This window comes from Amphiura filiformis, chromosome 13, assembly GCF_039555335.1.
Source record: "Amphiura filiformis chromosome 13, Afil_fr2py, whole genome shotgun sequence".
NCBI classification, from domain to species: Eukaryota; Metazoa; Echinodermata; class Ophiuroidea; order Amphilepidida; family Amphiuridae; genus Amphiura; species Amphiura filiformis.
Window position 1 is genome coordinate 58,906,001 of NC_092640.1, and position 60,948 is coordinate 58,966,948.

Genomic DNA, 60,948 nt, shown 5'->3' on the forward strand with positions numbered 1-60,948 from the left:
CAAGGACTCACACCAATGTATTGCCGAAATTGGTAAAAACAGCAAAAGTTGGTAACAGACGCAACATTTTCGTTTCTCCGCTGTGCGTTTCGGATCTTGGCTGCAATTTTCCGCTCATATCGTTACATTTGTTTCGGATTTTGTGCGGAAAACGCTGCGACATATCTTTGACGTATGACCCAGCTTAAGCGTAAAACGCTGAACATACTGGTCACTTGTCTTTAAGGTTGGTCTGAACCCTGGAATTATGGAAACTTTCGGGCCTCATAACTTCTAAATTGTTGGACTAAAGTATATAAAAGTATACATATTTAGAATGGCAAAGACTTGATAAGTTCATCTGTGAGGTCAAATTTGGGCCAAAATGCCATTTTTGGCCCAAAATCCCAAAAATAACGGGTTTTGGTCCACTTCTTTTTCGTGCATCCTAACAAAAAAATTTTGGGGAATTTTGACCAATTTCACCAAAAATATTTGAAATTTGGGCCAAAATCGGGCTTTTTATGTTGTTTTTTTTAAATCAGCATTTTTTGACCATTTTTGGTGCAAATTTCTCAAAGTTGGTCGAAATTCAAAAAAATGAAAAAACGGGTCCTAGATATTTTGATCTAGTTTTTAAAAATTAATTTTGGCCCAAGAATTGTTTTGGTTAGGATGCACAAAAAAGAAGTGGGCCAAAAACCTTTTTTGGGGGATTTTGGGCCAAAAATGGCATTTTGGCCTAAATTTGACCTCACAGATGAACTTATCAAGTCTTTGCCATTCTAAATATGTATACTTTTGTATACTTTAGACCAACAATTTAGAAGTTATGAGGCCCGAAAGTTTCCATAATTCCAGGGTTCAGACCAACCTTAAGCTTACTTTATAATAAACAAAAATATAATACCTGGTGAATCAATGGAATTGTTTCCGTGTTGATAATCCAAAGTTGTATATTCAATGAGAAATCCTCTCCCCGGGTTACCAGCTGCCGTTAGCAATTTCAAAAATGCCATATTGAAACCACTATGCAGACTGGACGGAGGAATGAGGTAGTTGCAAAAGCGTCCCATCAAAACATCATGTTCATCACTTCCGTCATAGATAGCCAAGTAGCTCGTGATGCATTCGTCATATGCTGGGATGTCAAATGACAAAACCCTTAAGGAGATATAGGTTCCTATTTCTGTAATGATTCGCCAGGCACAGCTGCTGCCTTTAAGAAAATATCGGTTTGGGTAGTTGACAGATGCTATGTGAGCCATTGGGTATTTACAGTCACGTGTGTAGTCACATGATATGTGATCCATGCCACACTCTGGAATAGCTATATCAAAATAAAAAACGATACAATAATGTTGAGATATTTGCTAAGAGCTACACACCTTTGTATTACAAAAATAATGAATGTTAAAACATAAAAAAACATACAATGTCAATGTTGATACCTTTGACACAGCCAATCACATCAACTCTCATACAGACTCCACGATACCACGATACTGGGTTGAAAATCACACGATCGGCAACTATGACGTCATCTAAATCGTTCCGTATCACGTCATTTCTGTCTACGTTTCCATCAAATATATGCTGTAAAAAGTCCGAAAGAGAACACAGTGTAGTTATTACAATCGACAATGATCATCATGATGATGTATAGTTCGACAACTCATGCTGTCATGCAATACTGTGGTTGCTACTGCTGCAGGTGTGGTTTTTGGTCGTTTGTAATATTTTGAATATGTTTTCATTTTTAGACATCTTTTATAACCAAAAGCTATATTACTTTTCAAATTACACTATTGCTTGAAATATTACCTTATCATTTGAAGAGTTTCCCATAGAGAATATGGCCGCTGTCATTTGTCGTACAGAGTAGCTGAGGTAGAAGCTCGTCACCCAAAATTCTTCGTTGCCACAACCCTGGGTAAATACAGCATGTATCAGATGCGCGTTTTCTAAGATCAGAGCTAGCCAGGGGTCCTTATCTTCGTAAGCAGGGATCCACCCAGCCTGGTTAAGTAGCCAGGGCTCTATCCTCGCCGAACTCGCTGGGTTGTGATTATTTACTTCACTAGAAACCGTAAACTGCGTATCCGGAAGCTTTCTTGCAACAATGTGTTCACAATCTTTGATAAAACAACAACCAGAGTTAATAGCTTCAGGCAGTATCAATAAATAGCTTACACTTTCAAAATGCTTACGTTCGGTAACAACATCCGTGCTTCACGGTAGCGTAACCAATACGTATATTACCGGTATCCTACTTGACAGGACAGTAGGCCTATAAACTAGTAACACGGAAACAACATACCTAGGGAAGGCTATCGGAAATAACGATATTGGCAGTTTGGATAAGGATAATGAACTGAGTGCAATGCATTAGTCAAGATAATCGCACGCGCCGTGGAGTTATTGCATTTAGCTCGAGAGCCGATAGGCTCGAGAGCTAAATGCAATAACTCCATGGCAAGTGCGTTTATCTTGACGAATGCATTTGCAGGAGTACATTATCCGTCATATACTTTGAGTGTATTAAAACAATAGGCAATATTAATTGCTGCATTCATTATATTAGTTTGAATATTAGGTAAAATATCTTAAATTTTAAAAAACACCGTCAGGTCATTGACCAGGTAGCATTTACTAGTAACTGGTCAAGAAAATCAATCACTGTATAAGTTAGCTATCAATGGTATCGATTGCGCCATACGTCATACTTTAGTAACTTATTCACGCATGGTTTGTAACCAATTGACTTTATGTTGTGATCATTTAATATCGTGGTTCCGAACACAGAGAGCACTGAAGCAGTTGATTTGGAAACAATCGATGTTGACGTCCCACTACATGTAGTACTACGGTGAATGGAGATGAGAGAATAAACTTATTTATCAATATCAACTGGACTTTATAGTTCTACAATTTGAACTTTAAAATCTACTAATATTGTTAAAACACACGACAGTGGAATTTTTCAATTTGTTCAGTCCCAGCAAACACAAAAACGTTTTAAAAACGTTTTAAATAAGTTATATTTTGGCTTTTGGTTTAGGTAAAAACGTTTTAAAAACATTAAAATGTCGGGTTATATAAAGGTCATGATAACGTTTTATAACGTTTTGTATGAAAACACACTACAACAATATTTTTAAATGTTTTCAAAAAATGTTATTGTAAACTATTTTTGCAAAACATTTTGCCAAATATTGTGTCAATACTTAAATAACATTATGTTAAAATATTTGAACGTAGGAAACACAGAAATGTTCTTTAAATGTTTTTTAAAACCTTTTAATAACATTTAAATGTCGGGTTATATAAAGGTCATGAAAACGTTTTTAAAACGTTATTGAAAATATTTTGGGCAAACATTTTTCGCAAAATATTTTTTCAACTCCCAAAATAACATTCTGTTTAGAATGTTATGTATCAAGTTTTCAAGAATGTTTTTGGAAATTTATTAAAACGTTTTATACCCTTTATATAACCCGACATTTAAACGTTTTCTGTAAAACATTTTTGTTTGCTGAGCAGTAGATTATCAAAAATGTTTTTAAGGTTATGAAAACGTTTTATACTCTTAATATACCCTTTATATAACCCGACATTTAAACGTTTTCTGACAACCTTTTATAACCTTTCGCGAATGATGTCGAAAACGTTTTGTGTTTGCTGGGGTATTATAAAGCATGATCATGATATTATACGCTAGTGTGTGTTTCCCGGGCGTGTTTATGTTATCTTAGATATAGGTCTACATGTAATTCATTTGTAAAATGCTGCATATGTTGTAATGGTGTCATCTTGTATAATTATGGTCCACCTGTTTTTAGCCCTTTTAATTAATAGAAGCTCGATTATTCTCATTTGATGTTTGATTTATTTGAGTTCATTAACCATAATTTATGGCAATGATAGTTCCAAAATAGAACAGTTTGTAACCTATGATTTACAAAGTGCGCATGAAAAAATACCATACCCTATAACTATTTTAACACCACAGAATGTATATTCGTACTTTTTTGTTGGTATATATATCGAACATAGTTATATAAATTATATAGTAACGTGAAAGTAGTATTTCTAGTATTTGAGCGTGCACGTATTATCTAAAATCTATTGTTTAGCGTGCGGGTTTTAGATAATGTATTGTTTAGCGTGCAGGTTTATATAAACCTGCACGCGAAGTAGTTCGCGAAAATAATGCACGGGAGAAGAATACATAACGATGAATAGAAACGGGCACTAGAAGTATATGGCTAGATAACGGCTCTTTATAGAAACACGTTATAAGATGCACCAACCTGTGGGTTCACAGCCAGCAAGTTCCGTTCGCAAGCCAGTAAAGTTGTTACTTTCCATTGCCTGGATTCGAAGAAACTTAGCTTGGATTTGTGGAGCTAGTATAAATACTTTTGTGCAATGTGGTTGATCTATGATTAATTCCTGAAAAAGTTATTAAGAAATTCATGTTTTAAGTAGCATAAAAATGGAAAATGTGTACGATGTGTTGAATGTGAGTGAGAGAGAGTGTTATTTCGTTGATGACTCCTGGCCTGTCATTAGTGGATAATAATGAGGTTACATTTTACGTAGAAACGAAATCAGGATAATTCTATAATTTAAGAATTTGTCACGTCAGCTTGAGATCTAAGAAACTTCAGAGTTGCCTCCCGAGTGTTTCACTTGTAAAACAAATGGTCTTATGTCTAATAACAGCCCCGGGATAACAGCATTTATCTATACATAGTAAATAATAATGATTTACAGTGCTTAAAACATTAAACGTTGATCCGTAACTTACACTTTCACCGTTTTCTAAATTTGCATATGTTTTCCATGTATTTCCATTTCCGGAATAATCGACTCGAAATTTCTGTACCCAGCCCTCATCTCTGGTACCCGGTATCTCAATGGCTATCACAGTAATAATCACGAAGTTATCAAAAGACACTTGAAACCAGGGAAATTTATTTGACTCTTCCGCCATCCAATAGGAATCGTACCCAAGTCGTCCAAATGCTGTCGAGTGATTACCATCTGAAAAACTGGATGCACTTATTTGATGGTTCGAGATATCACCCGATTGCATACCAAGTTTCAATGGACAATTACCTTGAAGAATCAAGAATTGACAAGAGATTAGGTCAGTAGTGTGTTACTTAAAATAATCTCTAAAGGTGCGACCGTATAACTATACTTAGATTAACTTATAACTATACTTAGATTATTTTGTTAACTTCGAAGTTGCCAAGGGTATCCTACCATTTCGTATTTGGCAATTATTGACTGACTCTCCAAGCCAGTTATTTAAACACACAGATTGTCATATCACCACTATCGAGCTATGCTGTTTTAGTACTATCCAGAGAGGCTGCGCCAAATAAATTAAGTAATTAATTAATCACAGCACTTTATCATACCGTAAAAATTCGTTAATAAGCATATGTGCCTACTAACGACAAAATTTAACGATTTTTTACGGTAGTTTGTTAAACTTCATTTTTTTCTTTTTCTTTAAAGAAATGAAAACGTGAAACAAACTACCCTAAAAATTAGTTCTTGTTCGAGCAATTCGTTAGTGCTTATTCGTATATGCTTATTAACGAATATTTACGGTAATGTGATTTACCTGGGATAGATGAAGTGTCTACTGTTTTACAGTCTGTAATGAGGAAAGAACATTTTCAGTCAGATTTACTGATTGAGAATACTGGAATAGCAGCTATACACACTAAGTCTAGTGCAACCATAATATATAAATCGCAACTATTTCAGTATATTCGTATCCTCATAAAAAGACACGCAAAACACATTTTACATTACAGTAGTACTACTGCCATATTGAAGCCATATTTTGTAACACTTCTACTTTTATGGGTCTTTAAGTGATACCAATATAAGTACAAACATTCCCCACATAGTGCCGCTGTGACGTCATAATGTGAGCACGTCCTCGCAAAATTGAAAAATTCTGGAGATGTACAAAAGTATTTGTTAAAATTGATTTTCGGCTAAAAATTCTATGATAATGCCAGTTTCACCGCATGGTCTCCTAAATATGACAGTAAAATGACTATTTGAACCTAAGTAAAAGGTCGATATCTCTTGCAATCATTTTACAAGAGCAAAATGAAAATGACGGATTTTAGTGTAGAAACCTATTGTGGGCCTCACCATCCCTTCCCTATGGTCATTTTATGATGGTCCTAGGGTGCTGGGGTTAAAAAACACGTTATCACAAAAATGAGTGCAAAGGATGAATCTATTAGCTTAAGTCCTCTTGGCATAAACACACACACATCTTTTTAATGCCGAATGAAAACCCCTAGGCCGTTCTCACCACATTTGATTTCATCAGATTCATCAGGACAATCAAAGTTTCCATCACACACGCCCTCTACGTCTATACAAAACCCATTTTTACAAGTAAATCCACCATGTTCGCCGCATGTTACTTGGAATTCTGATGGGAAAAATAACACCTTTTATTAATATAATACTAAAACACGTTCTTATTTTAAAAATTTTACGAGCACAAAGTGATCGAATTCAACGAAGTAAAGGTGACATCACAATTACCATAAACTTCAGCAGAAAGTTCAGGCGCGTTGTTGTTCAATGTTAGGTGTAAACATGGTAAAGAGAAGATCCGGTATAGATTCATTTCACCTAAGTTATAAACAAGCGTAGAAAATAACTATCCACTTACCACTTTCATCAAATGCTTGGGTTTTCACGACAAACCCTGCTCTTCTGCCTACAAAATCAGACGTCAAATGTAGCCACAGATAGTTTTTTGAGGAAAACAATAATTTCAATTTACTCGTACCCGTTCCTTCCCAAATAGTCCCATTTGGTGGAAATTCACCGTCACCAATGTACAGGTTATCCCATCTTTTTTCCGTTTCAAAGTCCAGAATAATTAAGGATATGCGGAGGTGTTCTAATGTAGTTAATACCCATATGTAATCCAAGTGATTATAGTAATATCCAGGCCAATTTGGAGAGAAGAACATTTTGGCGTATTCTGCTGTGACATTCATGAATATAAGCGGATGGTCAAATGAGCATGTTTCGGCAATCATGAATTCATCGGTTCCTGTTGATCAATGATTAAGTTTATACTATATGTTTATATAACACAAACAGAATACAGTAAGCCAAAGAATTAAGGTACCAGTTATGTTCACCCCTGCTAAATAAAGACAAATAATGTCCAAATTAAAACAAGCAGCCAATACCTGTACTCTTAAAACTCTAATTTAAGACCTTATTTGTTGAAATTGGTTGAGAATTAAAGAAACGGTGATCTAAAACCTAACGAAGAATCAATGTGTGTACAAATCAATAGGGCATGCAATGGAGCAAACTGCAACTTTTAAATTGGCATCTTCCTTGGGTTTTCGGATCGTCGTGTTTTTATTTTTCGAACAATTTCAACAAATGAGGTCTTAAATTTTTCCTAAAAGATGCAGACATTGGCTGCTTGTACCAATTATGACATTACCTGTCTTTGTTTAGGATATACAGTGGGTGAACATAACTGGTACATAAATTCTTTGGCTTACTGTAGTGGAAAAACCCTAGCAGCACTATATACAAAATTATCTTCAGAAAGTGCTCAAGTAAAAGAGCAATAAATAAAATAAAATAAAGATGAATTAGTTCATTTCATCATATTTTATATTGACTTCTGACAAATTTGCTGAAGAGGTCACATTGTACCTCATACAGCTTAGCTTCGTTCCTTAGTGTGTTTGTTGTCAAAACTACATCGTTGTAATGTAAGGCACTGTACTTCAATATCACAAAATAAGCGAGCGACTTGAGGACAGGAAAGGGTAACGACGTTTCATTCCGACGGCATTCCAGTTTAAAAAGATTTGTTGCAAGCATTAATAAGATTCTACGAGCGTACTCTTGCTTTTAAATGTTCTACTCACGGCAAAGTTCTTCATCCGATTTATCTCTACAATCATTAATTCCGTTACACACGCCTGACGCGAATATACAATTCCCGTTATTACAACTGAAGTCATTTTCTGAGCAATTACCTAGATCTTGGGACCAAAACAAATTAATAGAATTAGGGACGCGCTATTTGACTTAGGGGCTGAAAGGTTTTTAGAAACTTCGGTCAATCCATGAGCAAAAAAAGGTGACCCACCTTACTGTGTTAGACAATAATGCATGAAAATTTAAAATTAGAAAAATAATAACTTGGCCATGTACAAAACATATGCCCCAACCTCAGCTTCCACCACTGGAATTGCCAGTCGCTTTGGAAGTCAAGTGTATCCCTTAGTTGAGCAATAACATTTCTGAAACTTAATTTTAAAGAGAGTTTCAAAATGCACATAACAATTTTCAATTTCTAAGAAATCTATTAATAAAAGCGCTTCTGGTAGTGTATCTTAAGGTACATGATGTATTGTTGGTCGAAGCAGCAAAAAAAATAGACTTTCATTATTTAAATCAATATGTTATTGAAAAATAACACTTCGATATTTTGCAAAAGTTCATTCTACAAATCATATATTTTGAAAACGTGTTTGATTTATTGTTTTTATTGAGTTATGTACATTTTACAAAAGTGTTGTTATTTCAGCCTTCTTTACAACATAACTCAAGAACCACAGGACCTATAAAAGTATATTTGTGATATTTGAATTATTCTACGCTCGCCATAAAATGATCAATGCAACTTTTGCAAAAGCTCACTACCATTCGCAAGATGCTGCGAACTACCAAATCGCAACAGTTTAAAATAGTTGCTAACCTTAAACCCCATACACCTACACACCCCATGTACACACCCCCCCACCCACATAGACACCTAACCTACACCAATACATACGTATACTTACCTTGATCAATCACGTTTATTTTCAATCGGAATCCAAATGTTGAGTCTTCCTCTAAAGTAGAGTTGTTAGACATTTCGTTGTCGACTGATGTCAACAGATCATAATCAATCAAAGAAAGAACTTGTTTTAAATCTGACTGATCTAGATTAGGGGATATTAAAATATCATATCTATTATTTCTATATATCCAATATTCATACGAACGCTCAGGAGTAAGAATACTATCACTAGCAGTCCATCGAATCCAAATCATACTTCCTTTTGAAACCAATCTGCGAGTAGTCATCATTCGCCCTCTCAAAAATATAATAGAACTTTCATCATCCACATCATCACCATCGCCAATAGTAAGAAACTCTTTCTCCCCTATTAATCGATACGTGTCGATCTCAATTTCAAGTCTTTTGTTTTCCTCAGTTTGTACTATCCAAACACACGATTGGTCAAGAGGGTAATAGTATGGGTAATTAGGTGACTCGATATTAATGGAGTTAGATTGGGAGAGATTTAGTCGTAGCGGATTATTTGTAGAGTTAAACATACACATCGTGTCAGGAATACTTTGGTTGTTTGCTGCATATCAAAAATAAACAAACAAAAAGCATACGTTAGTTTGTAAAATAATCGTCAACCTCTTACCTTTTTTTGTTTTTGCTATTAACAAGGCCGGCGACTTCTGGCCCATGAGGTAAGTAAAGCTGTTATTAATTAAAAATATGAAGAGAGCAAGAAATGCGCGCGTTGCCTTCTTCTATCTCCCCCCCCCTAATCAGTGGGACCTGACCATCAAATAATTACATTTATTAAAGATGTTAAAGTGGTCAGTGTTTGCCTTGCGTTATTTCTCGTGTCGATAGGTGCATGGGCATTGGAGAATGCACATCGATAAATAGGAATCCCTCTAGTTTATATTCCGCGTGAAAATCAGCGTTTCTAAAGTCATGACTTGTGTTTCTACACGCAAATAAAGACGCGAGGAAACTGTTAAAAGCACAGAGTAAGGCCGATTGCTAGTAATCCTAATTTAGCACTTGTATTTGTTTCAAGTAGCCAAAATGAGTACTCTGGGCCATTTGATTTTTTAAAGATTTTGGTCGAATTATGGAAAAATAAGTTCAGGAAAAATCTGAATCACCTGCGCATCACCTTGGATACAAATTCGCGCCAACATTTATTTCATATAATTATACGAAAAATAAAATGGTAAAACGAAAGAGCTTTATGCTGTTTTCACCTTTATATCTCTTGCAAATCCAAGCTTGAAGCTCGTGGCATTTGTTGTCATTCCAACCAAGATTGGGATAGATTTCAGCGCACGATTCTCCATCTTCCCCATACTTGTAAGAATTATCTGGTTGCCATTCATACCAATTGGTGAATGTGACTTTACTGCCATCACTCCAGCGCATGTCTGTAAGAACGAAATTAAACATATCGCTAAACATTACCTTATATTTATGTTATAGCTCACTAGATAACAGGTTTCTTCGGCAGCCCGCCTAACCGAGCTTCCAAGGTATGAGAAGAAAGATTCCAAGAAAAGGAACGGCGACAGAGAATGTATCCGGTATAATCTTGCTGGTAAAATTTAACTCTCACTTATCTCTGAATATACACCAGTCAATATGATGTAGAGTTAATAACAAACATTTAGAACATAGTTACCACGAATCAGTACAAAAACAAACTTACCCAGATCAATACTTATGTCGTTCAAACCAATCCAGAATTGTCGGCTGCAAAATTAAAAATGAAATGGACAATTCCAGAATAGTAGTCTACTAAAAATTACTGGCGACCCAAATTTGAACATAAAAATATATTGCAAATTTTGATAGTACCGTACACACCGTCATCATCCCTATATCTTCGTGTTAAAAATTGCCGTGGTAGTACGATGAATCCTCACGTTTTTCAACAACTACGCATGGTGATTTTGTTCGAGATAGGCCGTGCGACTCAGGCTATGCATACAATTTGAGATTTTGAGAGCCGGCCACACTGTTTCTATTCTATGTTTTACGATTTTCGCATGATCAGTATATGGCTGGCCGTAATCGCCACAACGTGGAGCTGCTACGCGTAGCTTACTTTTCGCTTCGCGGAGCTAAATTGACCAATCATGTTAGATCTTTTCATTACGCGGAGCCAGTTGATGCATCATCGTTCCAGAGAGAGAAAACTCTTGCCAAAATTAATGTTTACTATGTGGATTTTAAATGAATCGAATGTAAATAAACCACAAACAGTTGTACAGGATCAATACCATTGTTTGATTAGTGTATAGTCAATGTTACCTTGCATGCATGTGTCATGTGTGTGGCGTGTTTGTTTGTTTGTCTACTGTGTCAGGCCAGGATCACTGACACCCACGGTACTGATACTGTCATACTATCACGGTGATCATATTGTTGAATGTTGTTGACTTTAAAATAATCATGATGCAGTCATGTCTACAGTAGAATTCACCACGACCTTTGAAGGACTTAAACCCCATTAAAAGCTATTAAACCAAGATAACACTCAATGAAAACAGCTCAACTATGTTACATCAGATCTTCTCTGGTTAAATACACACTGCACTTGTGTCTGTTTTACCTGTGCAATGAACAATGAGCTGGTATTATAGTTTCAGTTGGGTGAATGATTATAAAGCGAACGCAAGGTAACAATACTCTCTGGGCTTTTGTTTACGAAATGAGACAATAGTCTGCTTATTGTTAACCAGCGTTCTTGAAAATGAGAAGCATAATGGTTTGCAGACTTAACACGGTTTAGAAATAATTTGTTCATATTTTTTGGTGTTATCTGTCGTTTACATATCCTTCCTAAAACACAAAAGTACCAATATTTCCAAACACCTAAATTAGCTAAAATTTAGGAAATGTTACAAAACTATATTTTCTAGAATTTCAGAGAATACTTTAAATATTGGCTGGTTATTTTTTACACAGTGACGTCATAATTATAGGCAATGACATAATACTTCTAACATACACTAGGTCACGCGTCAATGGTGAGCGCACTGAGTATTGTGTATAGGAAAACGGGCAGTACCGTAACTACAGTATGTATGGCCTACTACTAGTATATAAAGTAAATCCGAACTGGTTTGCTGAAGGTCGAATTCCGCAGGCCACGTCGCGCAAGATGTACAAATCAGCTCCCGGCGATACACTGCAGATCGCAGAATTGTGTGCATGGTTTACCACCACTCTGCCTAGCTATATAGTTGTGTACAATACTGTATGAGTTTCTTGTGAGTGCATGTCCATCTTAATAATAAGTCGGTTCGTACTTTTCATAAATTACTTTTTGAATCATAACTATCGTGACCGAGGATATCTTGCAACTACGTGAAGCTCGTCTGGCAAATTCTTAATGACTAAATTCGCTTCACGTAATGAGTAAGTCGTACTTGATTGGTCAGTTTTACCTCCGAGTAATGAAAAACTCTAACATGATTGGTCAATTTGGCTCCACGGAGCAAAAAGTCAGCTACGCGTATCAGCTCCACGTTGTGGCGGTTGCGGCCTACCATATCAGTATCCCATATGATATTTCTATTGTAAGAAAATGTTATTTGTTGTCACGTAAATCACAGGTTTCGTTTAAATTAACTACCTGGAAATTAAATTAACTAATTAGTGAGGACCGGTATTTTGCTGTGGATATGTTTAACTGCAATTTTGATGTAAAACATTTGAAATCCGCTGTAAAAATTTTGATAATATTCAACTCTTTGAGAAAATTATTCTATAAAGGAATGCTGGTAAAACCAGGTGCAATACAATGTACATTATTGACACACTATCACTCTCTTTATCTTCGTCAATAATAGAATAATCGATTTCAATCGAATTGAATACATGAGTTTGTAGTTGACTACTGAGCGACCTAAGCGATCAGATAGAACTCCTTTTCTTGCGTTCAGTGAAATACCACTCGCCTGTCGCTCACTACCACTCGCCCGTCGCTCACCAACTGAGTATTAAATTTATATTTATCGTATAGGACGTCGACACTGTGCCGTATTTCGTCGAATAAACGCCCCGGGGGCGTTACATTTTCCCAAGGGGGGCGTTTATTAGAGGTCATTTTTAGCACGAAAATTCCCGTTAAAATCATTAGGTAAGCTTAAAAGTCACGCTAAAATGACGAACTATGACCTTTTGACACTGACTTTTGGTTCACTTCCGGGTTCGGATGCAGATTTTTGCCATTTATTGCTGCTACTCGCGACCATGTGAGCAACTTGGTAAGCTTACTACACAAGATAGCGTGGAAATATCGGAGTTTTTGAAACATCTTGGTTGAAAAAAGTGGTGGGGGCGTTTATTTGAGGGGGGGCGACTATTCGACGAAATACGGTATTCTATTTTAACAATTATGTAAATATAGAATTGTTACAGGGGATGCTGTATTGCAGAATAACCAGCGTCTATAATGCTGTAAATAATAATGTACTGGTTGGAATGTAATTGTAATTATTGCAAGTAATATTAACGTCGAATATGTCATAGTTAACTAAATCGACTTAAATAAATTTCATAGATCAACTAGATCAACAGCTTATTCAACATCTTTTGATTAGATTTTAACAGCTACATGGTGATGATTTGTGATAATTAAACATTCTTAAAAAGTATCATTATGCTATCCACATAGGCAACTATTTGATAAACTGAACCTCCCATTATTAAGAGGGTTATCGTGGTTACAGAATCCGTAGACAAGCATTACCGTGTTCATTTTGGACACAACGTGAATATGATTGAAGGTAAAATTGTAATAAATGTCAATTTTCCATTGACTATGCAGGAATGAATTTTATTAGCCAAATCTGATATATCCCACAATTTCACCATCTTGTCTGATGGCTTGATCACAGATGGTACGGTCCACTGCTTTTCCCGCGAAACTTGACAGCTGAATTATCCTTGTTTCCCAGCAGTGATGGTTGCAGAGGGACATACACGTAATCCAGAGAGTAAACACCTTTCGTTGGGTTTGACAGATTTATGTTATCAAACAAAAACAACATTTTGAAAGTATTTGCCGACGGAAAAAATATTTATCGGCGGAAACGTTTACAATAATATCACAAAGTTGAACAAAGTAGACAATTTAGTTGTCTGGTGTTGTTTACTGTCTTTGCATTCAAATGTACTGGAATACCACTCGCTGTGTCGAAGGCCACTTCCAGACTTTCTGTCTACAAGCTGTTATAAATAGGTACTTATAAATATAGTCGCAGCCTACTAATTGGGGACGCACAATTTGATTTTTGATTTCCATGGGGGCTGGAAGTTGGGGTCGGGCGGAATTTTGTACTAGGTATTGGCCAAGATTTTTTTTTTTTAAACGTTTCATTATAGTATTGTATACACATTGTTTATACATATATATTTTTAGTGAGAGTGGGGAAAGGTTTCGCGATGCTTTCATCATATGGAATTACCATCATTCATTTGAAAGTGGTGTCACTTTGTGTACTAGTTTGCTTGTTTGAGTCAGAAAAAGAGGCAACAAATTTCTCAACCGCAACGAAGGTGTTTACTTTCTCAGTCTTTCTGGATTACGTGTATGACCCACTGCAATAATCACTTCCATGAAACAAGGATCCTTCAGCTGTCAAGTTTCGCGGGGAAAGCAGTGGACCGTACCATCTGTGATTAAGCCATCAGACAAGATGGCGAAAGCCAATAATTGATTTTTTTGTGAGTCACTTTTTATATCGGATTTGGCTAACATAATTCTCGCTATTCGCAATAAGGGCGCCGCCAGCGGTTTGCGATGTAATCGTGATGTATCATGGGAAAAGGTCGACATCCAAGTCCGCGAAATACGAATATTACCATGCTATTACATAGGAACACGTGACAATATTTTTTAGTTTGTCAAAATAAAGGTGTTACACACGAATCGATACTCAATAATACTTAATAATGTGATTTGAAATGTGCACAATTAATTTTTTCTCTATCGATTTGCGTATAATACCGTTATATTGACAAACTAAAAATATTGTCACGTGTTCCTATGTAATAGCATGGTAATATTCTGTATTACGCGGACTTGATGTCGACCTTTCCCATGATACATCACGATTACATCGCAAAATGCTGGCTATTGCGAATAGCGAGAATTCATTTTACCAGTCCTATAAATGCATCTCTTCACGCTTTTATTGACTATAGATAAATTGAACCTCGTTGATAATTCACGGAGGGCATTTATTCTTAAAACGAGACATTGACTGAATTTGTTTTAAACACAATTGTTGCTCTTAGCCATTTATATGGCCATAGCTTACTGAAATTATATCGTGACGCATACCTTTCAATTTTCTGAGTGCTTTATTCATCATACTCGCACGTTTTGTTTTCTATTTTTTGTTGGACTTACTTTTCAGTTGGTAGTATCGATATCACATAGCTAAATTCTTCTTGAGTTTGAAAACTCGCTAAGTCTGCTCCTTGTTCCAAGCACGCCTGACGTGCACCAGGCCATGATTGGTATCCTCTCTCATGCGCATTTTCCTTCAAAACCAAATCGCTATAATGATACTTATACTCTTTACTAACCCTAATCCTAACCTAAAATGACATATATACCCTAACTTTAAGCTTCTGGACAAATTGGCTGTTTATATAATATCTCACATATAAAAACATTAAAGTCATAATGTACGATCTTTTTTCAGAATGTACCTTTATTTTTTTCAAAACCGATTTTTTGGCATATTTGTAATACTTACACATGTTCTAATTTAAATCTATGAGCAAACTGTCAAATTCGTCCTATTTGTAGTAAAACGGGACGATTTTCTGTTGGTCCGACATTAAGTCATAATTTTTTAGAGTATGACTTTATGTCGGCCACGATCGCAAACCGTAGTCTCCTACAAAACTAGTTTGGTTACGCTCCCTCCACATGTGGAGGGCGTAACCAAACTGGCCGCGTAGGAGACTAACTCTGAGGCCGCACTCGCTGTCCTAATCCAAATCGTGCGAGATGTTTCGAGTGATAGAGGTGAAGTTTATGATGTTGTTTCTTTGCAAATTCCCAATGTTTTTCGCGTCCAAATGTATTGGGAACTTTCATAATGATTGCATATTATCATTTTTAGAAGAAAAAAAGAAAAATCTAAAAATGTAAAAAGATCGTACATTAAGGCTTTAATGCGTACAATTCTTAGTATTAATAATTATTAGAATTCGTCAGTATTAATGTTAGAATTTAGGGTGGTACAATAACTTTGTGCGGCCTTTATAATAAAATTAAGAGGGTTGGGCAAGAATATTAGCCAGCCAGTTAGCGAGAGGCAAGAAAATGCTGGCAGATCTAAAATGGGGTGGGTTGGGGTGCTGGACGAAATTTTTGGCACACAATGATAAAGGCATGTAAAATGGCGCAATAAACTGAATTAGAATCATGGTATGATGAAAACGTTAAAATATACAAAATTACCTGTTAATTCACTAAGCTCAAAAGACGGGGTACAGGATTATTGCACAACACTAATATCTTGTACCTTATAACAGAAATCTCCATACGCAATCCAGTCTATTTCGCATTCTTGGTTAGTCGTTTGAGGAGATGTTGGATCTGATGTCGGATATACATGAATAACCTCTTCTGTATAAAATGGTGTTCCATCGGTCATGTCGGTAAGAGTATTGTCATCATTGGGAACGGATGTCGTTATACTACTTTTGGTATTGTAGTCTGAAGTATTGACTAACTGAGCTGTGAAGCAGATTAATAAATTTTTGCAAGACAGTGAAAAAGATCTTTTTTGTCCCACCTCCAAAAACAAAACATATCAAAGAATAGATTAGAACTAGATTTCATTAAATCTTGCCAAATATCAGAATAATGTTTTTTTTTTCACTTTCGTGATCCACAACCTCATCTTTCAACTTTTCTCAAAAAATGTTTCGATTTTTATACCACTTACGGATATAAATGTCATCCAAACATCTCCATCTCCATGACGCTTCTATGTTTGTGGTGTCGATTACATTAGAATGTTTGAAATGCTTACTTGCTTACTTACTTCAAGCCATATTATAACATTTGCTGAGGAGAACGCCCTCAAAAAAAATTTAAATTCTGGTTTTTACACGATTGTTATGTACTTTAGTCAATAAAGATACTCTGCAAAAATCAAGACTTTAGGTGCTGTAGTTTTGTCAAAATCCGAGATTTTGAATAAAACGATGGAAATATTAGTCGAACACGAATGCACAGTGCGTACACGGCGTGCGGGATACACGTATTACAACCGCGGGAGTAACATGCATGGGCGCTAGTGGTAATTCAATTTTCTATGCTTTACCTCACTTGTTCGGCTCAAAATTAAAAGGGACATATCTGACAGTAAAAGCAAACATTTTATGGAAAATAAATACTAATCTATTTTTACAGAAATGTTATAATATGGCTTTAAGATGAGTGGTGTCCTCGAACTACAACAGCACGCCAAGCCCTTCTGTCCTGCATGGCCGTTCCCAAATCCATAACATCCAGTCCAGTGTCCTGTTTCAATACATCCACGTACATGTTAAGCTCTAGTCAGACGGTCAATCTTTGCCAACATACTTCCATAGGGAATGGCAATGATGAATTGCCTGCACCTGGTTCATAGCAGTTTGAAGACAAATTTGACCGTGTGACTGCCACTGTTTGGTCAATCTTTACACAATTTGGGGTTACAGGAATGTCAAAATAGTTTGCAAGAAAATACAACATGTTCTATTTTTCCTTCAAATTTTACAATACCTAGGGAATCACGAGCCAATTATAGAACAAGAATGTGGGTATATTGAGGGATTTTCACAGAAAATTTTGACATAGTCAATAACACTGTGTATCAGTATCTAGAAAGAGTACAGAATTTTGTTTTGCTGCATGGTATTAAAGTTGCTCTATGTTTAAACTAGTATCATCATGTTTAGAGTTAAAACATTAAACACCCTGTAACCTACTTGAGAGGAGGAGGTTCTTTGGAACATCAAAGTGAGGATTATAAAGATAAAGGTACTTTCTATATAGCCAAGAAACACTTCTGGTGGACGGTTCTTAATCATTAGAGGGGGCTTGCCTACCAGAACAATAAAATAAAAATGTGTAGGCCTACTTTAATGGTATGGCAATAGCATTATGCTAAGGGCTATGCGCAAACATATACCGTATGTATGAAAAATAGAAGAAAAAAAATGAAAAAATGAAAGGAAACTGTATACTATTTAAAAATACCATACAGTTTCACAGCTTGTTTAAATGTTTTATTTTAACATGTTTATTTTTTAATCTAATAGCCCTATAATATTATAATTGAATTTTACAGAACAAGACATAGGCCCCTTATAGGCAAAATCAACAGTATGAGTACAAAAAAATGTATATAAAGACACAATACAACATACTGGACTATTAAGATTGTCCCTTTCTCTTAATACAGTGGCCCTGCTAATACCACAATAGTTCAAAAACATTTGATGCAAATATTTGATAGTGTGACTGGGTTTGGTTAGGATCATCAAATATCTGTCAAAACGAAATTTGAAGCCAAGTTTGATGCAAAGATTGACCGTGTGACGAGAGCTTTAGAGGGGTCTACCAGGTTTTCTGTTTCCATGTTTTGGTGTCCAATGGATCAGCTTGGCTACAGGCTTATTTTGCTTCTGTATGCATGCCCAGCGAAACGTGTCCTCCTCTCTCTGATCTTCTGTGAAAGTTTCGGTAGGTCACCATACAGCTCTTTGGTCGTGATGTGCTGCTTCCAATTGATGTTGTAAACTGCCCTAAGCATTATTGTGTAGCAACCATCAAGTTCTTTACATAGTCTGGGAGACATGACCCATGTTTCACATCCATAGGTTAGTACAGATTCGACGGTAGCAGCAAATAAACGGGTCTTGAATTTCCTTGGGAGAGTTGACCTCCAACTTTTGTTGAGGCTGTTACATGCTCTCCATGCAGTATGGGGCAAGGGTGTCTCCTTGCAGTACACCAGCAAGTATATCAAACAGTTCAGTTTCTCCATCTGGCGAAACTACTTTTACCTTGGTATCTTCATACATTCTTGCTATACCTTCCACAAGTTGATTAGGGATTCCATAGGCTTTGAGAATTTGCAGCATTTTTCCTCTATGAATGGTATCAAAGGCTTTCCTGAAGTCTATGAAAGTTATTATTGCAGGCAGGTTTTAGCCTTTACTCCTTCAATGATCCTCCTTAGGGCCAGTATGTGGCTTACTGTTGTTCGGCCGACTCTGAAACCATTATGGTTGATCCTAAGAACTTTGTCTACTTCAGGCCTGATCCTGTTGAGAATCATTTTGTTGAATATCTTGGCTACAACTGAGCTTAAGCTTATCACTCGATAGTTCCCTGCTTGACTAAGATCTCCTGACTTAGGAATTGGTACTATATTGAGGATACTGGAGGAGCGAGTTGGCGCAGCGGTAGTTCCCTCGCCTTGCACCACTGAGGTCCCGAGTTCAAGCCCCGGCGCGGCCCAAGGACTCATGTGCACTTGGTTTATCCTGATTCCATGCTCGCTCTCGCAGGTTTTCTCCGGGATCTCCGGTTTTCTCTTGTATCGCAAAAATCGGTGATTAGTTGTTTAGTTATCAAAAACTTCCTTCACTCAATGGAATTTGGGGAGCTGCACAGATAATTGGTGGATGTTACAATATAAATGCGGGTAGGTGTGCGTCGTTCGGCAACAACTGGCCTAGTTGATGCGATCTGATTGTGATGATTCACCATTGCAAGCGAAATTACAGCGCTTTGAGTCCTCTAAGATCTGGAGAAAGGCGCTTTATAAATCCAAAATGTATTTATTTATTTATTATACTAGTATACCACTGGTCCGGCTTGCTTCCTTTAATTAGTGCATTGTTACAAAACTCCAACACTATGCCATCCAGATCACATCATTTAAGTACCTCTGGTGAAATACCATCCTCTCCACAACTCTTCCCTTCTACTAGTGCAGTCTTTGCCTTTGCATGTGAACTAGTTAATCCGTGTCTCCCTTCAGCTGACCTTTCATTGATGCTTTCCTTCCAGTTATTTCATTAATTAGCTTCCAGCTTTGTCCATATTGTTTGAAATACTTATGAATATGAACAGGAAAGCTCGCCCTTTGATTGATTTCAACCCATCTCCATCGTCCACCTTCTTATAGAAGCTGGAGCTCTGATAGTTCTGATCTTGGGCGGAAAGGCTGCATAGACAAATAAATGTTCCTGAGTTCAAATTATCATATTTTCCCCTGATGTAAAAAAACATTGCACTGAGTCTTGCATCCATAGTAAGAGGCGAGTCACGCAAATAATTCGTCGCCCGCAAGACATAGTGGCGTATCACGAAAATGGCCATTTTGAGATAATCGCATCTAAAGTTTTTGCAACTTTTAACCGTTTGTCATACATTGCCTCGATTAAAATGTCCTCTTTTCTTGAATGGATATGAAAATATAAATATTTAAGTTACATTTAATGTGTAAAATACATTGTTGTCATTCACCAATTAATTGTAATTAGTCATTAAACTTATACGCCAGTATGTCAAATGTTTTGAAAAATTATTCTCCATTCAAAATTGACATACGACACGTGATACGCCAGTATGTCGAATAATAGTTGAATTCATTTCCATATTGGCCACACAGCCGCGATATACCAAAATAGTGGTGTATGTCACATATTTGCGACATAGTGGCGTATGTCACTGATACGCCACTATGTCGCCCAAAACAACGGGAATGTTGTACACAATAATTCCATTGAGTGAGATACGCCAAACCTAATTAGTGATAATACTTTATTAATTAATGACATGCATGTCTTGAAAGTTTGTCATAATGTAGAGCTTTATACATAGATTATGAAACTGATCTTAACTCATTTTGTCAAAAATGGCTGATACGCCACTATGTCTTGGGGGCGACGAATTGTTATCTTTTTGTGCATGATTCTAGCATCCTCTTTTATGGTATGTTTCATATCTACCAAAAAAAAGCTTATTCCCAATATTTCAATTAATTCCGATTTTGCCTTTGTGAGTTAATGTATGATTATGTGTATTTATATGACACTGTGTTGTCATTTCGTTCTGTTAACAGAACATATATACACATTTGACGATATTTTTGCCAAACGAATGAATCTGCAAGAATATTTTTTTGCGCACAAGTATTGTGTAGCCAGAGGTTTCCGATGATATAAAAACCTCAACCTTTTTTTGGGTATGAGGCTGTGGATCACAAAATGCCCATTTAACACTAACATCTAAAACTTTGTTCACAAACATGCGGAAATAACCACAAAGCCTCGGCATTTCGGTATTAAAAGTCAGTCAAATATGACCAGATTGGAAATGGTGGTAAACAAATGAAACATTTAAAAAACACTGTTACGCTAACAAAAACCAAGAAGAGATACGTTTACTTACTTTGTGTTAAACCGGTTGCAGCATTATACAACAGTACAAGCGCCACAACAAGTGTCCCCATCGTTGTGTGATGCGCGAGTGTTAGTGAAATCACATCTGGCAATCCACTCAAGCAAAATTATCTAATATAATATTCCCATCTAGAAAGTGTTGCACCTTGTGCATGATGTATGTTAATTGAATTCTCATAGGACATTATTATTGGCAAAATGTGGACCCCTCACGCGATTGTTTTAAATTCAAACCAACGAGGGAATGTGCCAATGCACATAGGTTATACTAATGATTTCCTCAGGACCATGCTCGGATCTTTATTCCAACCCAAAAGTAGACCATTAGAGCCATAATACGCATGCATAAAAATGGTACAAATGAAGCAATCAGAACCTACTTGGGTTCATTTCGATTTGGATTTGGAAGATACCTTCTCTTAAATAACAGTATTGCGAACCACCAGCATACATAACTCGATGTAGAGAGTCTTTCCTATTCAGAGGAAATATTGCAATTACACACCTTATTGCCTTTTAACAATAACCATTGACACTAGCTAATATCAGAGAAGATGTAAGAAAAGGAGGGAGAACAGAATTATATCCTTGAGATAATCCCGTAGGTAATCCTGTTGCACCTATTCATAGTCCTTTATTCTCAAGTGGTGGGTTAACCAACAATTAACAATGAGAGGACATTCCTGAACCTCGTTCAGTTGGGGATGATTTGCAGTGACCGCCAATTATGACCATTTGATATTTAATACCAGCAATGTGAAAAAAAGAAGAAATAATGTAGTGCCAAAATAATGTACCCTTTTACGGAAGGAGCAAAGTTTAACAAGTTATAACTCCGCTTCTGCAGTACGAATGTCAGCGGCGAATGTCAGGTTATTATTTCCCAGTCTTTAAAAAAAATTGCAGGCAGAGGTGGGAATCGATCTCGGTACCTCCCGGTTAAACAGCACTGTGCAAGATCACTAAGGCAACTAAATATCTGTTGTGAGATGTGTGACATTAATCTTTGATATTGCTTAATGGAACAAATCGCGGAATTAAATCAGTAATAAAAGAAGTAGATTCTTATATAGCGGTCAAATTAGATAAAAGGGAAATATTTGTCCCTGCTCTAAAGAAAATATAGGTTAGAAAATTATCAAATAAATTTAAATTACAAATTGAGATTTTATATTTATTTCTTTCACGAGGCGGCATTATCACAGACAAACACTGTATAAGCTAAAAAGTCCTCCTGCCAGCAATGATTATATTTATGATTTTAATGCTACGCTAAAATTTGTTCAATTTATTTATTTATTTATTTATTTATTTATTTATTTGCTTTTGTTTATTTATGTAAATAATTTGATATATTTGAAAGAGGTATTTGAGCAATTCGAAATTTTGATTTTATAATCCTATGGGGTCATTATGAACCCCCACCCCTCCCAAATTGCCAAACGCACAACACCTTCGTCTTATCAAATGCTTGTAACTTTACTTCTTGAGGTCACATTGCATTCAATGAGGTGTCATAATGTGCAGAATTAGATAGTGCATCTATTTACAAAAATGAATTTGCCTGCACATATGGTTTAGGTTTTTAAAATTTGAACGGTATACGCTGCACTAAAATCGAACACGCGCGATTCCCACTATACTATACTATACGCAGGTATACGGCCTTTTCGAATAGCTCTTATGTGACCCGGTACTATGAAATTACCTTGCTCGATTTAATCTATACGCGTGCACCTGCAAAACGTGCATCGTATACCCGAATAGTATACTTCTATGCGATCGTAGCCTTATGTGACCCGGTACTATGAAATTGCCTTGCTCGATTGAACTATATACGCGTGCACGTACCTGTAAAACGTGCACCGTATACCCGAATAGTATACTTCTATGTGAACGCAGCCTAATGATCAGTACGTCCATGTCATCATCATTTAAAAAAAACATTCTATGTAGGCCTATACCTGACGCCGGCAACTAGACTAAAAAAAAAAAAAAATAGTATCACATCTTTCCTGCTCAATCAAAATAATACTTGCAAATAGATCATAGTTAGTAATCTAATCCTGTATTATATAGACCTGTAATATCACCTGTAATATATGTGATCATTGTTTACATGGTTTGTTATGGTTGGGATTAGTGTCCGATCTCTGTAATGTAATGTAAATGAAGCATATTGATATGCAGGAAGAATCGATCAGGGCGCTAGCTTTATTGTCCTATGAGATGTAGGGCCTAGTGCGAACTGTCCAAGCTGATTGTTCATTTAGTATCATAATCTATTAGGGAAAGATAAACACTATTGAAAATATCAATAGATAAGACGAAAGGGATTTAGAGATTTGTAATTGAGTCATGCATGATTTAACAGAAGGTTCTTTCCCAAACCCAAACGTAATGTGTGGATATTAAGAGCAGGGATGGCTGGAAATATATTCGAGTGACGGATATGGTGAAATTGTATGTCAATTAATCTGCTTCTTTGGGACCCACTCCCATCCAATTAGGACTCATAATATACTGGACTTTTACCCTTTCGGAATCTGCTCCAGGCCCTCCATCCTCATTTAATCCAGATCTGGTCTATCCCTGATTGCATGCGAATGCACTGCGTTCGTACTTCAGGTGTTACTTGTAATGCAGAGGATGATTTAAGTACTACCCAACACTACTTGCGGTTTGCATCTCTAGCTGTGTGGGTGAACATGGCACCACTGTTCGCCCACTGCATAGACGTCCATGGTTAAATTTGAAATTGGACAGATATATTTACAATAAAAACACATTCAAAATGCTGGTCGATTTCACATTTTATGTTATCTACAGAAGGTGTTAATTATCCTATATGCATACATCACTTTTGTTCTGAAATCGACAAACACACACACACAATTCTAAAACAACATCTTTTGCACAGAATTCAATGGGATTTGAAAACTAAAGTGGCGGTTGAGACTCTAGTGATAACAATTTTGCAGTGCATGATGGGGCTTTATTAAACCATCCTCTGCTTGTAGTGTGAAATAAAATTATATTTTCCTCTCAACAAAAATTTGCGTTACAACATTATTTTCCTCCGGTTTTGTTTTAAAGAACTGTTAATAAAACAGGTCAGGCTTTCATCGTAAACTAATTAATGTGAGACAAGTCGATACAATTGGTTCATTCGGTGCGATCACGCCATTATAATCTAATTGTAAATACATTTAACCCAGTTGCAGTTTACTTACATTTTATTATCGCATATAAAAGGTACTTTGAACTACATTTTAAGCATTTATTACACAAGCTGTATCAAAATGGTTGTTTCCCATCAAAACATTCAACATTGAATTCTTTTTAAAGGAAGGTACAATACATTCAAAAACTTTCGCGAATAGTGTAGATACATCGATGGTAAAACACATCAAATAAAGTAACTACCCCCTTAAGGGAAGGGGTATGAACGTTTGGACAGCATTTATTGTGGGACATTAGAGCACATCAGACATATCGAATTGCATTCTGAATACGAAGAATTGCCTTCTGATATCAAATAATTTTGATTTTTGAAATTCGCAATGTAATACACATTTTATGGCAAATCATTAAAATTGATATTTTTGATATTTAACAGTACTCGAAGTAAACTTTATAAATCTGATGATTTATACTTAAAGTGTATGTAGGTGGGATGAAACGCCGACGATCAATTGAAAATGTTGACCTTTCGTATTGAAGATATGGATTTTTTTCCCCAAAACACCAAAAAAAAGTAGGTATTTTTGGGAAAAAATCCATATCTTCAATATGAAAGGTCAAAATTTTCAATTGATCGTCGGCTTTTCCTCCCAGCTACATACACTTTAAGAATATGTCATTAGATTTATAAAATTTACTTCGAGGACTGTTATATCTCAAACACGTGCAAAATATCACATTTTAATTATTCGTCACAAAATTTGTATTATATCGCGAATTTCAAAAATGAAAATTATTTGATATCAGAAAGACATTCTTCGTATTTATAATGCAATTCGATATGTCTGATGTGCTCTCATGTCCCACAAAAAATACTGTCGAAATGCTCAAAACGCTAATTCCAGATCCCTTAATGGATAACTATTATTCCAGAACGGGTTATTGTATGCCAAATTTGTGAAAAGTATTGGAAGCAGCATTTATTTCTGCGCATTATGACACCTCATTTGTTGCAATGGCTCAAATATTGATGTCACAGCGTAGATTTCAATGAAAGTAACCCAAGATTTGAAAATGGCAACAAAATCCTATTTCCTTGTGTTCAGTATCCATGGAAGGAAGTAAAAGGACCGCAACGTGCATATAATGACGAAATTGTACTGTACTTTTTTCGTGGGGAAAAATACTCAAGTTGCATCAAACTGCGTGAAGCAGTATCAAAAGTATAAGTTCAACGTCTGTCGGGCGTTACAAGTGGATGTTTGTATCAAAGATGCAAGTCGCAACCTCTGTGTAAGAAATAATTTCTTACAAATTAGAATGGAGATATATGAAAAGCGATTTTTTTTGTAAGTGGAAGGGTAAGATATAATTTCTTATAAAATGAAAATCGACTTTGTATGTGCATGGAAGTGAGACAGGTGGAAACTGGTCAATCCAACATCTATTGAATTATTTACGTAACATTATATAGAATGTACGAACAAAGCTAACAATGTAGCCGGCGTGTCTTTGATGTGGATCACACTTGCCGCCTTTTCATTGCTTTATTCGGAAAAAATTACATAATTACATAAATCTAACCAAAATACGGTATTCGACCGTATGTTTATTGCTTACATGTTTTTTTTTACTTCAAAATAATGGAAATCGAGCATTTACGTCTTAACCGCTATTTATCGCTAAAAGATAAATTGATATGCGCACTTGGCACATAATATTACATTATAAAATCATTCTCGCATCTATTTGGGTTGCCCGAAATTGCTTTTGACCAGAATGTTCCAGAGTCGGGTATTATTAGTTATTAGGTGAAGCGGAGGTATGGTACGGGAAATTATCGTGCGCGAAGTGTCATACTGGGTGAAGCCGAAGGCTGAACCCAGTATGACACTGAGCGCACGATAATTTCCCGTACCATACCGACGCTGAACCTAATAACGAATTTATCATACCACTAAGTCATTCTAAATTTGGAAATAATTACGTTTTTAAACATTTTAATTGCTGCTAAATAGGAAAACTTTGCAAAAAATAGATGACTGTTCCGCGTATTACAGATTGCGTGCATTTTACGCGCCCGGTTTACGCGAGTCGCCTTTATACGCGTACCTCGCCGTACACGCGTATCGGGCTTGCGAAGTACGCTCTTACTGACTAGATATAAAGCGTAAAATACGCACTCACTGACTAGATACGAAAATATATCAGGTTAGCGGTGTTCTTTGATATTTCCCTTAGTGGTATGATAATATTTTTTTCATTCTGCGTAAAATAAATCACATTTCATTTCATTTTCTGTTTTAAAACGGGTATCTGAGAATGTACTTATATACACGTACATTTAATCAATAGCTTTTCATACCTCTAATAAAACTGTATACATTAAACTGATAGCATTCTGATCATAATACGTAGGAATTTTATTAAGTCTGCGGTATAAACTCGGAAGTGTAAATGTACGAAAAATAATCCAAACTTGAATAACATGAATAAAGTAAAGAGTACACAATTATTTGTATTTATCATGTTTATCAGGCCAAATTAATAAATATAGAGGAGAGAAGAAATTAAGATGGTAGAGAAAGGAGAAGACTTAAACACAGAGGTTGTAAAACAATAGAGGAGAGAGATGTAGGGGGGGGGGGGGGGGGAGAGAGAGGGGGAGGGGAGAGCCGGGGGGGGAGAGAGGAGGGACTAATAAAAGGAAGAATAGTTTCATGCTATAAAGTATCGCAATGTATGTAATGCACAAAAAATTAGAAATATGAGGAAATAAAAAACCTGCAAGAAAATAAAAAGCTTTTAGAGAAAAGCATGTGCAAGAAACATTTTGCCTTAATATTATCTGAAACTAAGTCCAGTTCATAGTATACAAAATTTTACTCCGTGAATGCAGTGGACAAGATGAAACGGGCTTTGAAATTGGTTAATAAGCAATATTCATATAAAACGATATGCGAGTTCCCTAAAACCATTGTGTTTTGAAGCATTAAGTGTAGCTAGCAATATTGAATTTCTTCCTGAACAATAAAAAAAAACACCCACAGATTCTTCTTATCAAATAACCCTTTCAAAAATCTCTCAATTATTGTCACGTTTACTATAAATTTGAGGTTATATCAATCAATTCTAAATTTGATTGCAGGCGGCAATAGCGACTATTATTGAACTCCATTATCACGTTTGAAGCTCGTGAAGCTCATAATGCATAATTTCCTCATGCTGCCCAATGATTGGTGCAAGGACTTGCAGATTTGGTGGAGAGATAGTTATCTCCATACTCAGTTACAATATTACAGTATGTGAAAGAAAACTATAGTTTGATCAGCTCGTAATCGGCGGGCCTTATCACTACGCGGATGAATATCAATATATTTTATTGCGAGAATTGTTTTATAACATCTTGCCAAAAGCATCACAAATTGTCAATTCAAGTCCTAAACTTTGTCTAATTTCTTTCACAACTATTTAGGCTATAAGATCTTTATACCGAAATACATTTGGATTTGTACACAAGAACATTTGCAAATTATGCATTATGAACAATCCTGATGAATTTATTTACGGACGCTTTAAAAACGTTTTGATGTGTTTTCTTTCAACCCGAGATTTAAATGTTATTGGAGCACTTTAAATTTGGGACAAAAACATACGATGTCTATGAATAATTGAATATAGAATCACCGCAGTAAACACACCACATCATTACCTTACCGGCTGTGGTGTGATTAGCCTTCGATGGCGTATTATAAATGTGCACTAATATTAAAACATCGATTCCAGAAAATACAGCACTATTTTTGTGGGATTTCAAAAAACAACAACAGCAAACAAACATACAAACACAGCAACCCGGGACAACAACAAAAGCTAGTAAATGACCAAAACATTCAAATTCACCTTTTATACCCAGTTTGTCTAACGAGAGGATTATGACTGATTTAGTTTTCATTTAGCAAAACAGAATACATACATGTATTGAATGCTGGTTTAGTGCTGTATCTTGCTGGAATCAGGAGAAGTGTATGCCTTCATGACCTTAATGTTATCAATCTCACAAGAAACCGAATACATGAATGGTATACTCCAAGAAAATGTGTTTAGCAATTTAAACACATTCTTGCTATCACTTTGTACACATGTTTTTCATGTGTTTAGAGCCTAAATATTACGTGTCAAATTCCTAATATGTTTAATGGCTAAACATTATTCATCAATATCCTAAACATGTTAAGGTTGGTCTGAACCCTGGAATTATGGAAACTTTCGGGCCTCATAACTGCTAAATTGTTGGTGTAAAGTATATAAAAGTATAGTGCTGTATCTTGCTGGAATCAGGAATTGTTGGTGTAAAGTATATAAAAGTATACATATTTAGAGTGGCAAAGTTCATCTGTGAGGTGCTTCCTGCACTTTTTGACAACTATTTTCAATATAGTGCTACAATTCATAGTCATAATACAAGGCGTGTGAATAATTTCTATCCGCCTCGTGTTCGTTCTAATCTTGCTGCTAACTCGATCAAAGTGCATGGAGTTAACATTTGGAACTCCATTCCCATTTCCATCCAAAATGCCACATCCACAAGCTCCTTCAAACATCATTTTAAGAGCAATTTGCTTTCTAAACCGGTTTACCAGTAATTATTCTTTGACTCCTGTTCACATCTTTTTTTTTTTTTTTTTTTTTAAGGTCTTGTCCTGTCCTGTTTGTATTTGTATTTTCGTTTGTACTGTTTGCCGGCAACCCGCACCCACGAGCTTGCTCCCCGCGTGTTGCCCCACAACTTTATTTTAGGTTTTTTATTGATGCCCCTCTTAATCTTGTCTTAGGCCCTCTCTTGACCTGTCTCTTGCCTTTTAATAGGTTGTTTGTTCTTACGTGATCGCATTTGACTGTCATCAGTGGGCCTGTGATCGGATTCATTACTTTGCTTTGTATGTATTTGGTTTGAAAATTATGGCATTTGTCATTTATACTATGTATTTTTGAAGTTGTGAAATAAATGTTTCTTGAATTGAGAATTGAATTGAGGTCAAATTTGGGCCAAAATGCCATTTTTGGCCCAAAATCCCAAAAATAACTGGTTTTTTTATTAATTTTTAACAACTAGATAAAAATATCTAGGAGCCGTTTTTTCATTTTTTTGAATTTCGACCAACTTCGAGAAATTTGCACCAAAAATGGTCAAAAAATGCTGAATTTTTCAAAAAATCATAAAAAAGCCTGATTTTCGCTCAAATTTCAAATATTTTTGGTGAAGTTGGTCAAAATTCAAAAAATAAAAAATCTGCTCCTAGATATTTTTATCTAGTTTTTAAAAATTAATTTTAAAAAATTTGGCCCAAGAATTTTTTTGTTACGTTGCACGAAAAAGAAGTAGGCCAAAAACCGTTATTTAGCAGTTAAAGGCCCGAAAGTTTCCATAATTCCAGGGTTCAGACCAACCTTAAGTATTTAAACACGTTTACAAAATGATGACAAGATTGTGATTAGAAAAGTGTTTAACTGTTTTGAAGGGTAGTACACAAAACACACATTCAAGGTTATTACATGAAGTCCGGTTGAAATAGTTTGATTACGCTTCCGTCGCAGACAGCTAGTTCTTGTTCATCTTCTCTAAGAGCTATTCCCTGTGGTGACGTCACTTCCTTAGTGACAATTCCAAGGTAATTCCCTTTAAGCGAGTAACAAAAGACACCAGGTACCTTTCCTGTATTGGCAACAAATATCGCCTGATGGCCTTTATGAACGCAGACTCCAGTTGGTTGGAACTCGGTCACATCTATCGATAAAGGTTGGTGGAAGGCATATTCTCTACCAGCAAATGCATTCCCGTCAGTCGGTATGTTTATGTGTAAAAGAACACGTGATACTTCAGGACCAGCTCCAGTGCCCTTAACGCCACTATAGATCAAATGACCGTCAGGAGTCACAGCTATATGATCAGGAGAGCAGTTTTGACCTGTTCTGAAACTTAATAATTTGCCTCCTTTCTTAAACAGAAGGTCGATATACTCTGAAGTATGCCCAACAAACAACACACCCTTAGAATTGCTTGCTAGTCCCCGTAATGCATCACCGAAGCAGAGAGTGTCAATTTTCCTCTGAAAACTTGCATCTACGTCGTAAACTTTGATGAATCTTGATTCATCAGTAACATAGATGAATCCATCTTGACCGACTGCCACACCCCAAGGATTCGCTTCAGATCTTGTTAAGTAGTTCATGTAGTCCAGTGGGGAAGTAGCAGGACTCTCCTCCGAAATTCGAGTCGTAAAGTTTTTCTTTGCAATGCCGTCATTACCAAGGATCACCATGTCACCCCCCTGTTGTAGCCACTTTTACTATGTACAGCTACAATTAGGTCACCACACGTGTGATATGTTATACCTTTAGGATTCTTGAGTCCCCAAGAGTCCGACTGGATGATCTTAACTAACTTCCAGTGTTTGTAACCGCTAATAAAACCAAGGCCTTTGGTGAGATCTTTGTTGGGTATGAAGTCAACATCGCAAATAGATGGCCGGAGTGCTTTCGGTCTCAAGTCATTTAGTGTAGTCATCGCTTTACACAAAGGTGCGTACATTATTCCTAAATCCTTCCCCTTTTCCATCTGTATCACCTCACTGCTCATTTCTAAGGCGGCACAAACGCGCGATTTATGATTGTGTAAAGTTTCTTTATGGCTCTCAATCTTTAGTCTTCTTGAAGCTTGAAACTCTTGTGTTTTTTGCAAAAATTCAGTTTCAGCCAATTTTACAGTTTTCTTAAAGTGATCAAGTACTTGTTTGACATTAGTGTCCAATGCAACAATAAGTCTCTCATCTTCTGATATAGCTGCGTCTATAGCTTCGGCTATGTCTTCAGATTGCTGATGCAATGTTTCAAGATGGGTCTTTCTCTTTCGTAGAGCCTTGTCTATATCTATCTGTTTGTGATCAGGACCTGGATGTTCGATAACAACACAGTCCCGACATATCGGTTCCTCGCACGTTTCACAGTAGAATTTCAATACCTCTCCAACATGTTTCGGACACACGCGTTGTCTTTGAAAGGTAAATGATGCCCCAGAAAGTTCTCCTAGCAAGGACACATTATGCGCTTTAAACCTGCGCAGCCGTTTGTGACTTTGAAGACAAGTTTCGCACAAAAAGTCACCGCAATCGACACAATGACCAACAGCCTGATTATCGTCCTCGCAAGATGTACATGACATTTTCACATCCTCGTGTAAACTCTTCTCAATCGATTCCCGCTCCTTCAAGTTATCAACAAACACGTTGGTCTGCAGTTCTTTCACCCCACCTTCTGGTAACGGGTAGTCTTCATGACAATTTGGACACGAAATGGCTTTCGCGTATATTGGATTTTTTTCAGCAGCAGTTTCTGACCAATTTAACAGACATTTCAGGCAAAAGGTATGAAGACAAGGTAGTAGTTTGGGCTTGTCCACGACAGCAGAACAAATTCCACAGTGAATGAGAGTTGGTTCTGGATTGGCGGGTTCCGAATCAGTCATTTTATTTGAAAGTAGCTTTAAACAAATCTAAATTCACATGTACACAAACATTTCAGATTGGTACTGTTTCAATCCTGGTATCTTCAGTGTTAACTATTCGACGAAGAATTGTCACACATTTCCGAAGTATTCACCCCAGCATCATACAGTAGTTCGCTATTTGGACTGCACTTGACGCCATTGCACTGCATGAGCAAAGAGTCAAGATATCACACAATTAATGACATTTTCTGTCGATCTAGTTCCCAGGATCTGGTTGTTCATGATAATTTACTGTCCCGTGATCTAATACCACCCATACAAAGGTCGCCCATCGCCGATGACTTCCAACGTGTAGCTTTGAACATTGAACCCAGGCATATGCATAATCACGACAAATTCCTGCATTTTTAAATGTGCTAAGCTCATGTGCACGTAAAGTCTGAGTATGGATGTCCATTAAGGGCGCAGACCACAAAATAACCTTTTTACCCGCGTGTCAAGATATTTCACTTTTTTACGTCATCTCTGTATTAACCCAGCAAACACAAAACGTTTTCGACATCATTCGCAAAAGGTTGTATTTATAGGGGCTGTGCAAATTATGTGTACCAACGGGGTGGTGAATTCTAAAAATAGTCTGACAAAAGTCTTTGCCCCCTCCCTTTCGACGTACCAAAACAGCTTTCCCGCTTCCCCCTCCCCCGCCCTTTACACATTCCAAAATTGGGGAACCCTACAACTTAAATTGCCTAATCATGTGATGCGAGCGTTTTCCTAACATGTTTCTACAAAATTTGCGTAACATCGAAACGGTGAACAAAGTATCTATGCCAAAAAACGTCTGACCCCCTTCCGACGTACCAAACAAAGTATAGTATTTGGTCTGTTACTAACATAAGAAAACAAAATAACGTTGTAATCCAAATACAAACTTCGTCGTTGAATTAACGCCTAAGTATATGAAAACCTGAAACTAAATGCTTGCAATTTTACAAATTTCACAAATGTGAAATTTTATCAGCATTTAATTTACCTGAGTGGTAAGGTAGTCTACTCACGTGACATTAAGGCCGGCATTATGCCCGGGGCATTATGACCGGTAATGGCTATGACTCACTATAGAAATTGTATTGTTTACGCAACGGGTGTCACGTAATGCAAATAATATACTAGTAATAAAATCATATACTTTAAATATTAAAGTACGTCCGTGTGCTGAAGTTCATATACGAATAATTGTAGTCAACATGACAGTAAGACCACCTAATTGCTATTTAGTATAATAGCTGGGAACTGGGGCTGTGTAGAGGCCGTTGTCATGGTTTTAGACATTTAAAATTACTTTCGTCGTACAAGCTTGATATCAAATGTTGTTGGAGGTTGAATTATTTGGCTTTTTAATATTTCTAAAATATTTTACATCCGCAAAATGTGTTTCCGCATCGTTTTAGTGGCAGGTAAGCTTTATAATATACTATTTCGTATTTTACCAGCTGTGTAGCAAGCGACAAGTACATGAACTCAGTCGCGCGCGAACTCCAATTGCTGTAAGAGCTTGTAAGCGTTAAGGTTTCGACTTCATGCGAGCCTTATATTGTTCTGTTAGAACAATGGGTAAAAAACCGGTGAGTAAAACATTTTACCCAACAAGCACTCATAACTCTGTGCAGGTGACTTAGCCTAGGGGCAAATCCCCTTTATGCAGATCTCTGTTTAGATTAGTGTGCTACGAGGTCTCTGGACTTGGGGACTCTGGACTTTGGTCTGCTAATTTTATAAGGCGCTGTGATCTCTGTAGAGCGCCATATAAAGTATTTGTTACATGTAATAATAATAATAATAAGCCTGGTTTTGTGAGCTCTCAACGATTCCACTTTATCTGTCTGAATGCTCCTCTATCAGCCTTCTCCTTTCCTTTAGGAATGACAAATGATGCACGACACTGATGTGTTGCCTCTGGTTCTGCCACCGGACTATGTCTATTTGGAAAGTAGAACGTGGATTAGTTAGTACTCCTCTGCTCTCTCAGTCAGCCACTAGATCTTTACTTAGATAAATTCTTTGATTTTAGAGAATATGGTGATATTTGGTCTGTTAGCGGTTAGAGGGAACACTGTTAGCTTGTGTTCCTCATCCATCAGGAATATCAATATGCACTCATTGGCCTCCTTCAGGATGTTTCTAACGAAGCCGATTGCCACCATTTATAATGTGGTTGATTACGGTAGGCTAACTAATAATAAACTGGTCTGGAAACAATGTCTATTTGGTTTGGTTTGGTATTATTTATTTCTTCATCTCATATATATACAAATTTACTGAATGAATATGAAGCGACCCATTATTGTACGTGTTGACTCGCCAAGAGCGTGAGTGAGAGAGACTGAGAGTGAGACAGAGATTTCTCCCGCACCTGCCTTTTATTTCCGTCTCCCTATTCATAAACAAATTTCTTTATCCTAACAAAATCGATCGGGATGAATCGGCAATTTATCTGGATTTCTCAAACAAGAATAACCTACAAAAAAGTATGGATCCCATATTAACATTCTGCAATGTTACATGTTGGTTGGCTCTTCGCTCTTTGGAAGTAGCAGGACCGGCATTCTGCAAAAAGGTATTATTTAAATGACGTCCTTTGTTTGCTTCTACGACATATGGTGCCAGCTAGACCTGATGTAATTGCTAATAGTGTTTGTGCCAGTGCCAATTGTTCCCCCGGGGCTGCTCCTTCCGATTTGTAATGTCGGAGTAGCTGCAATATTGAGGATGTGCAACAGCGTGCCGATGACAGAGTCCTAGATTTGTCTTGTCCCATAGCTTCAGATTGGCAGGAGAGGGAAGTTGATCATCACAAAGACTAAAATGTTTAGGTCTTTTGGTAACAAATATGTATATTCAATACGAAAGGTCAACAATTTCAAATGATGCACGGCCTTTCCTCCTAGCTACCAATGGCTACATACACTTAAAGTACATACCATTTGATTTGTAAAGTTTACTTCGAGGACTGTTAAGGTGGTACTACACCCCATGATAGGTTTTGTGACTAATTTTGCACTTTTCTCTAAAAAATAACTACACACTGGTAACAAATGTTATGTATATTATAGGGACAAGGAATCCAATTACTTCACTGAAATTTCAGTGATTCAAAACAAGTGGTTCATTATGTATGTTAAGAAATGAGGTACATTCTAACGATACCTATCTAAATTATTTAATATCAGGATATTCCTTGTATTCAGAAGGCAATTTGATGTGTCTGATGTGCTCTCATGTCCCACAAAAATACTGTGCAAACGTAATATACAGGTCAATGAATATAATTAAACGATCTGTTTGATTCGATTTTCAGTTTTAATATTTGTTCCTGAGTGCTATGCTGATTTATATTGTGAAGAAGACTGGGTTGGATACGCTGACTTCTGTTATAAGGTGATTATGTTCGTACCTTACTAAGTACACCGTGAAAAGTATTGAGCGACAAGTATTCCTGATATGCTTCAATCATAATGTTCAATCATGTCAATTATGTAGACGAATGGTGTTGGTTGAAGGTAGAAACTGACTAAACTGGAGTTAAACAACATTCAATTTTTTTGGGAACTGTTTGTTTTGCTAAAAAGTTAGTGTTAAATAATGTTTCAATTGTTTCAACTTTAACTTGGGTGAGCGTCCAAGGCATGTGCAACAAATCCCGCAACAAATACGCAAGAACCTGTGCATTACATTATTTTACAAATTTTCGGGCATATAGTCCTTCATCAGGTGATAGTAGTAGTAGTGTTGTGAAGTCAATATTTTGTGCGTGTTTCTGTTCTACTTTTACATACTGCAGTTACTGTCCGTTTTCCTATACACAATACACAGTGCTCTCACCATTGACGCGTGACCTCTACAAATGATGTATGTTGGAAGAATGGACACTTGCCTAGTTAACATCACTGTGTGAAAAATAACCAGCCAATATTTAATTTATTCTCCAAACTTCTAGCAAATATGTTTCTCTAACATGACCTAAAATTACAGCTAGGTTAGATGTTCAGAAATGGTCGCACTTTTGTAAAATATGAGTGAGGGCAAAGCATAGCTAGCTCATAGCTAGCCAACTCCCCGTGTTAATTGAATGGAGATTTGACCGAAAATATTGAGCTATATTGGTAACGGACCGCTCCGTTCTGAAGGATGCCACAAACAAAAAACGGTACAAGCTACATTTAAACTATTCTAAATAGGTTCTAGAAAATATAGTTTTGTAACATGTCCTAAATTTTTAGCTAATTTAGATGTTTGGAGAGGGTCGCACTTTTGTGTTTTAGGAAGGATATGTAAACGACAGATAACACCAAAAATATGAAGAAATTATTTCCAAACCGTGTTAAGTCAACAATCATTATGTTGCTCATTTTGAAGAATGCTGGTTAACAAAAAGCAAGTCATTGTCTCATTTCGTGAACAAAGGTACACATACCATTGTTTCCTTTCGTTTCCTTTATAATCGGTTACCCAACTGAAGCTATAATACCAGCTTTATTGCGATATCGCACATGTAAAACAGACACTTGTGCACAACCAGAGAAGATCTGATTTAATCAGTTGAGCTGCTTCAATGAGTGTTATCTTGGTTTAATAGCTTTTAATGGGGTTTAAGTCATGCAAAGGTCGAGACGAATTCTACTGTAGACATGACTGCACCATGACAAATACCGACGCAGTTTGTTCAAAACAATGTGTATATGATATAAACACATAAAAATAATAACTACCCCCTTAATGAATGACCAGTATTCCATAACGGGTTATCATATCTTATAACACCTCATTTGTTGTATTGGTCCCAATGTTGATGTCGCAGCGTATATTACAATGAAATTTACCCAAGATTTGAAAGTTGCAGCGAAATCGTATTGCCTTGTATTCAGTATCCATGGAAGAAAATGTGTCATTGAGTTATTCTTCTTGTTTTGTGCATGGAGGAAATCAAAACATGTGATAATAAAAATTGTCATTATTTACATCAGTGATCATTATTTACTTAATCCCATAATGAAAACATAACAAGAAGTGGAAGACCGATGGTTACATCTCTTGGTAACACCTGCCATCAGGAAATGTTGAATCCTACTCAATAATGAATACTCTCTGATCTGTACTCGATCAGCAAGGGCATGCAATTTATTTAAATGAAGCGCCTAAAGTCGGCCTTAAGTCAGGTGGGCAACACAGAAGTGTACATCGACAGCTAAACTTCGCTTTATAGGCTTCACACCCGCACAAACACACCCCTGCCAATATTTGGGATACGTGAGAAGTGAGAACTATGGTATCCCTTTCTCCAGTCGGATAAACCGTTAATAATTATGCTGTCAGGTCAGTAACCAATTTAATGGCCGAAGCCCTTTGACCGAAAAAATGGTACCACTTTTATGAACAGCCTGTAGGCAAATCAAAACGGCATAAAAGGAACAATGCGTTACGTAATCTATTGTTTATATAATCTCCTTGAGGGCGACACACAAACTAAATAAATGTCGTGACTCCTTGTTTAATATATTACAGGTAACAACAAAGGAGGAGGAGCACAAACCCTGGCCAAGTGCTCGCCAAGCATGCATAGAGTATGGTCACAGTGGGGATTTGGCAAGCTTCCAAAGCGAGCAAGTGTACATCGATGTAATGTCACAACTACCAATTGAAAAGTGAGTGAGGTTTTCAACAAGATGCTTGTGTTTTTAGAATACTGGTTTTGGGTTTGAATTCCGGGTTTATGTGTTAGTAGTTTGAGGTAAAAAAGCTGGACATTTTGCCTTTGGAACCGAGGACTATCCCGTGGGGCGTAACCGCAAGGGATATCCCGTATATACATGATATACAACCCGGATATATATACAACTGGTGCAAAGTTATTAACCTAATAGCTCCTAATTCATAACCATTACTAGGGTATATTACATTATGAGGCAACCAACGGCGCCGATTCGACCCCAAACAGCTCCACATTATAGACCTGGGTGGAGTGGTACAAGCGATATAAAGTGAGATAAAGTACATAACACATTTTCCCTGACGAGCTTCGAACCCAGAACCTTGGGATCATGAATCGGACGCCCTAACAGTTAGGTCACCGTGCTCGACATCAGAGTGACAGAATCCTTTCGACAGTGAGCCTCCAGTGTGACCTGGACGGACTCCATCTAAACATACATACCCAGAACTAGCCGACTATGGAATTCCCTTCCAGCAGCAGCATGTCTTCAAGTCAGCAGTGATAGAATTCCTTTTGGATCAGATTTTTAATCTTAACCGATCATCCAGGCCCTTATAATATGGGTGGATGACACACCCAGTTAGGGGCTGTTTTTCAGTAGGGCTTAGTATATGTATTCTGGTTCCCAAGACAACCAGGAAATCATGTTTTTATTTGTATTTTTTTTACTCCTCCTAAAGTAAAACAAATCAGTCGTGCGGTTCTACTTGGACATATCATGTTGGAAGGGCAAATATACAAATGCTACATATCAATAATAATGCTCCGCAAATAAAATTTTGAAATCCTATACTAATATTGCTTGCGTTTCTCCTTTTAACCTGTTTTGCAGTCAGCATATCTGGCTTGGTTTCAATGACATCAGAGGAGGCAGTAAGTATTTCCTATTAGGAAGACCTTTCTTTACCATAACTTCCTCTTTAATAAACAGATTATTAAAGCGGTACTGCTATTCATATCATAAGTATTTATTTATTTATTGAAATAATGTTAAGAAAACAATTCAAAATACTATTATTGTTGTAATCTTAAACCCCATTAAAAGCTATTAACCCAAGATAACACTCATTGAAAACAGCTCAACTGATTAAATCATATCTTCTCTGGTTAAATACACAAACATAATTATGTTTCTGCTTCACACGTACAATGGAGCAATGGCTGGGATTATACTTTCAGTTGGGTTAACGATTATAAAGCGAAGCGCTAGAGAACAATTCTGTGTGGTCTTTGTTTACGAAATGAGACAATACGTGCTTATTGTTAACCAGCGTTCTTGAAAATGAGAAAAATGGTGGTTTGCAGACTTAACACGGTTTGGAAATAATTTCTTCATATTTTTGGTGTTATCTGTCGTTTACATATCCTTCCTAAAACACCAAAGTACGCATATTTCCAAACATCTAAATTAGCTACAAATTTAGGACATGTTACAAAACTATATTGTCTAGAATTTTAGAAACGTACTTTTAATATTGGCCGCTTATTTTTCACACAGCGACGTTAACTAGGCAATGTACTATTACCTATAACATTAACTAAAACACCAAAGTACGCATATTTCCAAACATCTAAATTAGCTAAAAATTTAGGACATGTTACAAAACTATATTTTCTAGAACTTTAGAAGAGTACTTTTAATATTGGCCGGTTATTTTTCACACAGCGACGTTAACTAGGCATATCCCCATACTTTTAACGTAGGCTATTTGTAGAGGTCACGCGTCAATGGGAAAGAGCACTGTGTATTGTGTATAGGAAAACGGACAGTAACTGCAGTATGATCATTATTATCACACTTTCATTTTTAATGATATTCAGGGCCGGATTCACTTTTTTTTGGGGGGGGAGGCCAAAATTTGAAGGCCCCAAACAACCATGAGGAAGGCATCAGCACTCAAGTGCCCAAGTATTGGCTTACGTATAATAAGATCGACAGTTCATGATGGCAGAAGCATTAAAATGTAGAAGTGAACAGACATATTTTGTTCCTAATTTACTAGGACAGTTGGCAAAAGGCGAGCAAAAATTAACAATTTAGTTTTTGCTCAAAATGAAGGTGAATTTTGCTATTTGAAGAGTTTTTGAAGAGAATTTTACCCAAAATATGGACTAAAAGGAGGATGAACAGAGCAATTTGGTGCCTCCAAATTTTTGGGGCTCTGGGCCCAGGCCCATATGACCCAATGGTAAATCCAACCCTGATGATAATTATAGGGCCCAACGGTACGATTGAAGTCCCCAATAAAGATTCGTCAGAGGATTATGACTTCAAACAGATTGAATAACGAATATTTGTTGAAAAAAATTGATATCGAATAAATATTCTGAACCAGGCACAACATTAAACTTGTGATGGTGTTCTATCATTTCCTAGATATGACTTGGAGTGACGACAGGGCAGTCGCTTTTACAAAGTGGAGTACCGGGCAACCGGATAATCATATTGTGCTCGGAGAAGACGGAGAGTCATGTACTGAAATATTCCCAAATTCAACATGGAACGACAATAAATGCGGAACGAAAATAGCATACATGTGCCAAAAATATAAAGGTAGGGACTGGATTAGTATTGAATTTTAGATATTGTGAAAAAGCTTAAACGTGTATTGTACGCGTACGAAGGCTGAAAATAAGGAAGACGTTTCAGAAACACTTCCGATCGACCGCTACATCCGTTTGATATATCGAACACAAAACGTTAGCATGCATAGCTTCAAATCGCGGCGAGTTGAACCAAATCGCCCGAAAACTTTGCACAATCGCGTTTGAATTGTCTCGCGATCAATAGGGAGTTTTCGATTTCCACGACGGATGGTTCTGCAACGGTAAAACACCAAATGTTGTCGTCGTCGCCACGACGGTTGTCGGACTCTTTGCGTGTTGTAGAATTTGGAAGACGACGGCAACTTTGGTGTTTTAACAACGCAGAACAATCTGGCGTGGAGATCGAAAAATCCCTATTGCGAAACTCTACGACTGCTAATACATGTTATAAGATTGTGTGGGTTTGTGTATATTATGTACTTGCAAAGCCATAGGTATCATGACGTTTGTCTTACTTACATGTGCAATGCTAGCTTATTTTTATGCAGTGTGTTGGTATAGGTTTAAATCTTGTTCTTATTGGTTAAATATATGTGCATAGTTCTTAACCAGTGTATTTCATATATTTGCTTTCCATGTATAAATTTGTATCATGTGTTATTATCATGTTTATTGTAAAGCGCTTTGAGATATTATATTGTACTGCGCTATATAAGAAATAAATTATTATTATTAATTATCATTCTAGAATGATATAATTTAAATAATTTTTCATTCATATTTTCTTTAGGGTATGGAGAACCGCAACTGCCTAAAACAATGTGTTTGGCTAACTCCTCTTTAACACCAATACGTCTCAATAATTCAGGAAATGATATCATCAAACTCGAGTCCCCCAATTATCCATATTTCTATCCACTTGATCAGCTTTGCTTGTGGACCATCGAGGCTGAGGATGGCCACCGACAGCAGATTGAATTCGAAACGTTTAGCTTGATTGGAGACATTGAAGCTCTCTCAATTGGAAACGGTAACGATCCTGATAATGCAGATTCGGTTATTGTCGAAAGAGGCCGAATGATGAGCTTGCATGTACTTAATTCTAATGGCAACAAAGTTTGGATGCGCTGGATAACAAATGATACTATATTGTCATCAAATCGATCGTACGAATACTGGGTTTGGAAAAACAAAAACGATGTTCTTCTAGGATTGTCACCGAACACGGGCATTTCAAATTCGTCGGATTTTGGCTTCAGGCTGAGAGTTAAGTCCTTCAACAAAGGTAAGAAAATAACTCAACTTTAGCAACATCAATTATTATTCACTCCCATTCACCATCCGTCTTGCTCGTTTTTGCTGGTGTTTTTTAAAGACAAATCGACATGCCTGTTCATCAAACATTTCATCAGTAATACGACGATCTAGCTACTGCACCACCTCTGCCAATCCTCCTACTCTCATCCCCAGGGTGTGTTATTTCTTGCAGTAGCTGATCGTATTCGGGACTAAAAGAAAAAGTTCCTTCATCATGGTTGATAACGTTTGTTCGAAGCGCTTACATTTATTTCGCTGCTACGCTAGGATATTTCATCAGACTATGCAGCTGCCAACATAAGTTGAAAACTGCTAGGAACATGTTGTTTTGAATTAAAAAAATGATCCCCCCTGACTCTGCTGGATCGGGAACGAGCTATTGCATTTGGTTAGAGCAGAGATCTTAAATAATTATACAGTCAGTGGTTAGAATTACCACATCCTTGAAATTACCGATTTCTTCCACATGTTCTGACCAATCTTGTAACACCTTTAAGTGAAAGCCCCACTTTTTGTTCCAGTTCCTTGGGAGAATTAGTCAAGGTTAAAATTTATCCATGTAAATGTTGTTCTGTCTGTCATTAAAGTAACAGATGTATTGTTAGTTCTTCTGTGGAGAACTGGCCAAATGGGGGTTCCTGTTTAATGATTGCTAACTGTAAGTGCCGTAGACAGTGCAGCCAGCGACGTGCATAGGTAGGGAATGTTGTGTAGTTTGGTGCGCTAGGCTATCGGTCGGAAGGTTGTAAGATCATGAGATCTTTCTCCTCTGTCCCACTCATTGTGGCCCTATTAGTATGCAGACGCTACAGTCGGTGCATGGCTTGCCGTGATTCGGAGAGTCACGTAAAATCCCGTGTACCTGTAAACTGTCCCACAGTCTCGGTTCCATCTCTGGGTAAATACTTCCTAAAACCACCTCCCCCTTCACTCCACAGAATAATACCATGACACCACTAAGCCATAACTGCCAGCAACGAAGTTATAGCGCTCCTGGAGCACTGTGTGTTGCCGAAAACTCAATTAATCTACAGACCAACTTGTTGATTTTTTTTATAATATCTCTCCTAATCCGAGACTGTTACATTTTGAATATAAAAGTTCCTTCCAAATAATTATCAAGCTATGTAACGTGACTGTGGCGTCAATTATGATAGCTTCGCCCTATTGTCAATTCAAATATGGTAGGCACATGCGAGCGCGTTGGTTATGATCAATAGACTATCAATGAAAACCACTTCAAATATCGCCTTGCTTGCTGAGATCTACATTGATAGGCTAAGTAGCCGCTTACACAAACGGCAAGACAGTGAAACCACGGACGTAATATATAGAAAACTCGTCTGACCCAGGATCGGTAAAAGTGAATTCCCACAAAATGCTGGGAAGTGGAAGGAAATTGTCTACAGATTGGGAGGGTCCATGTATCGGGTTTATTTAATGTTATATAATCTACATTACCAGTCGTTCCCCATGGACCCGTGGGAGGGTCTAGTGCACCAGACGACCAATAACTGGACATGTAAAAGTTGCCGGCCTTTTCGTAAGGAGTAGGGGATCAGTCCGGGCCTGTTGTCACACTCTGTATTGAGGTCAACTTGCGCTGTCCTTGCGCTTGGGAGATTGGCAGTATATTGACACTTGGCGCGCTTTGAGGGACGCAACCATCCAGAAAGCGTGAATAAATGCCATTTATTATTATTTTATTTTTATTATTATTATTATTATTATTTTTATTATTATTATTATTATTATTATTATTATTATTATTATTATTATTATTATTATTATTATTATTTATTGTATTATTTTTGTTCATTTTGTTCCTATTTATACCGCAAACTGTAGGCTAATATGTTTGTGAAAACATAAATAAATTTAGTGGATATGTATCAAAATAATTTTTTCCCGATTTTATAGACAAACCAGATTGTCCAAAGGACGACTTTGCCTGCGATAATGGCAATTGTGTGTACACATTCGGCGTGTGTAATGGGATTAATGATTGCCTGGACAACTCGGATGAACAGTCTTGTGAGTACATAGTAAAGGATGGAATTACTCCACTAGATTTTAATTTAGATTGCTATGAGCAAGAATAATGAATAATGCTGGTGTATAATTATTGCTGATTTCATCCGCGATTTGCTCCGAACGAAAACATCTTCGTGTTTGAAATGGGCGGGAAAGCGTCATCAATGACGGTTTCCGTTGTATTATGGAATATTAAAGCTTATGGTGTTTTCTTAGGAATTATCTGCATTTGGAGAACTTTTTTACACTCAAACTGCTCAATAAGCATTGCGATATAGCTAAGCCATCAAAATATGACGCTATATGCGACCTTTGAGCGCTCGATGATTAAAAAACAAGTAAATATCTTCAAATATGCATGTATCATGCAAGTAAAAATACCCTCTCTTAGCATTGCTTTTTTATAATCATGTCAACAATTTGATGGTAGCCTCTTTTTTTGACTATTTCGGAGCATATTTTACCGTCTCGGCGGTTTGTAGCCCAATTCGTCACATGATCAACGATATGCCGTCGACACCCATTTCTGTTTTGAACGTCTGACGCCCTCTACAAATTATTTTGACGGGTTTCGTCGTGTGCCAAACCTGGTAGCAGAAAGCTGCGCTGTCTACTATGTCTATAAATGTGCTAAAACCAAGTTTCACTAAAAAGCGAATACAAAGATCTTAATTAGTTTTTGCAGAACAAAATATAATAAGTTTTTTATTTCGTTGTCAAACTATCACAAATCGTTTAAGAAATATGCAGCATAATGATGTTTTATTTGTTATTTTGTTTCTTTCTCTATGCGTGTCTGGTATGGTGGATGATGTGATTAGGTAACGACGCAGCAGCTATTGTCTTGAAGACCACAACCATCAGTCTTGCACTATTGATGTACAATGTATTATTGTAATAAAACACAGAAATCATCACTAAACGTTATGGCAATTTGATTTTGGATCAAGTACACGTACCTTAAAACCAATACTTTGATGAAAGACTGACACCGTTGCAATTCTTGCCTTGGAATTTGAATTTCTGGATCACTCTTGGCTAACAGCATATTACTTCTGAATTTGACTGCGGAGAACATGGAAAAATACCCATACTATCTCACGGAGCGACGTGTAAAGCGAATTCTCTCAAAAGGAAGGTGTACTGGACCGTAGTTTGGTGAATTCCAAACGTATCAAAGAAGAGGGATATCCTATATTTACCACAGGATGCATTTAGAACTTTTTATCTACCTATCCTATATAACTACCGCAGGATGCAGATAGAACATTTTATTTACCCAATTTTTTCTGGGAAATGTTTTGTAAGACATTTAATAATTTAATAAAAAAGAAAGATCGCGTAAACTAACATATTAAACAATTCAGAGAGCGTAAATAACACACAAATACATCCCCACAAACCCAACCAATCAGATCCCGTGGGGATCGAACAAGCGAAACCACAGAATCTGGACCAGCGATATATTCTGACGCGGCACGGAATAGAATCACTGGTGAATATTGCATATCATCGTGATAATGTCTGAATAATTATAGGTTTTTCACACAAGCGCAGCATTTATGGTAAATCATTTATACCAAATTAAAGTATAATGGATGAAATGGATGTATGTTTGAATCATGGTTATTAAAATGTTTCAAAAGAATAACGATAATTAGAGACAGTTTTGCAAGGTTTTTTTTAACTTGCCATAAAAGTTGGCATAATGCTCCGTCGTTAACAATAACATACGGGTTAGTGCATGAATATCAATAAATAAAAACGATCAGATGAAGTTATTACTTGGATAATGGATTTAGAACTTCAATGTCAGAATTCATGGGCATAGATCCTAAGAGGTTCGACATTTACCTCAGCTACAAAACGTTGACGTATCCTACTCAAAATGAATGCACACATTTGAACCTAACACAAACTACCCCGAACCCACCCACAATTAAAAAAAAAAAAAACACCCCACACACTAACAAACACCGCCACTCCCTTCACGACCAAATTGTCTTGTCACCATGATAATTACGATGATTCCAGAGAGTTTTAAGTAAAATTCAACCTTATGATATTGATTAAAAAGTAGACGTGTTCCGGCACAAGCATTAATTATTATTAAATGTTGGTACTCGGATGTAGAACAGCTTCAGTAAGAGAGCTTACGTGTAAACTAGTTAGTAATTAATTCTTAACAGATATTTGACCACTGTGATATAAGAAGCGACTAATTGATAGCATTGTTTGAGAATAGTGATGCGCTGCACAAATTAGATAAGATTACTATAGCGGAGCACATGTTTTCTCAGGGCTATCTATTATGGTATACTCATGGTCATAAAATATTTCCCTCTAGCTCATTGCAGATTGACTCGGTGACAACCTTAATGGTTTTCTCTTATACGTCTCTGAAAGTTTTTTGAACAATGTCAATAATATTCAAATGATTTTTGTAATTTTTTTTGTTTTCTTGCATAAATTGCAAAAACAATATTAATTTATGTTGCTGCAAATTAGAGATTGCCTGAGTTACTGTGTGCAGATTTTCACTCTTTCAAGGAGGCGGCAAGGAGGGTGCATTTTTAATAGAGTATAGTATACGGAGCATTATTTGTAAGCACGCTGAACTGTAGTATAGTAATTATACAGCATGGTTATATTCCCGAACTACGGTTTGAGTTTTGGTGAGAAAATCATCTTACATTGACTTACAAATAGAACTGCATCTTTTGGTTAATGAAAATGACGTCTTCGAAAGGATATGGAGGATTGAACGAAAGCGGGCTAACATTTTGGTTGTTTTTGTCGGTGTCTTCCGTTGCTATTGGTGGGTCAGCACAGTTTGGATATGGACTGGGAGTAATGACTGCACCCTCTGGGGTAAGATTACTACTGAATGTTAATATACTAATATTGAATGTTTATGAGTACAATGGCAAGAATATTTATATAATTATCATGATTTATATCATGAGGTGAAATATGGACTGTTCCATTCAACAAGGCTTTATGCGCTCGCGTCTGTCAGCGTTGCCATGGTAGCTGCGCACTAGTGCAACGGAAATGGACTATTGCACTGGCGAGGAGTGCAATAGTTTTTTTTTTCTATAATAGCAAAAATTTGATTTTTTTCATGCATTTATACACAGTTAGGTGGGGAAATTTTCTTTTTTAGTGTTGGTGGGGAAAGTTTTTTTTTTTTGCTCATGTAGTTTAATCTAATGTTTAGTCTAACGTTACGTCCCTAAAGATGCATTAATCAAGTATTTTCTCCATGCAAAATCGTTTGACTTCCTATGGTGTTGTTATGTTGTTAGTATATCCAAGATTTCTTCAACCAATCTCATTATGAAAGACGAGACGAGTACCTCAGCGAAAACGCTGTCATGTGGCTATGGTCTTTTACCGTGTCTTTATATTGCGTAGGGGCAGCGACGGGAGCGCTCTTTGCCGGATATTTTAGTGAAAAAATTGGAAGGTAGGTACGCTTAACACTCGGCCCGGGTAATAACAGATTACAGAATCAACAAATCAGTCAAAAAATTAATCAGACATTCACTTAATCTCTCACTCAATCAACGATCAAAAATCGTTATCAACCAATTAATCGATCAATCACGCAATCCATCACGCAATAAATCAATCTAATCAAATAATCATCAAAATCAAACTTTACACTAGGGTCGCGCTTTAAAATAAATGTCAATGTGTGAAAATCCTTTGATATTACCTTTCTATAATAGGTATTGTTCACAGGGACGAATCACGGATTAATAAAACCATAGATACTAAGTATCTATGATATAACCCATTGTGAGTGCCGAGCGCAACTATAAACGCATGATGGATGACACAAAGAAACGGTTTATGTTTAATAGGGTGCATATACAGTACCCATCTCACGCAACAGTTTCCATGACATTTTTTACTTGAATGACATACAGCATGATGATGTAATCTGATTCTTAACTTGCTTTTTTGAGACACCCTGTAATGATCTGTGATCCGATACTGTCAAACAAAATAAACGTTTTGCTTTATTTTCACAAGGAAATCGACTATTTTATTAAACAACATCACATCAATTGTACCAGCTCTGATGTTTGGCTTCAGTAAGATGGCGAATATGTATGAACTCATTATGGTTGGACGTGTCATTTACGGCTTTCATGTTGGTAAGTTACCGCAACAATGTGTTTTCTAACCATATAGGCAAAAAGGTACTATATAAATCGGTGATTCGCCAAATCTAAAAAGTCATCAGAAACAAGATGCTTAAATTTTTGTAAGAAGTGGTATAAGATTTGTAAGTTAGTCCGTAAAAGGAAATTTGCAGCGACACGCAATTAAATAGTACTTTGCATTTTCAACACTGCTGCGTTCTACATGTTTGTCAATGTATTATGATAACATTTAAAAGTTTCTAAACTTATTCTTTACTTAAACTATTCCTTTCACTGAAAGCAAGAAATCGCTTGTATAATACCATTACCAGCCTTCACAAAGTTCCAAATCATGGCCGGGGATAATGGCCCGAATGAAGAATACGATAAATTTTGCGTGATGAAATTGTGATGATCATCAGAAGTTGTGTAATCGTGAAATATGATTTAAAAAGATTTGCTCCATTATTCTAATTAAATGCAAAACACAAATTAATGACGAAACACGGGACATAACAGTATCACATTTAATTTGGAAAATTTAGTTCTTTTTAAGGTCAGTTATTATACTGTATAGAAGGACTTTTCCCATTGCGACAGAAGGTATTTTCCGCTCTGGGTGTGATTTTTCATTCAAGTGCTACGTTTTCTTTGGAACTATGCTCCTTTTAAACTTCTATGCGGGCATACAATAGACATCGCGTTTTCAATTTTACGCAGCGACGTTGCGATCCTGTCTGTGATTTTCCACTCAAGTGATGAGCTTTATAATTTGGAGTTATCATATTACAAAACCAAAATTTTGACACTGACTTGACAGTTTGTTCTGTTGAGTGCTTTGCTTCTCTGGTCGACGTTTGTTTTTTCTGCCTCCGCAGGAGGTAGTTTGCTTTGAAATTGACACCTAAAATGCCGCACATTGCGCGGCATGTAGGCCGATTGTACAAATTTATAGTCTGAGAAGTACTCTAATTTCCGCCCAATATTGAGAGCCCAATATATATCCCCCACCTCTCTGCGCCATACATAAATTCGCCTATCGCCATTTCCGAATGTTCAAAAAGGTAATCACGCTTCCTCAGCATGTGCAATAAATTAGCATTAAAATTAATCTTATTCTATAGGGATTCTAGAAACACCTAGCACGTGGCGCCAATGGCGTGGGTCTATCTAGTTAATGAATTATGCATTAGAATATTTTCAAACTCATATGTTGTATAATTGAAGACCGAATTAAAAAAGACTAGCTTGCGTATGCCGTCCTGTCAACCAGACCAAAAATACCATACTGCGCAGGTCAGCAACCAATCACGGCGCGCCTTTGTCATGACGTCAGACGCAAACTAGTCTTTTTTAATTCGGTCTTTAATTAATATAGATTGTAGCCTCAGCGCTCATCAGCAGCTTTATCGTTGGAAAACCGTTATGCTGTGGCAATGGGAATACACATCAAACAAGGTTTAATTTCATGATTACATGAAACCTGATTATCAATGCAAAAACTTTGGCTGGAGAAGTTGAAGCTGACGTTCATGGCGACACTTTGGATGTGATAATTTGACATCATGGATTGTTTTGTGCAATATTGGATGTATTTTTGTGCCGCGGCGAGTCAGCAGACCGACTGGCATGCATGCTAGGCTCGACTAGGCCACAATCATGATCATGATGCATTTGAACTGCAATGTATGGTATGATACGCCTAGCCGCGCCTATGGCCGGATTCATTGCTGTTCAAATACATGTACTAAAGTATTGTAATTTTATTGCGTTGATATAATTCGGAATAATTCGTTTTAAAGTATTTGCTTCCCCAATTCCCATGCGTGGTTGGTCATGTTGGTGGTAGGCCTATGTATGTCAGTTTTTTACATTCTACTGAGTACTGTTGGTCTGTTGCAATATTTTTGCATGCACCCATGACCGTTTCAAGACTTTGAGAAATTTGCTTTTTGTTTGTTAAGATAAAAAAAAAAATGCAAGAATCATCTTTCCCCACACAATACTTCTTACAAACAAAGTGTTGATATTGGCCCTTAATTCGATGCAAGACAAAGCACAAATGAAGGAAACAAAACAAAACAATAATGTTTTGATTTTTTATTCAATTACACATACAAAAGAGTAATGGCCTATGAAAAGACCCCCCTAAATATAATAATATTAATATCATTTTAGTCCTGAATACAAAATATAATAAACAAGCATAAAAGAATCTGATACGAAAATTTGTTACTCTGAAACGTTACAATCGTAATTTTCAGTCAAAAAATCCATGAGAAATGACTCTTGATACAACTTAGGCCTATAATAAAAAAACAGAAACGGCTGCCTGCATCTGGAACTCTTCATATCTGAAAGTTTGAAGGTCTTATTTCATACATCAGAATTATCTGCAAGATTGCAAGATGGCTTTAGGTGACCGTGGCCCTATTGGCTAATGCACAAATTTAGATTTCCTTTCTATTTAAATAATATGTTAAAGCTTATGCCCTGTAGATTACATTCGGTTCTTGAGATATGGCCTGTCAAAATGGCGCGAAACCAAAACAAAAAATTGGCAACAACTTTCTTTTTATTTTCTATATTTTTGACAAGTCCAGTTGCCAGATGATTTTCTAATTACATGCATGAATTATGCAAAGTAAAGATTTCAGATACAATTAAAAGAGCTATGGTACTGAGGCATGGTACATGGGTAGAACACACACTATAGGCCTACTACAAAATTACGGTTGCGTTTTGGCAAATTTCAATTTGCATAATTAATTTATAGGGCCACTTAGGCCTATTAGAAAAGTTGATTAGGGCCCTAATTAATTATGCAAATGGAAAGTTGCATGGAAAAAGGCATCCATGGGTTTTATAGGCCTATCTTATTTTGTAGCCGATCTGAACATTTTACTTTGTATAATTCTTGCATATATAATTAGAAAATAAGGCCTACCTGACAACATTGCATAACAAAAATAAAAGAAATTTGTTGCCAACTTCTTGGTTTCGCGTCATTTTGACAGGCCATATTTTGGTAACCGAGTATCCAATTAAAATAAAATTTTCAGTCTTGTAATCAAAAGAGAATGGACTCACATATTTCAATCAGACAAAAATCTATATCCAATAGCGTTACCTTTAAAGCTAGCATTATGTGTCTCCTTAACTAATAACAAAAGGTGCCCACTGGTATCTTGGAGGCATTGTCTTTTTTAAAGACATTTCTTGTTTCGGAAAGTTTTGCAGCAACATTTTGCCGCTGGGTAAAACGCAGCGGCCTTTGTCACAACGGCATAACGGATGTAAGTCGTCAGACCATCGGCTTATAATAGCTTATGCTACCGTTTTGGTTATCCACAAAAAGATTTTGTGCGGAACTCCTCGTCCCAATATGTTGTTGCAAAATTGACGCTGAATTTGTGAAGAAAAAGTCAAAACGTCAGACTTATACAATGGTCTTTATGATGACACCTTACAGGTACCGTAACTGTAGTAGGGCCTCTTTATATTGCCGAGATTTCACCTACAAATTTACGTGGTGCAATGGGAACATGTCATCAGCTTATGGTCACGATTGGAATCTTACTGGGACAGGTTAGTTATATTAGCCTCAATTGTAGCCTCCATTGTATGCCACGCTTGTACATGAGAGACAATATAGGTTAATAAGGTATAAGCCCAATCGCCATTCTAACTTCCGGTTTTTGAGAGCAGTTTTGGGACACTTTGACCTTTGACATATCGGGAAAATTTACGTAATTATTATTAATTTTCTTATTATTGTCACAATTTTGATCAGTAAAAATACCAAATAATTAATTTATAAAACGCTAATATTTTTTATATTTGTTTTAAATATTGTAAAACATTTTAGATTATATTTTGTACGTACAAAAACCAAATATTTCTGAATTTTCTGAAAGGTCAAAGGACAAAGTGTCCTAAAACTGCAAAAACTGTCCTACAATGCATTGCAAACTTCCAATGCCGATTGGGCTTATTTACACGATAGCACATACCACCATCGGGGTTCGAAACCGCAATCTATAACAATTAATAGTTAAACTAATAGTAAAATCAACCGCTTTTTGCGCGTCATTCCTGCTGGATTCAGTAAATTGAATTCTTCCTACGCTCTGTTATTTTCCCTCAAAACCCACACACAAGAAGCTCATGTCTGACATCGACACACGTAAAAATAGCCCAAGTCGTAAATCTCAATAAAATTCTTCATGTTGAACACCGTGAAACCATGTGTGCGTTTGATTAAAATAAAATAAAATAAAAACGAATTCTAAAAAAAAACACCTTCAGCATTAGGTTTTCAATTTGGAAAGGGCTTTGAGACAAACTTAAATTAAGATGGCCTTATTAGTCAAAAACGTTTGTACCTAACTGCATTCGGCATAAACATTTAAAAAAAATCAATATTTCGAAATTTTTCAAAAAGTGTTTTGTTTTCCCCCTCAGTTGTTTGGCTTCTATGTTCTTCCTGGCGAAGATGACTGGCCCATCGTCTTGGCATTCACAGCTGTTTTTAGCGCCTTTCAACTGATGACACTGCCGTTTTGTCCAGAGAGTCCTCGGTGGCTGTTAATTTCTAGAGATAAACCAAACAAATGTCGAAATGGTATGATAAGAAATAGTATCAATTCTTATATATTAACCACCGTCAAGTTAGGTTAACTTAATAGATTCATTGTGAGTTCGAGTCTTCGAAGTGATCTCGTGCAAATTGAGCCAGTTTAAATTTCTACTTGACAAGGAAGGCCGATTCAAGTTGGCTCTTACACAGCCGAGGACTGACATTGCAGAAGTGATTAGTGTGCGTGTTTTGTAGTGAAGCTAACATGAGAGAGGGGAAGGGGTGTTGGGCAGAAATCAAGCAGAACTAGCTGCGCTGTGAGCAGTGGCGGCGCCAGGAAATTTTTTTCGGGGGGCATTAGGGGGGAAAAGCGAATTTCAGGGGGGGGCAAAATCAACAAAGTTTGCGCAAAATTACCGTAAAAAGTGGAAATTTTCGTAATTTTGGGTTTTTTCTGGGGGGGGCAACAGGGGGGGCAAGAGTTCTGACTGGGGGGCATTTGCCCCCCCCATGCCCCCCGTGGCGCCGCCACTGGCTGTGAGTCTTTTTTTTTTGTTTAATCCAGTAAACTTAAAATTTAAAATATTTGTGTGCTAAAAATGATCCTCACCGGGAATTTTTAAAATCTTTTTTATTGTTCCCCCTGCTGACAAATTGACCCTGATACGCCACTGGACATTAACGCAATTATACTATATTATTTATCATTACATGTTTTTCTAAATTGAAAATTTGAGCTCTCGTGTAAATTGTGTAAAAACGTCCAATACTCAAAATACGTCAGAACAGTAATTTGCAGTTGGGCCAATACAAGTGAATAATCTAACGGTATTTGTTTTCTCAGCGATGCATAAAATAATTATCATTAATTAAAACCAACATGTGATGTTACGAGAAATGCTGACAAACTTATTCAGAGCATCCACCTTAATTTCACAGACTTTAATCAACTTCATTTTCATCTTATTTCCATCATCTGATCATTAGCTTTACAAAAGCTCCGCGGGAGAATCGATGTAGAAGACGAAATATCAGAGATGGAGAGCGAGGCATTGAAATCAGCCAGGGCTGGTGAGGATGATAAAGTCAGTGTTTGGGAAGTAATTACACTAAAGGATAGCGACTGGAAAATACCACTACTAATAAGCTTGAGTGTAAATATTGGTCAGCAGCTATCGGGCATAAATGCTGTAAGTGTAACACATCCATTACATAAATATACTTTAATAGTGTTTTTTTGTTAGGCATTATCCAATAAGTTAACTCACTTTTCGGAACTTTTGATGGCAGGTTATATCTTGATCATAGATGTACAGGTTCATTGCACTTGTCGGGGGACATTACAAAATTCTTTAGTGATAAATGTACTTATTATTCAAAGCTTATTATTTCAGATGTTAAGATGTCTTACTCCATCACTGAGCGACGAGCGATTGGTTTTTGACCAATAAGCTAGCGCGCTTTTCTTAACAGAACAAAAATAATGTTACTTCATTGGTAAAATAACAATTTCTCGTCGCTCAGCGATTGAGTAAAAATACAGCTTTACTTTTACACGAACGCGAGATCAATGAAGAATAAATACGATTTCATAGTGTGCAATTTAGGGTTTGGAGTCATGGTTATGAATTGTTATTCGTTTTTGTTTTTAGATATTCTTCTATTTATCGGAGATCTATAACCAAGCTGGAATGGAACCAGATGAAGTGGCTATAGCTACTGTTGGCACTGGCTGCGTCAACGTATTTATGACAATTGTTTCGGTAAGTTTGTTGAGCAATTAGTTTGATCTCAAGTTAATTTTTTAGTAAATCGCATTTGCTCAACTTACAATATCGTATAAACTTGAAATGCGTAAACTGATAAAGTTCATTAAAGTTAGCGACTAATTTATTTTAAACTGTTGCGATTTGATAGTTCATCTTGCGAATGGTAGTGAGCTTTGGCAAACATTGCATTGATCATTTCATAGCGAGCGTGTAGAAGAATTCAAATACCACAGCTATACGTTTATACGTTTGTAGGTCCTGTGGTTCTTGAGTTGTGTTGTAAAGAGAGCTGATACAACAACACTTTTGTAAAACACCATTAAATCCAGCATGTTTTCAAAGTATATAATTTGTAGAATGAACTTTTGCAAGACATCAAAGTGTCATTTTTCAATAATATATTGATTTAAATAATGCAAATCGAAATTTTTTTTGGCTGCTTCGACCAACAATACGTCATGTACCCTTAATAATATTACTGATACTCCGGTAAATATAGCTTTTTAGACGTTATTTTTTATCTATTCTCTAAATGCAAGACGAGAATGATGGACAATACTTGTTAGAGTGGTAAAATGTCACTCCAGAAGGATTGTGACAGCTATTGTGACCACTTGCTCTAAAAAGAAATATTATCACTATAAAATGAAAGTTCATTCTTTTTAGACTGATTTTCTTTCTAAAGAGTTGTCCCTCATCTTCTGTCTGTTCACTTTTCTTACATTTTGAGAGTTGTTTGTATTTTGTAGTCTATTTTAAATGTTTGACTTTATTTGTAGGTAATGGTAATTGATAGAGTTGGCAGAAAGAAACTGCTCATCATCCCATTTGCATTGATGGCTATATGTCACGCCATGCTTACAGTCTCAATAAATCTACAGGTAATGAAGATTTAAAGATGGATAATAAATGTATTTTACTTAAAAGTGACCATCATAGCTTGTCTGTAAAATATTATGTGTAAATGCTCAGCCAAACGATCAGCAATCATAAATTTACAAATTTGATAATAATATAATTATTGCATTTTTCTAAAAAGTGATCATATTATGCAGGTACTTTTGTTCTTACTTTCGTAAATAGTCGATATCTATCGATTATTTATGATGTTACGAAGTAATCCTTGTATGAAATAAAGGATTTGTTACGCTTGAGTGACCTTATACTATTGTTTCTTTGTTGGCACTTTTGAAGATAATTATTATGGTGTATGAGTTTCATCATTTTAAATGCCGGCAAAGATGGATTTGTCATAAAAGTATAGAGAATGTTTGTCCCTAGTGTCGTAGCATTTATTTATGTCCACAGTATATTGGCAAACCGACAGCTACGTAACGGAGAAGATTACATTTGACTGCGGAGGATCCATGAGGAAGTTATGTTCTCTGTAATAATGACATTTTTGAGTAAAAAATGTTGTAAAAATTACATAAAAGTATGTGTTTTAACCTAAATATTTCAATTCATATTGAAATGTTTCACTTAATTCCATATCAAGAATTGTTCAGCGTTATACGCTCTACATCTGTGCCAAATCTGACGTATTTCCTATAAAAGAATTGTAGGATTTCTCCAATATATTGCACAGCACCGCTGGACGATGGTTATAAAGCATCCATGTGTTATGATGCCTTTGCGCTGTAAATTACACAAAATGCAGTTATCGTCCATTTTCAGTAATATCAATGTCACGCTAGAACGAATCAAGCTATTTGCATGAAAATCACATAAAAAGTGTGTGACATGTGTGTCATTGTTTTGCACTTTTCAAAATTTTCAATATTTTTTTCAAACACGGTATAGATTATTATTACATTAGCTTACGTAAAAAGTTGACACGATACGCGTTAAAATAATGTCATACATGTTTATATCAGCATTCAAGCCACATTTAGAGATAATATTGTACGTAATAATATTGTTGCTTAACTGTTCATCATATTGATTTGTATAGCATAAATAGTTGAGCGTACGTTATGTTGGACATGGTTTCCGAAATCGTCTTCTAGGCTTGCTCGCGCGTTGTTCTTCTTTCTCCGGGAACAAGAAACTATAATATTTTGACGAGAGCGTACTTCCGAGACGTTAATAAGGCGCCTCTGAAGCGCCTCTGTATGTGTGCTTTATGCGTCGTACGCGTTGTTAATTCCGCCGCCATACGCGTCGTGAGTTGCGCTTTGCCAACATCACGGAAGTACGCTCTTGTCAAAGGTTTACAGCAATTTATTATACCAAGACCCGGTATTTAGTAAGCATTGCAATTTGGCAAAAAAATGTGGAGAAAATAGGGTTCGACACTGACGGATCTCAGAGGATTTAACACATTTTCTATATCTTTAAAACAGGATAAAGTTGAATGGATCAAATGGATGAGCATGGTGGTCATATATTTATATATAATTGCATTTGCCATAGGACCAGGTAAGCCACAAATGAGGAACTGGTTAGCGTAGCGGTTCTGTCATCGCTTTGCACCACAGAGGTCCTGGGTTCTAACCTAGTATATTCTCAAACGACATTTGGTTTGCACTTGGTTTCCAGTCCATGCGCGTTCTAGCATATTTTTCCCGGGTACTCAGGGGTTCTCCTGCATCTAAAACAGGGCTTTCTTCAAAGGGTATTGGTCCACCGTGTCTCTACGATATTGGAATATGGCGCGTATGGTCTTAGGGGTGAAATCAAAACTTACGCCCGAACATCCTAAGCTAATCGTAGATCCATCCTTTGCGCAAAAGTTTTACCCCAGCGCCTTAACCGGGGGTAAGACCGCATTTTTGTCGAATTTTTAGCCAAATATCAATTTTGCCTATACTTTTGTACATAAATTTTCCAAATTTGCATGGGCGCCCAAACATCCTAAGCTAGTCGTAGATCCACCCTTTGCGCTCATTTTAGTGATAACATTTTTACCCCAGCGCCTTCACCGGGGGTAGGACCGGCCATCAAAGATGACCATAGAGGGGGTTGGTGAGGAATAGCGACATTATGTGGGGAATGTTTGTACTTATTGTGGTGTCACTGGATACAGGTGACCAATAGCTATACATAATACCAAATATAACGGTATATGACGTTTACAATTGAAAATTAGAGGGGTTTCAACCCCCTTCGTAGTCCGTGGTAGAAAATATGGCTCAGTAGTTAGGCAATAATTTTCAACTGTGTGTTGCTATTTGGTATTTAGGTACTTTAGAAAGCAAATCATGCAAAAAAAAATCAACATTCACAAATCATTTTGTGTTCATCTTTTTTCTCTAATTAGGTGGTATGCCATACATATTAGTACCTGAGATTTGGGCTCAAGCACCACGCCCAGCTGCAATGAGTATCTCTACACAAATTAACTGGGTTACTAATTTTATCCTGTCGATAACATTTATATTCATGCAGGTTAGTATAATTATACAAGACACAAAACATTTTGTTATAGTAGTTTGATTATTTGCATTGCTTGACAATATTACTGAATAACCCAAGGAAGCCTCCAAAGGACGGCTTATCAAAGGGTGTCCCATGTCACGCAACATCGGGTTGAATTAGAACAGTTAACACCTACTCTTTTCCGAACCTACCTACGAGTGATATTTACAGGTGCTGCTCCCAGTATACAGGGTCGATGACTTAAGATCCCCTCCGAAGGACGGATTAATCTCCTCATGAGATTAATCCGTAATTGGAGGGGATCGTAAGTTGTCATTCTCATGCTTCATGTACCCAAGTCTAAATACACCATGAGGAGAACAGTTTAACCTACAGACCACCATTTAGGTCACGCTCACCCTAGACTATGTTGATATGCATGGAGACCGATAGTTTGAAAGTTGTGCAAACTAGTTCGGTTCTTGCGCACGATTCTTGCATATGTCAGAAGTGGATGTACAATAAGATGCGCCATCCACGAGCTGTTTTATTCCGTAAGGATGTTCTCAAATAACCAGAGGGAGTATAACATGAGTGGGGTATAAGTTTCTAAAATGTCTAAAATTGCGCCAACTGTTCTTGTATTTCCTTGCTTCTATAGGAGAGCATGGGTGCATACACATTCCTGCTGTTCATGGCTTTCTGTATCTTCTTTGACGTGTTATTCATTATATTTGTTCCGGAAACTAAAGGCAGAACATTCGATGATATTGTGGCGGGATTCAAGGGCGGACGAAAGACTCGAGGAAACGGCTACGAAATGGCATCTATGGGATGAAACGTCGGGGAACTTGGGCATGCGAAATGTTTTCATGATAATCGATATCCCATAATTGAAGAAGAAAGTGAAAGGTAGCCCCAAATAAGGGTTTTAATGCTTACAACCTTTTGCTGTAAATGTATAATGATTGTATAAAATGCTGATGAATCAAGAAATAAATTAATTTAATTTCTGAAAAAAATGGGTAGTGTGCTGAGAGACTCTTGAGAGGTTGAAGTTAATATTTCTTGGGATACAGTCTGACAGCTCCTGATTGGCTAGGTTTATGGGTGTGATTGGTAGTGAGGGTGTTTTTAGAATTATTATTATTAAGAAACACCAGAATCAGAGTTTTTTAATGAAAATAAATGTTTTATTTTGAACACAAAAACAGAGAACTCTTTACTACCTACAACATAAAACTTTTCATACTCAAAGGCAAACACAGTTGGTTGTTTAATTATTAAAGATTTATGGCTAGAATTATGGAAAAAGGTTATTTTGCAGTAAATCAATGACTGATTATTAAAGGCTGATAGTCTCTTTCTCTATGTTAGGATTAAAATGGCATCTTGCATAATGTGTGATGTGATAATAGACTAGTGTTTACCACTCCCGTTGCGGTAAGCATAGTTCGGCAGGATGAAACAAGGTCATCATTATCCTTCGCAGAAAAAAACCTCGCACGGCAAACAGCAGTTCAACTGACTCGTGGTGTGTTTAGTGCTGGGCGAACAGAATAATCGATGCAGTTTCCAATTAATCGACAGTAAATTTTGCCGTATGGTTGTGAAGTTGCGTACTAACGTATTTCTTTTCTTTTAAGAAACAACCAGGGGTGTGTAGATTCAGAATCAGCCGGGAGCCATATACAAACTATATATTTTGTGTTTCATTTTGTCAAGACATATAATTTGAGATCATTTTCATTGCATTCTGAAAAGTTTTGTTATTACAATATTTTGTTTTTTACCCTTTGACCTATTTTGACCTATATCTCATTAATTAGGAAATCTAGAGATACACTTTTGACCTCAATAACCCAATTTGCTCAAGGTGCCATTTTGGCTCCCGGCTGATTCTGAATATACACATCCCTGGTTGTTACCGAAAAGAAAAATAACGCATTAGAACTTCACGCTTATACTGGGTCGTCAAATAATGGTCTTTAACCAGCTAATCCCAACTAGTAAGGCAACTAAGACAATATTGTCCAAAGTTTTCCCACATTCCATAGCAATTTAAATTGAAATAACTTTCATATTTTAATTAAAATATTGTATCTTAGATTATATAATAGTACTGTTATATGGTACATCTTTCTATACTTGGTATAATAACACCGTTATATGAATATATGGCACATCTTTCTACTTGATATATCTGTGTAAAATCGCCTTCATCCTAAATTCATAACATTCGCGTTTCACACCATCGTATACGTATGCCCCAATCAAACTGCTCGTTTGATGACATACGCACACAGGCCCGGATGTTATTGGAGGTTATTTATCAATGACTTGGCATTTGTTTATGTCAACACATTTCAGAGAAAAAATCTTAAGATTTAGTTAAGTGATGAGTTAAAAAGTGACGGTTATGTATTTGGTTAACAACTTTGCATCAGTTATATGTCCGTCATTGTCTTAAATCAAACCTAGGAATATCCCTCGGGCGTATGCATCTATTTGTTTCCACATCATTCCAAAAAAATTAAACCACTGAACTAGTTCTCTTATACAGAACACGTTTATATTATATTTGATACATCTATATTTTATTACCTATTTTATGATCACATTTTTACGGAGTGTAATAGCAATCTCAAAAAGAATAGTTTGTATCTAAGACATCTTGTTACAGGCAAACGCAAAATATATCACAATCAATACCAGTGAATGGGTACTATTGACTAATGTTTCTTATACTGCAGTATAAGAAAAATTAGTCAATAGTACCCATTCACTGGTATTGATTGTGATATATTTTGCGTTTGCCTGTAACAAGATGTGCTTCAACCTAGAAGTACAAACTAAATATGTAGCATCGGGGGTCGATTCTTTGCGTCACACGCACTGCGTGTTAAAAACAAACCGTGACGCATAAAGAGCGTGGCGCGCTCGGCCTGTACAAATCGCGCAGCAGTTGGCGCGCCAAAGAAACATTTACACACGCATTGCACTGAAATAATTATTCTCATACCTCTAGTTTCCGAGGTTTATTTATTTTGTACTTCTGAGTTGACGGACTATATGGAACGAGACATCCTAAGTATTGCAAATATAATTTTTCTATATATCTAAACAAATTTCATGTTGAAATGCATAAATCTAAATAGTATATATATATATATATGCATAAATCTAAAAACATAAACAATACAATACTATGTTCAGTGGCGGCGCCACGGGGGGGGGGGAGGGGGAGCCATGAGGGGGAAAATGCTTTTCCCCAGTAAAAACCCAAAATTACGAGAAAATTTCACCTTTTTGCACGGTAATTTTGTTGATTTTTGCCCCCCCCCTGAAATTCACTTTGCCCCCTCAATGTCCCCAAAAAAAAAATTCT

General features: G+C 36.6%; 3 protein-coding genes across 3 annotated transcripts; 2 read left to right on the plus strand and 1 right to left on the minus strand.

Annotated features, from left to right (window-relative positions):
* Positions 1-30,075: 30,075 nt before the first annotated feature.
* LOC140167341 (transcription intermediary factor 1-alpha-like) lies at positions 30,076-32,057 on the minus strand. The gene has a single exon (XM_072190660.1). The coding sequence runs from the start codon at positions 32,046-32,048 to the stop codon at positions 30,840-30,842; it is 1,209 nt and encodes a 402-aa protein (XP_072046761.1). The 5' UTR covers positions 32,049-32,057; the 3' UTR covers positions 30,076-30,839.
* A 1,164-nt stretch (positions 32,058-33,221) lies between these two features.
* Positions 33,222-44,905, plus strand: LOC140168586 (uncharacterized). Its single transcript, XM_072191986.1, has 8 exons — positions 33,222-33,487; positions 35,389-35,468; positions 37,593-37,732; positions 38,633-38,673; positions 40,178-40,354; positions 41,138-41,632; positions 43,585-43,698; positions 44,520-44,905. The coding sequence occupies exons 1-8, from the start codon at positions 33,460-33,462 to the stop codon at positions 44,594-44,596; spliced, it is 1,152 nt and encodes a 383-aa protein (XP_072048087.1). The 5' UTR covers positions 33,222-33,459; the 3' UTR covers positions 44,597-44,905.
* A 150-nt stretch (positions 44,906-45,055) lies between these two features.
* Positions 45,056-58,874, plus strand: LOC140168585 (solute carrier family 2, facilitated glucose transporter member 1-like). Its single transcript, XM_072191985.1, has 11 exons — positions 45,056-46,569; positions 47,007-47,167; positions 47,740-47,864; positions 51,325-51,440; positions 52,317-52,476; positions 53,419-53,621; positions 54,084-54,194; positions 54,980-55,081; positions 56,546-56,621; positions 57,463-57,590; positions 58,222-58,874. Exons 1-11 carry the CDS (start codon positions 46,426-46,428, stop codon positions 58,396-58,398), a joined length of 1,503 nt encoding a protein of 500 aa, XP_072048086.1. The 5' UTR covers positions 45,056-46,425; the 3' UTR covers positions 58,399-58,874.
* Positions 58,875-60,948: the final 2,074 nt, after the last annotated feature.

Bases quoted from the DNA above. Each gene is read 5' to 3' on its own strand.
- LOC140167341 (XM_072190660.1), bottom strand. From the start codon at position 32,048: ATGACTGATTCGGAACCCGCCAATCCAGAACCAACTCTCATTCACTGT.
- LOC140168586 (XM_072191986.1), top strand. From the start codon at position 33,460: ATGTGTTTCCGCATCGTTTTAGTGGCAG. The intron at 35,469-37,592 runs GTGATTATGTTC...AATATATTACAG, and splicing joins ACGCTGACTTCTGTTATAAG to GTAACAACAAAGGAGGAGGA. The intron at 38,674-40,177 runs GTAAGTATTTCC...ATCATTTCCTAG, and splicing joins CAATGACATCAGAGGAGGCA to ATATGACTTGGAGTGACGAC.
- LOC140168585 (XM_072191985.1), top strand. From the start codon at position 46,426: ATGAAAATGACGTCTTCGAAAGGATATGGAGGATTGAACGAAAGCGGG. The intron at 51,441-52,316 runs GTTAGTTATATT...TTTCCCCCTCAG, and splicing joins TTGGAATCTTACTGGGACAG to TTGTTTGGCTTCTATGTTCT. The intron at 54,195-54,979 runs GTAAGTTTGTTG...CTTTATTTGTAG, and splicing joins TATTTATGACAATTGTTTCG to GTAATGGTAATTGATAGAGT.